Below are 72089 nucleotides of genomic sequence, written 5' to 3'. Positions count from 1 at the left end.
TGTAATACTGAAATGTAACGGCTATATGCTGAAATATAAGATATGATGGCTATATGCCGAGAGATAAGATATGATGGCTAAATGTCGAGTTTATGAAATGCCCGTTTTTGCCTAGCCAGTTTATGACAGATAGGATACGCCGGTTTTTATCGAGGCAATATGTTGAAATTGGTGTGATCCCAAGAGGGGGAGGGTGAATTGGGTTTTAAAATATTTTTCGCTAATTTAAATAATTACGTCGATTCACCACAATTCATATCCCATTTAATATTGAAAACGTGTACGTACAACGATTAAGTTATCAGTGTGTGTATACATACACGTGTGCTACATATCTCATTTAAATTAGTTATGTGTGTGTACAAGATGGTTATAACAAAACATGAACAAGCATACACATGCTGAAATTAAAGCGCGGAAATTAAATGAGATTGAGAGAGAGTGACACACGATATTTGTTATCAAGGTTTGGCTAAACCAGCCTATGTCCTCGCCTTCGGCATACCCCCCAAGGATTCCACTAACCCTGCTCACTTAAACGGGCAGAGCAGAAGCCTTTTATATCCTCTCCTTATGGGGCGAAAAAACCTAGTTCAATTTTCAGGCTAAACCGAATCAGCCTCACTTATGGGGCTGAGACTCCCTATTTCAATTAACGGGCTGAACCCAACCAGTTTCAATAAAAAACCTTTCTGTACATATAATAATCCTTCTAAAATACAAGTAGACATGTACACAATAAAGCTCAAAATACATACACTCGAATATGATGTGAAATATGCTCTATAGAGTAAGGGTGCTTAAATATATTTAAACCCTAATAAAAAGTTTTCTCCAAAAAGATATTTCAATAATAATATAGGAGAACCTAGGGTTTTGCTCTTTCAATGATTTTTGCACAAATAATATATATATATATATATATATATATATAGATATGAATATATATAAATGAGAAATATGTTCTCCAATAAAGATTTTTGCAAATATAAGTGTTTAGAGAATCTAGGATTTTAAGCCCAAGAAAATATTTGTGCAATAAATAATTTCTCCTAAAAAATATTTATCATGAAAATAATCGGGAGAAACCAAGCTATATTCTCAAAAAAATAATTTTCAAAAATATATAGTATGTGAGAGTATATCATGTGAATACAAAAATAATTGCCCAAAACAAATATACTCTCTTACAAAATGATTTTGAAATGAATGGATAGAAAGAGAGTTGGTGAGTTTAGTTTGAAAAATTTTGCCCCAAGGAAGAGATTTTTGTAATAGAAATGGTTTGGGGAAACTTTGATTAACAAAGGGTTAAGAGAGAATTTGGAGTTAATCAAAGTTCCAATCTTAGTTATGGAGGGGGTATTTATAGATTTTTTAGAAAATCTAACCGTTAGGGATATATTAGTCATTTTAGAAAAGACTTAAGTGAGGTTAATAAAATTTTACAGTGTTTTTAACCTCGGTAAAATTTGCCAAGCCAAGAGCATCGGTCAACCGAACTTAAGTTTCAATTGATCGAGTGGCTGGGTTCGGTCGACCGAGAGTATTTTGAGTTAGAAGGATGGTTGATCGTACTTGAGGGTTTCAAAGGTGATTTTTCAAATTCGCGCAATTCAGTTGACCAGGTCATTTTGAACTAGGAGGTTTGGTCGATCGGGCAGTTGGAAATTCCCACATGGGGGTTCGATCGACTAGGTCGTTGCCTATATGTTTCTAGTCAGCCAACCGAGAGGTCAACTTGTTGACCTGGTGGAGGTTCGGTCGACCAAGACGTTGCTATATGTTTTTGGTCGGTCGACCGAGAGATCGTAGTGTAACTGAGTTCGGTCGACTGAACATGCCATCCTTGGGCATTTCGGCCTTTTTCCCTTTATTAAATTGTCCCCAATTATGTGATGTTTATTTTCAAGACTATGAGGGACATTTTTATACAATATTCAAGGTCCTAAGGTCAGTCTAAGGCCTTTGAGAAATAATCCTAAAAGTCTGGCGTCGGTCGACAGAAGGGAGACCTAAAGTCATTCGGTTTCCTATGGTCAAACTACGGCCAACTAAGCATATAATCCATATCATGCAGATGCAAGCATTATTACAGACCAAAGATAAAAATTAAATGCAATACAGTTGCAAAACAAATGTCTTCTTCTTTGCTTTTCTACATTTCATGGAAAACACCAGTTGATGTGAGCTTTCTGGCTTCGATCTTCCTCTTCTATGTGTGCATTCTAAATTGTAAACTTGTTCAAAAAACTAGGCACACACATAAGATATATGTGCTTTGTCAGTATCAAAACAGGGATCAGACTCGAAAAGTTAATACAGTATCTAGCAGATATTTTCACAAAATTATGTATAACTTATGTCCTATACAATTTTATGAAATGAATTATTATTACAGTTTATACGATGTAAATTGTCATATATGATAGTAGAGCCCTGTTGTTATGCTCTCATGTTAAGAGCACGGTACCGTTACTAAATATATTGCGTTAGCTTTGGTGCAACCCCAAGAGGGGGGTGAATTGGGTATTTAAAATTTATTGCCTAGGTCTACTGGTTTTAACAATAGTATAACATAACCTGGGGTCAATCTATGCAATTTAGAAATAAACATACATGTGCAGAAAAGTAAAGTTCGGAAAAGTAAACAATACACGCGATATGTTATCGGGGTTCAGCCAATACTACCTACGTCCCCGCCTTGGCCACACTAGCATAAGGATTCCACTACTGCTCACTTAACGGGTGGAGTGAGACTGATTACAATTAGGTCAATTCAAGGGGCTGACCTTAACCAACACAACTTACCAGGATGACACACCTAACTTTTGTAACCGGGTCTAAGCAAATCTGGGACTATTCAATAGGGCTAGTCTCCCTCTTCATGCCCATGCTTGGAATACAACAGATGTAAAATTACGTACACGGAAATGTGCTTCTCAACTAAGAAGATATGTACTACAATACGCACAGTATAATCAATGCACCTTAAGAATGTAAGAACTCTAAGCTCGGTGCTCTACGTGTGCAATCAACACTCAAGGATGTATAATCTCAAATATGCGTAGAGTGTTCTAACAAGCTAATCTTTGAAAGAAAAATATATTAAATCTCAATATCAGATTAGTGTTTTAAAGATACTAGTAATGATATTCAAACGAACTCAAAAATTATTTTCTCAAATGTATCTAGCATAAGAGTTGTTTGAAATCCAATTTTGTAAGATATTTTGCACACAACAATAAAGTTATAGGAATCTTGCAATGACAATGCAAAGATCCTTAAGCTTATGAGTTTATCTCAACACAAAATTTTATCAATAAAAATCTGTGGGATAAACTATGCTAAACTCCCTAAAATAATATCAAACAATCAAGCCAAGCAAATGAGAGTATTAGCACTATCTAATAAACACAAGAACAATCGATAAACTCTCACAATATCAAGATGTATCAAGGGAATGAATATTTGAGAGTATTTTGGGCAAAATAAGATTTTGAGATAGAGATGACTTTTACTAATGATTTTTGGCTAATATCTCCTTAATCTTCACAAATGAACTCATATTTATAGACAAGGTCAAAAATATAATTGTTTGGGACCTATTGGGTAATCTTAGAAAAATTTAAAAACACTTAAGAGTAATTAACCCATTTTAACCCTTATTTACCCCGAGAAGGTTTGGAGTGGCTGAACCGAGGTTCGGTCGCTCGAACAGACTCATTTTAAAAAATATTTTAAAACATTTTGGTAGCCCGAACCAAAGTCAATAGCATTCATTTGGAGTTTCAGGTGCTCGGTCAATGGGTTGGTAGCCCGAACTTAAAGGTTCAGTCGCCCGGTCCTATTTTGAACTGTTTTCCTCAGCAACTCGAGTTGGTGAGGGATCCCTTTCAGAGGGTTCGAGCACCTGGGGAAGATTTAAAATAGGTTTAGTCATCCGAGAGCTTGGTCAATAGTTGACTTTTCAACAGTTCGGGCGCTCGAGGAATTTTGAACTCCTTTGGTTCGATCGCTCGAGCTCTCTCAAACTTCCCTATAATGTTCAATTCAATTCATATTTAACACTCGTGATTGTGAATGATATTTGTGCATGAGTGTTTGGCACCTAGGGTCTTACTAGGGTCTTTTCTAAGGCCGTTTTGAGATAGTCCCAAAAATCCAGCATCGGTCGACCGAAGGGTGCTCCCTAAGGTCTTTCTAAGGTATTGAGCTCATAGTTCCTACATGCATGATATGCATTAAATATTACAGACCTTTTTCCTATTTGCTATTACAGACCCAATAATAGTGAAATGAATTACAATAGGAAAATAGTCTTCAGGGTCTTTAGTCTTCAAGTCTTCACGTGCCATCAAATGATCTTTTTATAATGATAGACATTAAATACTAGAGTATTTGTCATTATCAAAACCGGGACATAACCAATAGGGTCAACATATAGTAAAGTGCAACCACACATCTTCGATAGAGTGTGGATATGGGAAAGGTGATTGGGGGCCTAGGTAAAGTACTCCTTGATGCAGAAATTCCATGGCTCCATCCATTGCAGTAATTCTGGATGACTCTACCTTCGGGCATAGGGTAGACATTGTTAGCTTTGGTGTATTCCCAAGAAGGGGGGTGAATTTGGTATTTAAAATTTTTTTCCTAGGTTCAACTAATCTAACAAAAGTATTACTCAACCAAGAGTCAATCTATGCAATTATAAACCTAATCATTCACAATAGTAAAATACAAACATTCATGTGCTAGAATTTAAAATGTGGAAATTAAAAGCACACACAAGAAATGTTATTGAGGTTCGGCCAACTGTGCCTACATCCCCGCCTCTAGCTCACAAGCTCGAGGATTTCACTAAAGCTCACTTAATGGGTGGAGCAACACCGGTTACAATCAAGTCAATTCAAAAGGCTGACCTCTACCAACATGCCTTACCAGGATTGCGCACCTAGCTTTCTTAACCGGGTCTAAGCTAGTTCGGGACTATTCAATAGGGCTAGTCTCACTCTTCAGGCTCGTTCCTGGAATACAATAAGTATGAAATTTTCTTACAAAGAAATGTACTTCTCAACTAAGCAGGTATGTACTACAATACGCACAATATACTCAATCAACCACACATCAATAATATAGGAAATGTAAGCTTAGTGATGTGATTTTGTGCAAGCAACACTCAACAAGGTATTATCACTAATATGCTCAAGAGTGTTCTAATCAAGCTATTTCTTTGAAACAGTAAATATCAAATCTTAATAATAAATTAGGGTTTCAAAGATGCTTAATCAAATATTCAAATTAACTCAAAATATTTTCCTTCAATGTAATGAGCTCAAGAGTAGATTGAAAAATATTATAGCTTGTAGAAAATATTTTTGCACAACAAAATCAAAGCTAAGTGAATCTTGTAATGACAATGCAAAGATCCCTAAGCTTGTTAGTTTATTCCAACACAAGATTTATAATATTGAAATCTATGGGATAAACTTAACTAAACTCCCCTAAAATCAATCAATCAAACAAGAATGATATGAGTATTAGTAATACCTAATATACACTAGCCTAACCAATATGCTCTCAAAATACTAAAATGTATCAAGGGAATAGAGATATGAGAGTATTTGGGCAAGAATAGGATTTTGAAATAAAGAGTATTTTTTGTTAATGATTTTCTGCTAATCTCATATTAATCTTCACAAATGAACCCATATTTAAAGAAAACGTAAAAAATATAATTATTTGAGACCTAATGGGTATTTTTAGAAAAGTCTAAAATGCTTAGGAAATATTAATCCCAAATTAACCCATGTTTACCTTAGGTAAATTAATCTTAACCCGAGAAGGTTTAGATGGCTGAATTAAGGTTCGGTAACTCGAACAGACTCATTTTTAAAAACTCTTTAAAATAGTTTGACAGCTCGAGGCCTGGTTCAGTAGCCTGAACAAAAGTCAGTAAAATCTGTTCGTAAATTCGGGTGCTCGGTCAGTGGGTCAGTAGCTCGAACATAGAAGTTCGGTTGCCCGGGCTTGTTTTGAACTATTTTCCTCGGCAGCCTGAGTTGGTGAAAAGGTCACATCTAGGGGTTTGGTCGCCTGTGGAAGATATGGTCAAAATGTGTTCGGTTGCCCGAAGCATGGTCAAACTGTTGACTTCTCAACAGTTCGGGCACCCGAGGTGAAATGAACCCCTGGGGTTCGGTCGCTCGAGCTCTCACAATTATGCCTATTAAGTCCAATTTTTAATTCAATTATTTTCCCTGAGAATATATACGATATGAGGACTATTTTGTGCATTTGTGTAGGGACCTAGGGTTTTTTCAAGTATGCCTGAAAACCCGGCATCGATCGACCGAAAGGTGCCTAAGGTCATTCGGTCCCTATGGTCAGTCTATGGCATTTCCGAGCTTATAGATCCTATATGCATGATATGCAGATAATTATTATAAACCTTATATCCTAATTACTATTACAGACCCATATTACATAAAATGAATTACAACATAAAACTAATGTTCGAGGTCTTTATGCTTTGCTTTCATGTGCCATTACTTGATCTGCTAAAATGAACCTGCACATACACTTGAAAGCCATCAAATACAATAAGTATTTGTCATTATCTAAACCGGGTGTGACCTATAAGGTCAAAATTCTCCCCCTTTTTTATGATGACAAATACACCTATGCAAAAAATGGTTATAGCCTTAAAAGGCTCCCCCTAATAATGTGCATTATGTAAAAGTATTTTTCTTAAAAGCAACCCAATTTTTGCCTCTCTTATTCATCTCCCCCTTTTGGCAACAGAAAAAAGGGCTATGAAAGTAATAGCCTTAGGCAATGGGTATGAATCATTAATATACAAGATAAGTTTGAGAATTTTTTTAAAATTTCGGCAACATGCTGTTTGAAAGTAGGACATTTCCCAAAAATACCTGTATAGAAATGACCTGTTTGGAGTTTTAACATTAACAATTTATCCACAACTACTTAACTCAAACAGTTCAGTATGATCAAGAATTATTACTTTCAATATCCAAGAAGATGATATAATCATAAAATGCACTATGAATGACAAGATATGAAATATAGCAATTAGGCACACAAACTATATAACTAGTCATTTAAAGATTTAAATGACATGAAAACTAAATTAAACCATAAATATGCACAAACCATGGCAATTGAAACATATTATAAGACCCGTGGAAGATATGAGTTAAAAACACACGACATATGATACCAAATAGAAGGTTTGAGCATAAAACAGTCTAACAAGTTTGCATGCATTTCATGTATTATCAATGAACCAGTTATGTAATGCAACACCTTTAGTAAAATTTTTCAACAAACAAAAATATAACTTCATGACTTAAAATTTTAATACAGAGAAAGCACAAGTCATGAAGGCATTTAAGCACACAAGCAAGGCATAAAATATGTTCTATATAGGTTCAATTCTTGCTTTCATAAATGTATGTGTATATATATATATATATATATATATATATATATATATATATATATATCTCTGTGTGTGTGTGTGTGTGTATAAAAAATATATCTCCTTAAAATTTTCAATAAATACTGCGGGCACATGCTTGCTGAAAAAGAAGCTTTAATTTAAAACAAGCAAGCATAAATTTTCTGGTTTGTTAATTAAGCACACGAACTGAAATATAACTAGAAAACCACAACCATAATGATCCTAAAAATTTATCAATCACATGCAAGATCATATGGCAAACACAAAGAACATGTGGCTAAGTATTATAATTTTCCATTAATATATTCAATAATGTCATCACAATTGAGCATGTGCCACAGTGAATAACAAACTGATCTAAGCTAAAATTGCTGGTGAGCATAACAGGGTAGATATTTGAATTTAGATGCTCCCCCTATCAATTTGAATTCTAGATTAGATGCAATAAGCTACTTATACTAGATAAAAAATTATTTCATTAAGCCTGGTAGTATAAGCCATCAATCCAAATCTTTAAAATCAACTATACTGAGTATTTTTCAATTACATCTGTCACCCGATTAGTATAGTTGTCCCTATAAACCATAGATGCATCAGATAGTATATATTAAGGTATGAAATAATGTTCATGACCCAAGAACATTCCATATCAAATCATAGAACCTCAAGTGCAGGATATAATGTTTAGGGATTTTCAGAAGAGCCTCAATATTTCAATAGATGAAAGTGATGCATATGGATCACTTATGCGCTTCCTATAGGGATGGATCTTACCCTTTCTAAATAGTTGATGATTATGTTAGGATGAAGTTTAATTATCTAGTTGGTTTCACTCATCCTTTCAAAAATGTTTTAATATTAATTTTATCATAATCATCTTTAGCACAAGGTTTTATTTTGGGAAAATTCTTGTCAAAATTTCGGTAACATGCCGTCTGTAAATTGTACATTTTACCATAAAACATGTACCTGATAGGTTCAATTTAGCAATTTATAATTAAGTTCAAGGCACACGAGAACCTATAATCCACTACCAGCATGCAATTCTCATCAACTACATCCGCCATGCAGGAGGCATTCTAGACTACGCATGCAATGAGGTAGCAATCATCATTTCATAAGCAATAATCTATCCATCAAAGAATGTAAACACTAAAGAGCAGTAGATGGATTTGAGTTTAGTGCAGTTCTTATGAAGGCATATAGACATAAATGTTATAAGACGATGCGAGCATTTTAATTTATATGACAATGAAGTGGAAATGTTCCCCTTGAGTTATGTACTTATTCAAAAAGTCACAATGCTTTAGGCCTATTGGACCAAAAAGTCACAATGAGTGTTCATTAAGGGGATAAGCCTATGTCTACCGCTTTTCTTAAGAATCTGAATACTTGTAAGAGACACAAGATCAAATTCATGGGATAAACTAAGTAGCAGTGACTTAGACTCAGACCGCAGTGACTCAGAGGTTGCTAATCTATGCTTGATGGCACATGATGATGAGGTATCGTCTTCTTGCTCTTTATCTTCATATTATTCTTCTGATGATTGTGAATCTAATAGCATGCCAACTTTTAGAGAATTGTAATTTGAATATATTCGTGTGTCTAAACTGCAGAATAAAATGACCAAGGAGAATGATGTTTTGAAAAAGAAATGCAAAAATTCGTCAAAATTATTTGAAATGGCAAAAAAATTCTCATGCTTTGATTCTTAAAGAAAAGGATTTGAAAATTGATGAGCTTGAAAGAATATTGGAGGATAGCTCCAAAATTGTTTTTAAATTCACCGAAGGCCAACATAATTTGAAAAACTACTTGGAGCCCAAAGAAATTCCCTTAATAAAGAGGGTCTTGGTTGTAATGGCATTGAGAATGTTAGACGACCTAATCTTTACTTGGGACATTTCACACGTGAATCAAAATCTTAAATCTCACCTAAAAATCCTAAGTGTAGAATGAAATGTTTCAAATGCAAGCAAATCAGTCATATTCAATTTGATTGCCCACTTAGAAATAGACATGTAAAAATTAGAAAGGTGTATATAGTTAAGGGTGATCCTGTTACTAACCCCGTGGACCCAACAAAATTTGAGGACCATTGTCAGTCACTTAGTCTATCTTGCAGGTATGTTTGAGATCATCCTTCTCCAAGGACAGGTGGTACCTAGATAGAGGGTGCTTATAGCACATGACCTACAACAAGGCAAAATTTGCCTCAATCACTCCCAAGAACGGAGGGTACATAACGTTTGAAGACAATGCAAAGGGAAGCATCATCGACGTAGGTAAGGTCGGTAAGGATCCTTCCCTGGTTATTGATAATGTTCTATTAGTTGATGGCTTGAAACATAATTGTTGAGCATTAGTCAATTTTGTGATAAAAGATATAAGGTTTCATTTGAAAATGATAAATGCATAGTTGAAAGTAAATCAAATCATAAAATTCTTTTCACTGCAAATCGCCATGAAAATGTATATATTACTATTTTTGATAATTTTGCTTCATAACAAGTGACTTGTTTTCTTGCAATAAATGAAGTTAGTTGGTTATGACATAGACGCTTAGGACACGCTAGCATGGACCTGTTGTCAAACTAATAAGAAAAGATTTAGTGAAAGGCTTGCCTAAAACACCATTTTTGAAAGATAAAATCTGTTATGCATGTCAAATGGGTACGTAAACAAAATCCAATTTTAAGAAAAATAAATTTATATCTACCACTAGACCACTTGAAATGCTTCACTTGGATTTGTTGGGTCCTAATTCTGTGTAAAGTCTTGCTGGAAAATCATATGCTTTTGTTATTGATGATGACTATTCTAGGTTCACATGAGTGCTATTTTTCTCACATAAAAATGAATCATGTGAACAGTTTACTAAGCTTTGTAGGAGAATTCAAAATGAAAAAAGCTATGAGAAAACTCACATAAGAAGTGATAGAGGCACTGAATTTAAAAATGAAAGCATAGAAAATTATTGTGACCTAAAGGTTATATCACACAATTTTTCTGCACCTAGGACCCCTCAACAAAATGGTGTAGTAGAAAGAAAGAATAGGTCATTGCAAGAAATGGGTAGGACCATGTTGAATGAACATAAGCTACCTAAATATTTTTGGGCTGAGGCCATAAATACTGCATGTTATGTCATGAATACGGTGTTGATTAGGCCTTCACTTAATAAAACTCCTTATGAATTGTGGAACAACCACGGACTTAACATTTCCTACTTTCATGTTTTTGGTTGTAAATGCTTTGTGCTTAGGGATAATGAACATCTAGAAAAATTTGATTCTAAATCTGATGAAGGCATTTTCCTAGGTTATTCTCTTAATAGTAAAGCATAGAGAGTTTTCAATAAAAGAACTTTAATTGTCATTGAATCTATTCATGTTGTATTTGATGAATCTAATTAATTCTGTAAGAAAAATGATGAAGATGACATTGACATTAGAAAATTCTTAGACAAGTTATCTGTTGAAAACAATGCAAGTGAAAATTCAGAAATAAATGATAAGTCATCTGAAGAAAATAACAATGAGAATGAAGTTCAGGAGTTGCCTAGGGATTGGAAATTCATTAGGAACCATCCTATAGATCAAATCATAGGTGAACCTTTTCGTGGTACAGCCACAAAATCTTCCTTAAAAAACCTATTGAGTCATTCTGCTTTCTTGTCCCAAGAAGAACCTAAAAATATTAAAGAAGCAATAGAGGATGAGTCTTGGGTGATGTCCATGCAAGAAGAACTTAATCAATTCGAAAGAAGCAAAGTGTGGACCTTAGTTCCTAGGCCTGATCATATAATTATAGGAACCAAATGGGTATATAGAAATAAGAGAGATGAGAATAGGATAGTAACTAGGAATAAGGCTAGAATAGTCGCCCAAGGTTATAATTAGGAAGAGGGAATTGATTTTGATGAAACCTATGCTCTTTTTGCTAGAATGGAAGTAATTCGTATGCAACTTGCTTATGTCGCCTTTAAAAACTTTAAATTGTTTCAAATGTATGTTAAAAGTGCTTTTCTTAATGGCTATATTAATGAAGAAGTGAATGTAGAACAACCACCCAATTTTGAAAATCATAAATATCCAGATCATGTATACCAGTTGTCTAAAGCCTTGTATGGATTGAAGCAAGCTCCTAGAGTTTGGTATGAGAGACTTAGTCGTTTTCTACTAGAAAATGGGTTTACCCGTGGCAAGATTGACACTACACTCTTCATCAAATCCAAAAATGATGATATGATCCTAGTTCAAATTTATGTTGATGATATCTTTTTTGGAGCAACCAATGATGAGTTGTGTAATGATTTTGCCAAATGCATGCAAAGTGAGTTTGAAATGATCATGATGGGTGAACTTAGTTTCTTTTTAGGGTTGCAAATTAAACAAGTTATATATGGAACTTTCATATGCCATTCTAAATATGTCAGGGATTTGCTAAAGAAATTTAATATGGAAGATAGTAAAATTCTTGATACTTTTATAAGTTCTTCTATTAAACTTGATAAGGATGAGCAAGGAATCCTTGTTGATGTGAAATTGTATCATGACATGATTAGGAGTCTTCTATATCTTATAGCTAGTGGGCCTGATATTATGTTTAGTGTGTGCATGTGTGCTAGGTTTCAGGCAGCTCCTAAGGAATCTCATCTATTAGCAATTAAACGAATCCTTAGGTATCTAGTTGGAACCATAGAGTTAGGATTATGGTATCCTAAGCATACGACCTTTGAGTTTGTTAGCTATACTGAGGTTGACTTTGCTAGTAGTAAGGTTGATAGGAAAAACACTAGCGGCACTTGTCACTATTTAGGATAATCTCTTGTTTCTTGGTTCTTCAAGAAACAAAAATTAGTTTCCTTATCTAGTAGTAATTTGTTTAGTCGGAGCAGAATATATTACAGCTGAAAGTTGTTGTGCTCAAAATCTTTATATGAAACAACAACTTATGGATTTTGGATTACACTATGATGTTGTACCAATTAAATGTGATAATACTAGTGCAATAAATATCTCTAAGAACCCTATCTCACATTCATGAACTAAACACATTGAGATTAGACATCATTTCCTTCATGATCATGTGCAGAAAGGTGATGTGGTACTTGAGTTTGTATGCACAAATGAACAATGGACTGACATTTTCACTAAACCACTTCCAAAGGATAGGTTCATACAAATTAGACGTGAACTAAGTCTCATGCATAGTAGAGATGCTTCCTAGATATTTGATAGAGTGCATCAACTTAGGGGGAGCTTTCTAATAGATCTTAAGTCTAACAAGTGATATAACTATTGGTATCTTGCATTGGTTTATACTTTATGAATTTATTTGTGTTTTGCAATACATAATTCTCATATCTATTGTATGATGATCATACTGGAACTATTTGGGTTAAGTAGTTGTGGATAAACTGTTAATCTTAAAACTCAAAACATGTCACTTTTATACATGTATTTTTGGGAAAATGTCCTATTTTCAAACTGCATGTTGCCGAAATTTTAAAAATTTCCAAACTTATTTTGTGTATTAATGAATCTTACCCAATGCTTGTGGCTATTTATTTCATAGCCCTTTTGTCTATTGCCAAAAGGGGGAGATAGAGAAGAGAGGCAAATTTTGGGTAGTAGTACTTAGTCCTTGAAAAATTATTTGCATTGAATTTTTTTTTTTTTTTTTTTTGCATTATGCATATTGTCAAGGGGAGCCTTTCAAGGCTATACTCACTTTTTGCATGGTGTATTTGTCATCATCAAAAAGGGGGAGAATGTTGACTTCATAGGTCACACTCGGTTTTGATAATGACAAATACTCAAGTATTTGATGGCTATCTAGTTTATGAGTAGGTATATAATTAGAAAATCAAATTGATAGCACATGAAGTTGAGCTTGAAGACCCTAAAGACTATATTATGTTGTATTTCAATTCATTTATTATTTGGGTCTGTAATAGTAAATAGGAAATGGTCTGTAATAATCAATGCATTACATGCATGATTAGATAGATAAGTTCAAAAAGACCTAACTGACCTTAGGTCCCCCATGCATGCATAGAAGAGTGGCCTAATAAAATTAAGTTAATCATCATATGAATAGAGACAACATTTTAAAGAGAAAAGGATCGAAAATGCCCAAATTGGCATGTTTGGTTGATCGAACTTAGTTACACTGTGATCTTTGGTCGACCGAACCCCCACCGGGTCAACCGACCAGAAATATATAGGCAACACCCTGGTCAACCGAACCCCTATATAGGAATTTCCAACTGCCCAGTCAATTGAACCTCCTAGTTCAAAATGATATGGTCGGCCGAATAGCGCGGATTTGGAAAATCGCCTTTGAAACCCTCAAGATGGTTGATCATACTTTCAGTTCAATTTTTCCACGGTCGACTGAAATGGGACACTCGGTCTACTGAATCTTAAGTACGGTCAACCAATGCTCTTGGGTTGGTGAATTTTACCAAAGTTAAAAACGTTGTTATTTTTATTAACCTCACTTATACTTTTTTCTAAAATGATCAATATGTCCTGAACAGTTATAATTCTGGGGAATTCTATATATACCCCCTCATTTGCAAAGATTAGGAACTGATTAGCAATCTTAATTAGCAAAAGTTCTCTGAAACTCAAAAATTCCTACTCTCATCTTCAAGCATCCTATACGCATTCTTACTCTTATTGCTAAAATCACTTTGTAAGTGTGTTTGAGTGTTCTTCTCATTGGGCTCACACTCTCACTTGTTTGGGGTTGATTAAAATTTCTTTATCTTGAGAGTAAGCCCTAAGTGTTTTTAGGAGACTTTGTTAATAAGTCTTCCTTAGGAATACTTCATTGAGCTTTTGGGTTTTGTATTGTCATTGCAATACTCAAGGAGTTCTCATTGTATTTTGATTGCTTAAAATATTTTACAAATCATTTTCAAAATATCTCTTGTGCTTATCTTTGAGAAATACATTTTGAGATATTTGCTTGAGTGCTGAAGATCTTTATTGCTATATCTTTTGATTAATATTATCATCTTGATACAAAGATCAAATAACTTTTTACAAACCATTTTTTAATATCTCTTGTGGTTTATTTTGAGAAAAATTATTTGTTGAGATATTTGAAGTGTGCCTGTAATCTTTGTTGTTGCATTGTGACTGAAACTATTATTTTGACACAAAGATCCGATCACTTACACTCTCACGTACTGATTGCAATATTTGCATAAATCTTTGAGAGTAGACACTAAGACTACATGGAACTTATCTTATCATATCATTCGATAGGGTATTGATTACATTGGTACATAATCTGCTTAGTTGAGAAACATATTGGTTGCCCAAATTTTATTGTGAAATCTGTTGTATTCCAGGCGTGGCCTGAGGGGGCGGTAATCTAGCCCCGTAAGGATTGTATGTAGAGGTTGAGGTCAGCCCTGTTCTAATTGACCAAGTTGTTTAGGTGTCGTTGCACCTATGTTGCTCCACCTGTTAAGTGAACTTATAGTGGTAATCCTTGTACTTGTTAGCCAAGGCGAGGACGTAGGCAGTTTGCCGAACCTCGATAACATTTTTGGTGTCATCTCCTTTACTGCTTTATTGTGCATGCTTGGTTAATTTATTTGTGCAATTTAATTTCCGCTGTATATTTATATTGATTTACTTTATCTGCACTAGATTGACCTTAGGGTTGTGTAATACTGCTATTAGGGGATTGACCTAGGAGATAAAATTTGAATATACCAATTCACCCCCCCTCTTGGGATTATGATAAAGCTAACACATTTAATGTTAATGCAATTTTTATTTTCAGTTTGTAATAATGCATGATATGCATGATATGATTGCTAAGCTCTGACTAACCATAGACTGACCTGAGGGGACCCAACACTTGCACCAAAAATCATCTTCATAAAAGCTAAAATCAAACAAAGATTTTTATAATATCTTTAGGGTAAAATTTAGGACAAAAACTGAGGAATTTACTTACCTCAGTCGGCCAACCAGTTCACGTTATATTAACCTTGGTCGATCGAACACATAGTAGGTCAAAAGTCAAGGTTTGACTTGGCTTAGTTGACCAACCACCTGTTGAACTCAGCTTCCACGGTTGACCGAACCCAGAACCTTGCCTTTTAAGCATTCATCAGCCAGCCGACCACTATAGTTCAAAATAACCTCAGCAGACCGACTTTCAAAGCTCGGCCGACCAGTCATTTGGCCAGCCAACCGAAACTACAAAGAAAAGGAAAATCACCCTAAGTCAGCCGATCAACACTTTGCTCAACCAATCAAACCGTTTTGAATTTCAAATTCCTTGTGAGGGGTCATCTGACCGACGCTTAGGTCAGTCGACCGAAGCTCTCGGGTTGGCTTATTTTTTAAGCGCTAATTGTAATTATTTTTTCACTTAATCTTTTCTAAAATGACAAGCATGTCCCCAACAGTCATATTTTTCCTAGACTCTATTATTACCTCCTTCATAAACATAATTAGCAATGAGATTAGCTTAGGAAATTCTCTCAAATTTTTTATTCTCATTCTTTCATTTCAAGCAAGAAAATCATACTCTCTTTATCATTTCTTTGAAAGATCTTCTTGAAAGAGAGCATTTTATTTTTGGGCATTCATATTTCATCCAAGGCATATACTCTCACATCATCTTTATTTTTTTTAATCATACTTGAGAGTTGCTTAAAGGTTCTCCCATATATTTTCTTGATAAATATTTTTGGGAGAAACCATATTCTAGGTTGTGAATCTTTGCACATTCATTGCAAGATTCATAAGCTCATATCCTTTATTTGAAAAAATCATTTTGAGCTTGAAACCCAAGCTTCCAATGAACAATACTTTCATATATCATTTATGACAAAGTGTCATGGGTTATTTTTTAGAAGACTTTAGCACATATTTTAACTAACATATCTTGTGCTTGAGAAGTCTTTTTGCAATTTGTGCTTTCCTACATAATATCTTTATTGCAAAATCGCTTGAAAGCCAACCCTAGGTTTTCCTTCACTTTTTATTAAAATATATTTTTTGGAGAAATATTTATTAAGGTTTAAATCTTTGAGCACTCATCATATATATATATATATACTTTATTCAAAGATTATATTGATAAAAATACACATACTCACTTAAGCTTAATTCATATATGTGTAAGCGCATTTTTAGAGCTTCATTGTGTACATCTCTACTTTTGTAGATACATTACTTTGTACGCATAAATTTTATTTTTGTTGTATTCTTGACGTGTGGTCGACAGAGGATTGTACTGGCTTGTAACATGCACCGGGTTGGCTCAAACCCGGTTAGGAGAGTCTTGGATTGGTTCAGACCTGGTTAGGAGAAGTAGGAGCACCGTCCTGTAAGGTGTGGTAGTTGGTTGAGCTCAGCCTAGGTTAATTGAGTTGAGGTTCACCTCGCCCCGTAAGGAGAGGTTGTAATCAGTGTCACTCCACATGTTAAAAGAGCATTTAGTGGAATCCTTGAGTTGCAGCTTAAGGCAGGGACGTAGGAAGGACTGACCAAACCCCGATAACAAATTAATGTTATGTCGGCTCTTTATTTTATGCTTTTCAATTTCCGCACATGTATGCTTAACTATTTATAGTCTTGATCATATTACATACATGTTATATATATATATATGTTGAATTGGTGAATGCTTAGATAGACCCTAGGTTGTGTAATACTGAATGCGATTTGAATTTGACCTAGGTAGAAATCTTTAAATACCCAATTCATCCCCTCTTGGAAATACACCATTCCTATCAATTGATATCAGATCCTCGTTGCAAAAAGCTTAACCTCTTGTGTTAAAGATCACAATGGCTCTTATTGGTGTTTCCCCATTCAGTGAGGAACAGTCACCTTCTAGGCCTCCAGTATTTTGTGGTGTTGATTACACTGCTTGGAGAATTATAATGAGTGTATTCATAAAATCAATGGATTGGAGGGCCTGGCAAATGATTGCTAAAGGAATTTGTGTCCCAGTAAATGATAATAATGTTAGTTTAATACATGAAAATTCATATTCCATGGAAATATTATATTGTGCTATAGAATCTAACATTTTTCATGAGTTTATGGCATGCAAATGTGCGAGGGATATTTGGGAGGAGTTGGAGAGGAGATACAGAGAATCTAATACTCCAATTGGTTCGACTATAACTGATTAGGAGAAAGCAACTTGTGGCTTAACTTCATTAGTTGATGAGGAGGTACATGTATCTTAGTTTCCTTCATTGTATGCTTCATGTGATGATTCCTCCGTTGATTCCTACAATACATTATGTGTTGAATCATCTATTGAATTTAGTGATAATAGTATTAATAACTCATGCAATGATTCGTGTGATAATTTTAATGATGAATCTTATGTTGAATCTTGTGATGAATTTATTGATGGACGCATGCTACCGCACAAAGAACTAGAAAGCGCTTTATTATTTAATATGTGTAATCTTCTAGTTTGGATGTCTAATAAGAAAACCCTCTTGAAAAATCAAAGTAAATGGTTGGCAAATCATTTAAGAGAATTAAAAGAATATTATGCCATCCTTGAAAGGAAAAAGATTGAGAAGGTGTTGAGAATCATTTTCTCGGAAAGAAAAATAAACGATTATTCTGAATTAATATCCAAGTCTAAAAGTGAGAAAAATGACTTAAAGAAACCCTTAGGAATTAAAAGACTCAAATCTTTCAAAAGGGGTTTATCCTTCAAATCTCATAAGTATTCTTATGCCTTATCAAGTAATGATGGAAGAAATAAGCATAATCCTCCATGCATATACAAAACATGCTTATCTTATAAAAGAAAATGGCACATTTAATATAGGTGCAAATTAAGAGATGCCAGAGGCTTAGACAAGGAAATGATGTGGGTAATCATTGAGGCTAATCCCATAGGACAAGAGGAATGAAGGGTTCAAATAGAAATTAAATAATTATTAAATTCTTCCTTAAGTACTGCATAGGATTAGCTATAGGGGGTAGTGATGGCTCTAGGCTTAGTGTAACGCCTTGAACCCCAAACTAGGGTCCAAAGTGTTATTTGGAATATACCCTTGGCAACGTCCCGAACTTGCTTAGTGGGGCCTGGGTGCCATGTGTTCTATTTACCTGAACCTGCCTCTATATCAATTACCCAGCGAAAATAATAACACCTCAATAATATACCAGAGTTTCTACATCTATACAACCTCAAAAGTATAAACCAACATCCAGTATTCACAACCATTCACAACTCTAGAAACATAAATATATTACAACCCCAAAAAATATACCCTCTCTTTCCTTCAAAAATGCTATAACAACCCTAAGCTCTCTAAGCTCGATCCCGTGAAGGTCCTGAAAAGATGAAATTCAACTATCGGATGAGACATATCTCAGTAATGATGGAATATATTAAAGCAGTGTGTGGCCAACATGAGATTTGTTTACAATATACATACATGTTCATTATTTTCATATGAAACCATTCTCTGTTCCTACTCAAAAACATGCAAGGTATTTTACCAATGAGAGTTCCCAAGGATTGAGGTGATTATCCGCCCATACACGTAGCACCCCTCTGCTCTGATACTTTAAGCAACCTACAGTCACAACTGAAGCATATCAGGGCACTTACCTTACTCAGTAAGCCCTCAGGTGATTAGTTTATGTCGTACTCACACATTCATACAAAACATTACCAACAAAAGTTCTTGAGAATAGGGAAGATTACTTGCCCATACAAGTAGCTTCCCTCTGCCCTAATTCATTATGCAGCCCACATCTACATCTGATACCTACCAGGGCACTCGCTTTTCTCAACAAGCCCTCGGGCGAAGAGTATACCCCACCCCAAATACATGTAATAATACCATATATAATACATTTCTTTCTTTATTCTATATCTATTATTTCCATATCATTCATATTCACATTCTATATTCTTATAATCTGTTTCCATTTCATTCTTGTCCATATCCTTTCCATTTGCCAATTTCCATGTCCATTGTTCTCATATCCACCATTTCCATATTAACCATGGTTAAAATGAAAATTATGCGTTTAGAACTCTCTATACCGATCAGAGATCATAGTCATGCTTTCGTCCCATGACGGGTTGTGCGGCCCGAAGGCTGGACTTAACTCTGGTTGGCCTACCAAAGCTAAATCAACCACATTCTACTATCTATAGATATGATTGGCTGCTCCCACACTGGTCTAGACTCCAAGGAGACACTACCCTCCCCAGCACAATCGACCATCCCATCTTCACACTCTATCTAAGACTTGTGGGTGCACTAGCTCTGCCAAATATAACCGCAACAGTACTCTGCCCATTTTCCAGTTTGCTAGTTTAAAGTTTACCAGAGTTCTCAAACCATACATTGCCATTTAACAATCCCAAACACATGCATAATAAACCATATCACATTTTTATTCTCAACACATTTTCAGTATTTCCTTCATCTCATACATATATCAAAGTTCAACACAAAAATTTCATTTTACTTATGTCACACAATTTATCAACATAATTCATACATTTACCATAGAATAAGCCAACCCATATTCTTTGTTAATATATTGAAAATATACTTTTAATTTCTTACACAATTATCCATAAAATTTGCCATTCAATCTTTCCTTTTCGCAAATATAACTAGTAACACAGCCCTAAGCTCAGAAATTTACCATTTAAATGGTTGGCTTTTCAGAACTCACACATTAAAATCATATACATATATACATAAATTTTCCTTTTTTACCAGTTAATTTCACAAAACCCTAATTTAATATATTCTCCTTACTTGCTTCCTTGAACTACGCCAACAAGAACCCCAAAATGATGCATGTGGCGCTCACCCCCCCTTTTTCCTTATTCTTTATTTATCTATTCCATTTATTATCTTTCTAATTATTTAATCATTATAATTTTCTGGGTCTTTACACTTAGGAAGTGGTGTGTGCTTAAAATGTTAAACCTTAGTATATGCATTGTCTATACACTATATTGTATACTAAGATCATTATGAAATCAAGTCAATACGAATTCTCCATCTATATATCTGATTTGAACTTAACGCATCTATATCATGGTAAATGGTGAAATTTTTGGCTACAACATGTCAACTTTGAACTAAAAAGGAATGAGCATATTTCTTCTTGAGTGGATGTCAAATTTTCGCTTAATTCATATCATTCATTCAATTTGTTCAAAGTAAAGGTTGTGGGCTTAACTGACTATATTCTTTGAACCCTTAGGATTCTGAGTTGAAAAGCATATATCATATCTTGAAAAGAATCTCAGACGCATGCTGAAATAAATCCACTTCCAAATGGATAAGGCATCTTTGCTAGGAAAATATTTCTTATTCCTTAACTCATGCTTTAATATGGATATCTTAAGTTAAGCATATTTTTGTCCATTGCACAAGTTTGGTCTTAGGTAATTCATCTTATATTGTATATCATTTAACCCTAAACCTATTCTTAAACATAAAAGCCTTGACCAAATGTTATTTATCACTTTAGGCCTAAGCACTAATGATCATAAATGCCTATTCTACTAGTGCTAATTAACAAGACATCCTTGATAATCAAAATTGGAGGCAACCACTAAGGGATTCTAATTTCGTTGATTATCAAAATATTCCCTTTTGGCTTAACATATAAAAATCCTCTAATATGGATTCACCATCTCCTCCATAGGAGCTCTTTTCCAAATCACAATCACATCTGATAAAGTGTTATCCATCCGTGGTCCGTATCCTTGCTCCAAATTGTGATCATATCTAAAGGATACATTCCAATCACCAAAGAGCAGTGTTTAAGAAATTAATATATCCTTAAATGCTCTTTGCCTAATTAGTTAGGACATTCTCTAGCACAAAAAAATTTTAAATAATGTCATGCATCTCCTAAATACTCGTCTGAACACAATAGTTATTTAATTTTTAAGAGTATTTATCCTTAGAGTTGTGTTTAATGGCTAAGATGATTGCCTAGGTTGCAATCTTGATGATGGAACAAAATTCATAGAAACCTAGGCATGAATAGTAAAACTCCAAAGCCATTTTGAACTTGAGCTTCTCACGCGTTAAGATTTATAAGATAATAGGCAAATATAAGCTTAGAACACTTAAAGAAATATTTATTGTGACTTTTTGGTCCTCTAAGCCTAAGCATGTAATGCCAAGTCTGTATCATTGAAAATCGTAGAAATCTTGGCTAAAGTATTTGAAAAATAAGAAAAGGCATAAGATAGATTAGTGCATAACTCAAAGGGAGCATTTCTCTTTCATGGTTCTAAATGCTCTCTTAATCTCCTTTTATGCTCATATGTCGTCATAAGAACAACACTATAGCATACTATCCATATATCGCTGATTGATTAAATTCATTTAATGGATAGTTAGCATTTGTTCACTGCACAGAGCTCTTGCTATCCATTTTTTTTTTTTTTTCGCTTAATGCCTATATTGTTTAATCAATAGTCATTTCTATGCAAATGCTTTTGTCTACTAAAATGCATGTCTATATTGAATGTCTCTTGCATGACGGATGCAGTGATGTGAATTGCATGCTGGTAGTGGATTCTAGGTTGTTGCATGCTTAAAATGAATTATTTTCTTAAAACAACCCAAATTTCAAGTACAAGTTTTATGGGAAAATGTCTAATTTACAGACGGCATACTGTCAAAATTTCAATAAAATAAGACCATATACAAAGATGATTATGATAAAATGAATGTTAAAATATTTTTGAAAGGATGAGTAAGAGTTAAATGAATATTAAATTTTCATCCTTATATAATCATCGCATATTCAGAGGAGCTAAGCTCCATCCCTATAGAAAGAACATAAAGGACTCATATGCATCACATATTTTTAACTTCTTGAATATTGAGGCTCTTCTTGAAACCCGAACATCATATCCCACTCTTAAAGCTACATGATTAGATATGGAATTGTTCTCAGGGTTATGAACATTAGTCATGCCTTAATATATCATTTCTGATGCATTTGTAGTCTATAGCGAGACTATAATGGTTGCAATGTTTGAAATGAATTAATCAATATCCAGTATTGTTATGATAAAAGATTTAAAATATTGCTTATACTCCTGACATACTTAGTAAAATTAATCTTGATGAGTATAAGTGGATTATCTCATCTAAGCCCGAATTCAAATCGAAAGGGGGAGCATCTAAAAATAAATTTCTATTTCTTATGCTCATCCTACCTTTAGCTTAGATTCATAACTTACTAGGGTCTGCACGTTTAATATAATGAATTTCTTTCTACCCACAGTAAATCTTAAATCCATAGCATCTAAGCTCGTACTCAAATTTATAGGGACTCCCTTGAAATTAAATTTCCATCCTGTTAGGCTCTCCAACATCTCTGGCTTAGATCTATTTTGAATTTATTGTGGCATGTGCTAGAATGTAATGTTTCTATTGCAAATCAAAATATGTTAATTTGCCACAATCATTTGTGTAGCCATATGATCTTAATTTAAATCGCTATATCCTTAGGATCTATATGGTAGTATTTTTTGGGTCATATTTTGTGTTGTGCTTAAATGATAAACCAAAAAAATAATGCTTCCATGATCTTTAAAGATTCTTTTTCAGCAAGCAAACCCCCAATGTCTTTTGAAAACATCAAAGGGGAATTTATTTTTTTTGTTCAAATACTTTACGGCGAGCAACACTTTCAAATCTAAAATTCTTTATCACTTGCCTCAGTAATATATATATACATATATATATATATATATATATATATATATACTTGCCTCAGTAATATATATATACATATATATATATATATATATGTTTTTAAATTGCATAATTAGTTCGGCGACTACATATGAAAAGGCATGCGAACTAGTTAGACTGAAATCATGCTCAAACCTACTATTTGCGATCATATGTCGTGTGCTTTGAACTCAAATCTTTCACGGGTCTTATGTATGTTTTAATTGTATTCGTTTGTGTATATTTTTGGTCTAACCAAGTTTATTATGTCATTTTAATCTTTCAAACGACCACCGTAAAACTATACAACAATAAATTTTTATACGCCCAAATGCTTTTATATTTTTATGCCTAAATGCTATACCAAAAAGGTAGAGAATTTTTCTGAGTGTAAATGCCAAAAGGGGCGGGGGGGGGGGGGGAGATTTTTCAAAAAGGGGGAGTTCTCTTAAGCTAAGTTTGTTTTTAAAATGACCAAATAGTTTTACACTTAGTTTAGCTCTTTTGCTGATGACAAAAGAGCAAGAATTTTTATGAGCAAAATGATAAATGATTTTATGACCAAACAGGGGATTTTTTTTTTTAATGGGGGCAAACATTTGAGTTGCATGCATGTTTGTATTTGTGCTTTATTGCTAAAACAAAATACATGATAGTTCTTAATGTCTTCTTTCTTGAATATGCCTGAGCTATTTTGATCATTTTTAAGTTATGCATGAATGGGGAAGCCTTTTTCAGGCTGAACCCATTTTTCTCTGGTGTGTTTGTCATCATCAAAAAGGGAGAGATTGTTGACTTTTTGAGTCTGATCCCTATTTTGATGCTAATAAAGCACAAAGATCTTATGTGTGCATTTAGCATGTCAACAGGTTTATATCTAGCACGCACATAAGACAAAGGGAAATGGAAGCCATAACAGAACTTAAAGCTCACATCATCTAGCGTATTCCAAGAAGTAATGTTAATGCAATTTTTGTTTTCGGTCTGTAATAATGCATGACATGCATGATATGATTGCTAAGCTCAGACTGACCATAGACTGACCTCAAGGGACCCAAGACTTGCACCAAAAGTCCTCTTCAGAAAAGCTAAAATCAAATAAGGATTTTTATAATAGCTTTAGGGTCAAATTTAGGGCAAAAACTAAGGAATTTATTGACCTCGGTCGACCGACCAGTTCATGTTATATTAACCTCAGTCGACCGAACACATAGTAGGTCAAAATTCAAGGTTTGACTTAGCTTAGTTGACTGACCATCTGTTGAACTCAGCTTCCACGGTCGACCGAACCCAGAACCTTGCCTTTTGAGCATTCCTCAACCAACCGACCACTATAGTTCAAAATAACCTCAGCCGACTAGCCTTCAAAGCTCAACCGATCAGTCATTTGGCCAGCTAATTGAACCTACGAAGAAAGGAAAAATCGCCTTAAGTCAGCCGACCGACCCTTTGCTCGGCCAACCGAACCGTTTTGAATTTCAAATTCCTTGTGAGGGGTCATCTGACCAACACTTAGGTCAGTCGACTGAGGATCTCAGGTTGGCTTATTTTTTAAGCACTAATTGTAATTATTTTTTCACTTAATCTTTTTTAAACCGACGAGCGTGTCCCCAACGGTCTTATTTTTCCTAAACTCTATAAATACCTCCTTCATAAACATAATTAGCAATGAGATAGCTTAGGAAATTCTCTCAATTTTTTTATTCTCATTCTTTCATTTTCAAGCAAGAAAATCATACTCTCTTTATCATTTCTTTGAAAGATCTTTTTGAAAGAGAGCATTTTATTTTTGGGCCTTCATCTTTCATCCAGGGCATATACTCTCACATTATCTTTATTTTTTTTAATCATGCTTGAGAGTTTGCTTATAGGTTCTCCCGTATATTTTCTTGATAAATATTTTTGGGAGAAACCATATTCTAGGTTGTGAATCTTTGCACATTCATTGCAAGATTCATAAGCTCATATCCTTTATTTGCAAAAATCATTTTGAGCTTGAAACCCAAGCTTCCAATGAACCATACTTTCATATATCATTTATGAGAAAGTTTCTTAGGTTATTTTTGAGAAGACTTAAGCACATATTTTAACTAATATATCTTGTGCTTGAGAAGCCTTTTTGCAATTTGTGCTTTCCTAAATAATATCTTTATTGCAAAATCGCTTGAAAGCAAACCCTAGGTTCTCCTTCACTTTTTATTGAAATATATTTTTTTGGAGAAATATTTATTAAGGTTTATATCTGAGTACTCATCATATATATATATATGTACTTTATTGAACAAAGATTATATTGAGAAAAATACACATACTCACTTGAGCTTAATTCACATATGTGTGAGTGCATTTTTAGTGCTTCATTGTGTATATCTCTGTTTTTGTAGATACATTAATTTGTACACATAAATTTAATTTTTGTTGTTTTCCTGACGTGTGGCCGAAAGAGGATTGCATGGGCCTATAATGTGCACCGGATTGGCTCAAACCCGGTTAGGAGAGTCCCAGATTAGTTCAGGCCCAGTTAGAAGAACTAGGAGCACCATCTTATAAGATGTGGTAGTTGGTTGAGCTCAGCGCAGGTTAATTGAGATGGGGTTTACCTCGCCCCGTAAGGAGAGGTTGTAATCGGTGTCACTCCACCCGTTAAGAGAGCATTTAGTGGAATCCTTGAGCTGCGGCTTAAGGCGGGGACGTAGACAGTATTGGCCAAACCCTGATAACAAATGTTGTGTCGGCTCTTTATTTTACGCTTTTTAATTTCCACACATATATGCTTAACTATTTATTGTTTTGATTATATTACATACATGTTATATATATATATATATATATATATATATATATATATATATATATTTGTTGAATTGGTGAATGCTTAGATAGACCCTAAGTAGCGTAATACTTAATGCGATTCGAATTTGACCTAGGTAGAAATCTATAAATACCCAATTCACCCCCCTCTTGGGAATACACCATTCTTATCAATGTCAATAGCCATCTTTCATTTACTCGTGTGCTTCATGACGTTCCATTTTACATCTTTCATTGTGCTATTAAACTGTAATACCTGTATACACACTAAATAGCACAATTAAATGTCATTGATCTGTCATTGTCAAAACGAGATTAAGAGTCAACAAAAAATTGATTAAAGGACTTCGAAATGGACAATCTGAAATGTTACATAAATTATATTGGAAAGGGGTTGAAGGGAGATTTCTTAATGTAATTTCTTCTGTCTTCTTTTGTTTTTTCAATGATGCCATGTTCTTAACATGCATTTTCTTTTTCCCATCTTCATAAATTTCTTTGAGGGATAATGTCAAAATGAGCTATGGATATTTATGCTATGTTTAGTTTGCAAAACATCAATTCCCAATAATAGAATGATCATCATGTACGGATTTGATAGTATTTAAGAGAAAATGTATAGGTACTGTAAATATGAAAGTAAAATTTTATTGATCCATAACATGAAATAGAAAAAGGAATGGATATTCTCAAATCACTACAGGAATGCCTATGGTGAATGACTTTTTATAACTTTTATTACACTCACATCTCATTTAATTATATTCTTATAAATAGATATTTTTGAAACAACATGTAATTTTCAGTGTCCATGCATTTTTTGTCATGTAAATATATAAGTAGTTTTTACTTTGAATATTCATCCCAACCTTAACCTGCTCTTTTCATTTATATTACTTTGTTCTTTTCATTTAGTGTTTGACTGCCAAATTATTATTAAAAACTCTTACGAAATTTGAATCTCTTTCACGCATATATTAATTGTAGTTAATCAGACAAAAGACAAATTTGTTAAAATCTACTAGGAATCAAAAAGCAACAAAGGATGGAATCAATCTCCCAATATATGAAATGGAAATTCTTTTGATGAGAAATCATATGATTATACACATCAGTTTATTTAGACAAGAAGCAACTGCTTTTTGCAGATTTATGAGAAATGACACTACTGTTAAAGTATCCAAGCATCAATATGGGATAACTAACGGTGGAACAACGAAGGAATAGTCTTTGATACCATTGTATCTTGGCATACGTCGAGAGGAACACAAAGACTTCCTCTCGACATAATCCTTTAATCCTTCATCAGTGGGACTTCGAAGCCTTGTCCAAAGCATCAAAAACGCATTGCAAGGTTACTTGCTCCAGAGTCACAACCTTGTCCCTAGATTTAGAACCAGAAGTTAAAGATACCTGCCTTCTTTTTACCCCTATAACCTGCTCATGGGTAAAACAAAAGTGAAGTCAAGAAATTTTCCTCCAAAATTTACACCTTAATAAACAAATAAATACAAAGTAAGAAAATAATCAATTAGAAACATAAATGGAAACAAGAGGAACCCTAAAAAGGTTAAAAACTGAAAAAAAAAAAAAAAAAGAAAAAAAAAGTTTAGTTTTGGAGAGAGTAGAATAGCTGTCCATTGCTAAGAAAACATGTTATGACTTATAATTAAATGGTACGGTGTGGTGTTTTGGGGAAAAGGGTGCACGAACTCTCAAGGTCAAACTCCATTTGTGCCACATTGTTAGTTATCTAGTTGATCCACAGTTGTCAAATGCAAGAGAAATATTTTGATTTGATATACAGCATGGAGCATTAATCTTGAAATTTCTGGTAAAATTCCTTCATTACTTGAACGAACTTCATTATTAGAGCACTTGCCTCTGGAATATTGATGTTGGTTGCAGAACTATTTCCATGCCTTTCACTTCCCTACGTGAAAGGATCTTCCGTCTGCTCTTTTGATTCTGGTCGATACCTGTGATTTCCCCTCTCAGGCCTTTCTTCAATTATCCACTCCAATTAGCAGAGTGGGCTTGGCTGAACCCAGCTGCTATGATTCCATCTTTGCCCCCTTGACTTTACCTGTCCTTTGCTTTCCACCCACCTAAAAAAGTCCTGCCTCATATTTGGCCCATTATCCAAAGGCACAACTGGGTTAAACCCATTTAGTTTAGAATTCAACTTCGAATTTCAATATCCTGAGCAGATCTATTCTTTCTCCTCCCAAATAATTGAAAAAAATAGAACCCTTCCCTGTTTGTTAACCCTCGTATCCTTACAGTCCTGAACAAGATTTTACCGACAACACTCCACTCCTTTGCCACAGGTTTTCTTACCACATTGGCAAACAATACTCAAAAGCGATAGCCTCTGAAAGCCGCTCAACCTTTCTCCTTTGTCACTATCTCTCCTAGTGATAACTAATCCACAGCCTTGCATTGCAAATCAGAATCTGGGTCCATACTCATTCCATTTTCTAGCCTGATAAAGAATACCCTTCAAATCTTAGAGAAGATCCACCACCCTAAGGAATCCACTCCCTTAGGGAATCAGATAGACTAGGGACGACCTTTTGCTATGAACTCTAAACCATATGGTCCACACCATAATAAGGTTACCTCGCTCAACCCGCTGGAACTCATCGTGACACAACAAAATTAATGATATATTCCTTCCCACAAATTCATAAATGCATAGAGACATTATCCAAGCAATCAATGTTTAACACCTTCCTATCGACTTTAAAAGTATGATGATAACCCATATTAACTCACTCATGAATGCTCCTTCACCAAGCTTACATCTTGGCAAAGGAGCCCACCATCTAGAATAAATAAGGAGAAGATGAGCAATATCCACAAACAATAGAGGATTCCAATTCAATTATTGTGCATTGAACTCTATCGCTGTTTGTAAACCCCTTTGCTGCCATTGCTTTGGATTGTGTCTATCAATCAAATTATGGCACCAACAAATTCTAATGTCAGTGTTTGGTTCAACATGGAACCCAGATAAGCATTTAAAAAAGGTGACAATTATACCCTCTACGTATGTATAAACAATATATGAAAAATAACCATATTTTTAGCACAAAATCCTACTAAGATTATGTACCAAATTAAATCCATGTCCTAAAATTCCAACTATCATAATTTTTTTTTTTTTTTTATAAAAAAGTGAACACTTCAGAATCCAAGGAATTATGGTCTAATTTCCTGTTTTGTTGGGGTTTTATGTAAATATGTGTTTTAGTTAGTTGTAGGTATAAATACTAGCTTGTAAGTTGCTTGGAACAGGCATTAAATACCCTTCTATCTTCAGGCAAGATTGTGACAAAGATGTCCTTATTAGCCGGCACTTGGAGCTCACTAATCAGAGAATTTTCTGGAATATTCCCTTGATTTGTAATGCTTTTGACTGGGAGATAGATCCAATGCGAGGCCACAACATAATCTGACTGATTTCTACAGCAGTCCTTACAAAGCCCAATGCCAGGCCACAACCAATGAGCACAAGTGGATCTTGGACAGTGAACCTTTATGATCAGATCATGCTCTAAACATCTTATCACACCGGCGGGGGAGCAGCAGCAATTTTCCTCAGAAACTCATTTGAAAAACTGCAGCTCCCAACAAAGGTTGCTTTTTTCACATGGGAGGCAACTCCATTTACAACCTCCAGAGCAGGATGAAACTGAAGAGCACATCCTTCTGCACTGCTCTCTGGACAAGAAATTTCTAAAACTTGGCCATTTCCATGGTCAAGCAAATGTGGGTCGGTGCAGAAACTGTAGAAGGCAAGCTATGGATTAGGAACGGTATCCACTCCAACAAGGGTAGAAGAAAGGCTCTTTCCCTCATCCCCCTTGCTACTTTTTGGGCAGCATGGAGGGAAGAAACATGAGAGCTTTTCAGGAAATGGTTTCACCCCTGCGTGTTCTCAAGGACTGTTGGATAACTATGACTTCCAATAGGCAAAGCGTGGGCTGGACAGGAGGGACATTTCTGTAATCCTTGATTTCCTTGACACAATTCAGTGAGGGTTGTGTTGTTTTACCTTGTTTCCATTGTACTTGGGTGGCATCCCCTTGATGCCTTTATAATTAATAATATCTCTCTTCGCTGATCAAAAGAAGTTGTTTGGGACAGTAATCAATTTGAATCCAGATTTCCAGAGCTGTTTTGCCTCTCTTTCATGCAACCCTCTCCCTCTTCCCTTCTTCCTTCTTCCTCCTTCCTTATGGCCTCTTTATTCTCACTGCTGTTCTGCAGGCCTCTTTGCTTCTCCCTTATTGTTTCTTCTTCTTCTCTCTCTGTTTTTCTCCCTTAATTCTATCTCTCTAATTCTAATTTCTGTTTCTGCCCTACAACAATTTGGTGATTGGAGCAAACCACAATCACCACACAGAATTTTCATCTGCAGCTTCCATCCAAAATTACAGGTTGTGCCACTCATTTTCCAAATGCTACTTTCCACTAAAACATTTCAAGAAACCTACCTCACCATTAAACATAAACACTTGAAACATTAATACCTAAAATTTCAACTTCATTCAATGAGGGTGTGGCCCCATGCCCTGGAGTTATTTTGACACACCTCCATCACCAGTACACTCACCACCCTCAATCCATCAGCAGCCGAAAGGCCATTGTGGAAGGACCCTTGTCAACAGCACACACGCCCCATGTGCTGGCGATGTGCGTGTGAAACTAATCCAAAACTATCTGCTGCTTTCAGATTGGCAAGAAATTGCTTCCAGCCACAATATCTTGATTTTTCCCTTGGATTTTGAAGCTGAGTCGAGGAAATTCAAGTGCGGCCTGTTACATGTTTTTGGAGGATAATTTCAATATGAACACTGGATTAGACCTATAAATGCCTTTTGAAAACTGTTTTCCAAGGATTTGAGAAATTGGGAGTTCGAGAATTGCATATGCTAAGAACTTGATAATCATTGCCATCTTATATGATGAGGAAGAAATTAGTAAATTGCATAATTCCAAGTTTCTTGTCACTATTAAAAAAACAAAATTCTGCACTTGATCATATGAATTCCTTGAGTCGCTCATTGCATGAATCCTTGTTCGTACCCATACTCCCTTGTTGTCATATTATGTAGGACCATGTCAACTCATGTGCATTATGTTCAATAGCTTAAAGTGTGTGCACTGTAGTAATTTTAGGATTCTTATAACTTTTAGTCAAGTTTACTCTTCCTCAGCATCATTGTACCATATTGCGTTACCCATGGCCACAAACAAAAACACTGAAACCATCCCCCTTGCACCAATTGACACTGAATCTTTTTTTATCCAAATAGACACAAAACTCTGGACACCAAACAAATTGAACATCTCACAGAACAATTTGCACATGTCATGAAGTTATTGGGCAAACACCCTATCGTAGACGGCTTAAAACAATCAATTAGGCACCCTAATGAGTCCCCAGATTCAGTAGGGGGCCATTTTCCCCACTCCAGCAGTTCCTACTGCACCAAACAGAGATGAGTCAGGCCCCAAGACAACCTAGCATACCAATTCAGCCACTCTAGCCTCAAGTTAACTTAAGAGTCTAGGTTTGAGGAGGGTACTTCAATGAGTTTGACAATGTAGGATACCAATATAACACGAGACATATTCCACATTACCCTAGGAATGATCAGGAGGACTATGGAGATGTTACTAAGAGGGGCAAGGTAGACGTGTGTAACAATGATGGAAAATTAGATCCAAATTCCTTCTTAGATCAGGTATAAGAGATTGAGGATTACTTTGTGTGGTATCGTATATGAGGCAAGGAAAAAGTTCGGTTGGCCATGATGAAACTTGTAGGACCAGCCATGAAGTATTGGAAAACTGTTCAAAAAATCTTCAACGGTTACCTGATCCTTCAATTATCTAATAAGAAGTGCTTAGAGAATGGTTGAAAGAAAAGTACCTCCCTCCTTCCTATAAGAACCAACTATTTTGTGACCTTTTGAATCATCGAAAAACCACTGCTGTAGAAAGTTATATTGTATGATTTGAGGAGCTATTACTTAGGAGTGGTATATAGGTCACACATCACATGGTCATTAGGTTTATAAATGGTCATAAGGAGGACGTCAGGAGAGAGAGTTTGAATTGTTTTCACTTGACTCTTTAGAGGCAGCTTCTCAGTTATCAGAAAGCTATAGCCATTGAAAGTACTGTAAGATCCCTCTTAGGTCGTCACCTCAGGCGAGTTGTCATTCCAAATCCTTTCCTCAATCTAGGTCTATCATTCCTCGATCTACCCCTAGAAAGGGAGTATTGACAAGCAAATAAAGTCCCATCATGTCATTCACTCTAGTGTGTCTAGTATTCCTTAAGCTAGTCTCAAGCTAGTAGCTCCTATGTCTGTAGTGTCATTGCTACCACTCAAGAAGTCACAAAACTGCTCATCCCCAATGGAGTCTTAGGTTTAAAGCGTAAGATTGATGACGTGCCATGTCCGATCATGAGGATCAAGTTATAGATGTTGTTGAATACTGAGGAGATGAAAGAGAGCTTGTTCATCATTTTCAAGAGGTTAATAACCATGTTAGTGTGGTCAAGTGTGTCTTGTCCACTACTACGAATGTGAGAAGTGGAAAACTATTTTCCACACTTCCATCTAATGCGAGGATAGACATGGAAGTGAGTTATTGATGGGGGTAGTAGCATGAAAGGGATCTCCAAAGCTGCTCTAGGTAGATTAAGCCTTAAGGGAGAGCCACATTCTCGTCATTTTAAAATGAATTGGATAAAAAGGACAAATCTACTTCTCACTGAGAGGCGCCTTGTACCCATCCAAATGGGAGATTATAAATACAGGGTTTACTATAGTGTACTCCCAATGAATGTGGCTCATGTTAGGGCATTCGTGGTTATATGATTATGATGTGGCCAATTATAGCAGGGTAATAGGAAGATCATTTTAACCCCCCACCAAACCTATTCCCAAGGATCTCCAGTTTAGGAACAAGATAGCCCTTCAAGTCCCAATTCGATTAAGCATCCATTTGCTAGATCATAGGACTTTTGAGCAAGAGAGCTTAGAAAACATGTATATCTTAGCAATCATTGCCTGAAAAGTTCCTTATAAGGATCAAGAGTTTCCATGTAAGCGTCCACTTAAGGTAAGGGAGTTGTTAGGTGACATCTATAATGTAGTAGTGAGCTTCCTAGTGAGCCACCACTTATACAGACATGTCATAGATCTCATTCCATGTTCACAATTACCTAATTTTCCTCGTTATAGGATGAGCCTTAAATAGCATTCTAAATTGAATAGGCAGGTAGATGTACTCTTGAAAAGGGCTTTATGAGACATAGCCTCAGTCCTTGTAAAATACCAACTTTGAAAAAGGAGAGATCTTGGAGGATGTGTGTGGATGACAGAGCCATCAACAAAATTACTAACAAGTATAGGTTCCCTATCCCTATACTTGAGGATATGCTTGACATGCTAGCTAGCTCTAATTGGTACTCCAACATTGATTGGATATCACCATAATAGAATTAGATTAGGAGATGAATGGAAAACTACCTTTAAGATTCATGATGATTTATTTGAGTGGGGGTCATGCCCTTTGGACTTTCAAATGCTCTTGGACACATGTTTTAGTAGCCATTCAGTAAATTCCTAGCGGCTTATATTGATGATATACTATTCTATAGTAAGAAAGGGACAAGCACTTGATACATATTCATAAGGTCTTTGTCACTTTGAGGGAAGCGAAGTTGTATGCTAACATCAAGAAGTGCACTTACAGGAAGCACCAATACTAACACAAGACAAAAATACAGGATGATCCCCAGGAGTTTGTACTCTTTCCTAACCATCTTGCTTTGCGAAATCTAAGTTCACAAAACAAGTAAAGTGCTAACACATGATGGTTGGATAGAGTTTCTTAATGAGTATACCTTTGTTCTTAAACATCATTTTAGTGTTAATAAGAAGGAAGTTGATGACCTCAATAGTGTAGCAATTCTTCTCCATGTCATGAGAGCCGAGATCATGGGGTTTGATCTTCTGAAGGATAAGTATTCTACTCGTCCTCATTTTGGGCTTATCTTTTAGAAGGTGAGTGAGGGCCATTATAGAGATTTTATAGATTTTATCACCAATGAGGATTACTTGTTTAGGGACACTAGGTTGTACATTCCCTATACTTCTTTTAGAGATCTCTCTACTTGGGAGTTAAATTTTGAAGGATTAGTACTTAGTAGGCCATTTGGAAAGGGATAAAACCTTTGACTTAGTTGAGGACTGATTTTACCGGCCTTCCATAAAAAGGGATGTTGCTAGTATAGTGCCTCTATGTCGTAACCCTCAATCCTAGAGGCACAACAGCCTTTGTACCCCTCTTCAATTGCCACACTTACCTTGGAGAGACCTAAGAACAGATTTTGTTCTTGGACTTCGTAAAACTACTTGGGAACATGATTCCATATTTGTTGTTGTTGATAGGCTTTCTAATATGGCATATTTTATCCCATGTAATAAGATTTTCGCTGCATCTCATGCAGCTAAATTGTTCTTTTAAAAAGGTAGTCGAACTACATGGTTTACCTATGTCTATAATGTTTAATAGAGATTTCAAGTTTTTTAGTTACTTTTGGAAGACATTTTGGAAAATGTGTGGGATTCACTCGATGTTTTGCTTATACTTGCCACCCTCAAATTGTGAAGCATATTCTTGGTGCCTGACTCAAGTGTGTTATGGGAGAAAAACAGGGCAATTGGGACTTGGTGCTACCAACCATTTAGTTTGCTTATAACAATTCTATGTATAGGTCCACGATTAAGCAGTTTGAGTGTGTATTCAATTACAAACCCGGTGCACCCATTGAATTTGTTCCTTTGCACTAGATGCCTATATCTCATAACCTAATCCTTTGTTCGTAAGTTGCTTAAGCAAAAACTTGCCATGAAAAATATGGAATACAAACTTGCTACAAACGTGCCTCGTAGAGCTAGAGACTTTAATGTGGTTGAGAGTGTCATGGTTTGCATTAGAGGCTACCATAGATATTCATTTAAAAAGCTCCATGCTTGAGAAGGTATCTGGACTTAAGATTAATATGGTGAAATGCAGTATCATGGCTATCAATATGCATGTTGAGAGTGTTAGGGAGTTATTTGCAAAGATGGGGCATAGTGTTTGGGATTGGCTGCTCTTGGGGTTCCTTTGGGGGGTAACCCTAGATCTGCTAGCTATTGGGATCCTGCTGCGGAAAGGGTTCCCAAGAGATTGGACGGGTGGAAAGGTGCTCTTTGTTCTCTTGGTGGTAGAATAATGCTTATCCAAGCTTGACTTTCTAGTATCCCTTTATATTTTCTTTCAATTTTCAAGATTTTGGTGGGGGTTGCTAATAAGATTGAGAAGATTCTAAGAGATTTCTTGTGGTCAGAGGTACGAATTTTTGGGATCATTTGGTAAGTTGGGGAGAGGTAGGTAGGTCAAAATAGGAGGGTGATTTGATTACTGGAAACTTGGTGTCTAAAAACACAGCTCTTTTGGCTAAATGGCTTTGGTAGTTTCCGTTAGAGAATTCTTTTGTGGCATTTAGTTGTTAAAAGTAAGCAAGGATTAGACGAGAATGCATGAGATACTAATTTGAGATTTAGATGTTCTTTGGAGAGTCCATGGAAAGCTTCTCTCAAAGTATCCCCTCTTCATTCCCCATTTTAAATTCCTGGTGGGAAGAGGTAATATTTATTTTTGAATAAATCCTTGGTTGAAGAATGTAGTTTTGTCCACCTCTTTTCTGTGCCTTTTTTGGCTTGAGCTCATGGCAAGATAGTACCATCTCTTCTTTTGTTGTTGATCTAGATGGTCCTTTGCCTTCTTGAGATTTCCACTTTCGTAGATCATTAGACGATAAGGAGATGATAGAGCTATCCTCTTTGCTAGTCTTGTTGAATAATTGTAATTTGTTTTTAAAGGAGGATAGGTGGTCTTGGTCTTTGAATCTTTCAGGGGTATAAAAACTATTTTTTGTGATTTTTTAAATAGGTCTAATTTACCTTTTCCTCTCTATAGTTCCATTTGGAAGGCCAAAGTCCCCTTTAAAATCAAGGCTTTATCTGGTCGGTTGCGCTTCATAGAATTAATACCAGTAACTTGCTACAGGTTAGGAGATCATTGAAGGCTAAATTTCCAGACATCTATGCTCTTTGTTTTAATTGCTTATTATATTCATCGCATTTGTTCATTCATGGTGACTATGCTTTAGAGGGTTTGGAATAAGTTATTTGGTATTTTTTAGGCGAATGTTGGGTGAGTTCTAAGCATGGTCTTAAATTTCCACGAAATTGTCGAAATTTCCATTGAAATTTCCGATTTCTATCACTCTCGAAATCAAAATGGCTGTCGATTTCCATCTTGCATAATTTCCATTGAAATCTCAACAAATCATTCGGAATTTATTGAAATCTTGAAATTTTAGCAAAACTAGTCAAAATTTGAACAATGTAATGATATTTCCTCCGAGTTCAAATGAGGGATTTAGGAGTGAAATGAAATTTCTCTTTTATTTTATTTTTTTTATTATTGAAACAAATGATTATTACAAGTGCTTTTGAAATTATATGAAAAATAAACTTACAACAACATTTTATTTAACCATTCATTTCTAAATTATCATTATTTGTATAATAAATAATATTTAAATGATTTATGAATTTCATTTGTATTAACTAATTCACTAAATATGTTTAATGTACATTATCTTACAAATATGCTTGAGGCACATATTATATTACAACTTCTCCACCTTATACACAACATAGATGTATTTACTTGTAATATATGTGTCCTAAACCTTACATTATTATGTCTATTAATCATTTCTAAAGCTTCATAAACATGGTTTTAAATCGCGGTAGCGGGTAGCGTAACGTAACGGTAACAGGTGTAACGGGAAGCAGGAGTAGCGGGTGTTACATAACGGGAAGCGGGTGTAACGGCTGTGAATTTTTTTGAAGCACGCACAACCTTGTGCATATTAGCGTACTTGCATGTTTTAAGCTTTTGGCCATTCTTAGAAAGGGTTTTAGTGTATTTTGGACCCTTTAGTTCGACTAACTAAGTTATTTGGTAAGGGCAACAAGTTTACATTTGTTTTAAACCATCATTGATAGAAAATTACGTGTGTGTGCGTATTTATACTTCTCATTGTTCTTATCTGTGATAAATTCTTATGTGTGCTAAATGAATTAATAAAATAAAATACATTATACACTCCATTAATCTATTAGACACATAAGACATACGAATAATATAAATATAAAATAGTTAGAAAAGAAAAAAGGTTGAAGTTGAAAAATAAAGAACATAAATATCACATTACTAATATTAGTAAAAAAAAAATTCCTAACAAGTTAGTATTTTGAAATTGTTAATTAATGCATCTATTGTGAGTATTTAAAGAAAAAGTAAATTTTGTATCATTGTCATCCTCATTATAATTTTTTCCCCCTCTTGCCACTTGGTATATTGAGAATGATATATGAAAGAGAGAGAAAAAGTGAGAAGAAAAAGTAAAAAATAAAATATTTTTTTGGTGTAACAGTCCTGTAGCGGTTACGTAACGGTCGTAGCGGCCTTTATGTGACGGTCGCGGTCCGTAACGGCCGCTACGGCCGTGATTTTTCTTCCCACCGATTTCGCGGTGTGTAACGGTATCGGTAACCCAAAAAACCTTTACGTAACGGCGTTACGTAACGGTCGCGGCCTTTATTTAAAACCATGTTCATAAAGGAATTCCATGTTCTACTACTAGTTTACATTTTTTTTTTTTTTAAATCGAAAACGAAATTGAAACTTTTGTTGAAATTTACGTACTTTTGGAGCTTCGAAATTTGAGTCGAAATCGAAATTTAAGACCTTGGTTCTAAGACAGTGGAGGAATTTTAGGCAGTGTCTTTTGCTGGTTTTGGCAGGAAAATGGAATGGGCAGAGCTCTGGAAATGTGCTTTTCTTGCAATCTTTTGGGGGCTGTGGATGGAGAGTAATACACGTATTTTTCTAGGGAAGAAGTCCTCTCTTTGGCTGGTTTGGGAAAAGATACATTATTTGGCTTCTCTTTGGCATGTGGGGTAAGGAAAATTTAAAGGGATGAGCTTTTTTGATATTCAATGTGATTGGCATTGTGTGTTGGAGTGATAGTGTTGGTTTTTCTCTCTTATTTTGTAATTTTCAGGTTGTTTCTTTATGTTTTTAATCTGGATTTTCAGATTATGTTAAGAAGATATCTTATTCTCCTAGCTGTATATTCTTGTTCTATAAATGAAATTCTTCTTTTACTATATATACAAAAATAAAAAGCTCCATGGCTGTGCTGTTGGCCCTTTCTCTTGACTTAAGAAATTTGGACCTAATGCATATTTACTTGATTTTCCAACTCATATGACCATTAGTCCAATTTTTAATGTAGAGGTTTTGACTACTTATCAGTGCACCTTTGAGCTGCTTACTTATACAGAGTGAGCAGCTCCTCAGCCACATTCCACTTTCCAGCCACAAAAGAAAATGGAGTCTATTTCAGATGATGAGTTTGTGTCATGAACCAAGCTTGTTCAGAGCATTATGCTTGCCTATAACCGCTTGTCTCGTGCGCATGAGATGGGTTACATCATGTAAATAGTAGTGTAGAATGGGAGTATGACTCCTAAGATATTTTGATATTTCCTAGTGCCAGAACTTAAACAGCATATAAAGCTCTTTAAGTGAGAGAGAGTGCTTATCAGCCTTATAAAACTCACTAGCTTTTGCAAACTTGTTTACCTTACTTGCCTTCGTCGCTAAACACACATTGCTTACAAAAGTGTTATTAATGAATTACATTTCTTCAATGTTTACGGTGTGCTTGTTATTTGCTTTCACGATTTGCTTACTGCTTTCGCTTACTTTTCATTCAGCTGCTGTAATATGTGTTTTGGTGGTAAACAGTGGTATACTTTTATTGACTAGTTAAGCAAGAGTGCTTTAGCTAGTGCTACACGGCCCTTCACAAGGTGTAAGGTATTCAGCCCATGATAGTTGGTATTAGAGCTTGATTAATTGCTACATGAATTTAGTTCCATTCATAGTGGGATTGTGTGAAGCACCGGTAAGAGACCAAGTTAACCAATACCCTGAGAGAATTGAGGCGCTAGAGGTGCAAGCTGAGACAGCCAACAACGTGGTCGTAAAAATGGCCAAACTTGCTGAATGTGTTGATGCATCAGAGGGATCATAAAAACATCAACAAGGTTCTTTGGTGGAGATGTCAAAGGACCCCCATGTGATGGTAGAAACTTTATAGGCTCAAATGGCGGATATGAATGCCAAGATGAATGAAATGGTGCTTACTATGGGAAATTCCAACACTAAGGAGTATAGAAAAAAAAGGGGCCGGAACCCAAAACGTGTAAGGGTGCCTACGATGCTAAGGAGTTAAAGGAATTCTTATTTGACATAGAACAATACTTTCATGCGGTGAGGGCCAATTGAAAGCAGATGAAAGTATCCGTGGCAACAATGTACTTGAGTGGTCACACTAAGCTGTGGTAGCATACCAAGTTTGATGAAATTGAGAATGGACATTTTGTAATTTATTGTAGGGCAGACCTGAAGAGAAAGCTTAAGGCCCAATTCTTTATTGAGAATGTTGAGTATAGTGCTTGAAGGAAACTACGAGACCTTAAGCACACTAATACCATCAGAGGGAATGTGAAATTGTTTTTATTTGATGTTGGATGTTCAGGACATGTCGGAGAAAGATAAGTTCTTCTATTTTCTTGAGGGGCTGAAACCATGGGCAAGGGCAAAACTTCATCGACAAAGAGTTCAAGACTTGCCTACCATACAGCTGTCACGGAATGTTTGATTGACTACGCTAAAGGGAGTTCCACAATGTCAAAAGAGAGTGTCATAGGTGGAAACAACGGAAAATCTTTCAAGGGCAAAACCCAAAAGTGGGGGAGCCAACACCAAGGCATCAACGTCAAAGGAAGCTTCGTCGTCTCAGTTGTTCAACACATCTAGTGGTAAGGGTAAGAAGTGTGCTTCTTATGTCGAGGCCCTAACAGAGTTGATGATTTTCCTAACAAGTCATTTGTTAATGTCTAGCAAGCTTTATTTGCAAAGAGAGCACTACAAGATGATGAGGATGAGGAGGAAACCCCGAGGATGGGTTCAATGCGGTTACTTAACATGTTGGAGAGGTAGACGAAAGAACCAAAAGTTACCCAATCCAAAAGGTTAATCTTTGTGGATCTACAAGTCAATGGGAAGAGTGCTCGTGCTATGGTTGATAGTGGGGCTAGCCACGACTTTGCTTCACAAGTAGAAGCGTAGAGACTCAACTTGAACTTAGAGAAGGACTCAGGATGCATAAAAGTGGTTAATTCCGCAGCTCAGCTTACTCTGGGAGTAACCAAGCAAGTGATTGTAAAGTTTGGACGATGGATGGGACATGAGAATTTTACAGTTGTGCCTATGGATGATTTCCAAGTGATTCTTGGAATGGAATTCTTGAGGGAGACTAGGGAAAATACCAATATTGTTTGCTAGTTCCCTTTGTTTGATGGGAGACATCCCTTGCAAGGTGCAAGTTGTTGCGAAGAATGGGACAATGAGAATTCCTCTCAAACATGCAAGTCTAAAAGGGTTTGAGAAGGGGTGAGTAGAAATATCTTGCCATGCAGGTAGTAAATGAAGACGTAGGCCAAGAGAAGGATGCCTACTATCATCCAAGTTGTGTTAGATGAATATAAAGTTTTGATGTCAAACAAACTACCTCACAATTTTCCTTCACGATGAGGTGTGGAACATGAATCAAGTTGTTATCAGTGGTGAAGCCACTTGCTAAAGGGTTATGTCAGATGGCATCAGAGTAAGTAGAGTTGAGGAAACAACTTCATGAGTTACTGAAAGTGGTTATATACATCCTTCCAAAGCACCATTTAGAGCACCAATGTTGATTCAAAGGGAACATGATGGAAGCATACTGGATTATCGCATGCTCAACAAGGAGACTAAGCATGAGAAGTATCCCATTTCATTGATTGTTGATTAATCAGCTAAGTCATGTCAAGTACTTCACCAAACTTGACTTGTGGTCAGGTTACTATCAGGTGAGGATAGAAAATGATGATGAGTCAAAGACTACTTGTGTGACGCGGTATAAGGCATATGAATTATAGATGATGCCCTCTGAATTAACAAATGCACCAATGACATTTTACACATTGATGAACTAGGTGTTTCATGAGTACCAACACAAGTTTGTCGCAATGTACCTAGTTGAATATTGTCAATAATTCCACTCTAGGGGAACATGAATCTATGGAAGGTGTTCAACATGCCAAAGGAGAACAGCCTTTGTATGACGAAAAAGAAGTGCTCTTTCCCTCAAAGGAGCACCAAATTCCTTGGTCATGTGATTGAGAAAAAAGCTCATATCCAAATGAATATGAAGAACGTGAGAGCTATTCAAGATTAGAAGATCCCAATGACAATGAAGAAGTTGTGCTCTTTTCTTAGATTCACTAACCACTATTATAAGTTCATAGAGGGTACTCGAGGAGAACTGCCCCATTGGCAGAACTACTAAAGAAGCATACTAGGTGGGACTAGACAGAGAAGTGCCAAGGAGCCTTTTACAACTTGAAGGCAGCCATTATGCGAGATCTAGTACTTGCCCTTTTGGATATCATGAATTTCTTCGAGGGACACAGACACATAAAACTATACCCTTGGTGGAGTTTCGTTACAAGACGGGCATCCCATTGTGTACAAGAGCCATAAGCTTAGTAAAGTCGACGGAAAGAGTATAGTTCAAGACAAGGAGATGCCAACAGTAATACATTGTCTTCACGTGTGGCGACATTGCCTACTTGGGTTGAAGTTTGTGGCGAAAACAAATAACTTGTCTATCAATCACTTATTTACATAGCCTCAGTTATCACCTAAGTAGGCCCATTGGCAAGAATCCTAGTGGAGTTTGATTTCTCACTTGAGAACAAGCCAGGGCAAATGAACCAAGTCACAAATACACAAAGCAAAAAGGTTGAGATTGTGACCTCGTAGATGGTAACACACTTGACAGCTAATAAAGTTACCACAACAATGTTGGAGCACATTAAGGAGAACCTTGTCAAAAATCCAATTGCCCAAACCTTATGACATTGCTAGAAGTGTCCGTTTTGGTTAGAAGATAGATTGTTGATGACACATGGTGACCGCCAAAATAGCTCTTTATGCCTCGAGTCAGTGATCCGAGTAAGACACTGCTGAAAGAGTGTCATGACACCATATAGGCAGGCCATCTAGGATGGCATTGTTGAAGCAGAGGTACTAGTTTACCCGAACTTGTCTCACCTCTGCCAACAAGACATGTTGGAGCCTCTTCAGGTACCAACAAGACCATGGCGAAGAGCTTCAGTGGACTTCATCTGGAGAAGACGTAGGGTCTATATTTATGTTATAGACAAGTTTTTGAAATACGATACTGTCAGACCTACACCAAAGTACTATTCGGCAGAAGAGACAACACAACTATTTTTCAAGCATATCTTGAAGTATTGGGGTGTTCCCAAAGACATTGTCAGTGATCGAGACTCAAGATTTACAAGCAACTTCTAAATAGAACTTTGCAAAATTTTTAATTCACAATTTGGAACCTATTTGAGCTACCACCCGTAGACAAATGGATGGACGAAGAGATTCAAAAAGCTACTAGAGAAGTACTTGCACCATTTCGTCACTACCAACCAAAAAAGTTTGGGTGTAGCTACTCAACATGGCTCAATTCTATTTCGGTGCCCAAAAGAGTTCAATAACCAATAAGAGTCCTTTTGAGTTTGTAGCAGGCCAAAATTCATTGTTACCTCACATAGCGAATCAGTCATACAAATAGGAAAGAGTCCAAGAGCATGCATCTTCACTAAAGAATGGAGATAGAATGCAGAGATCTTGAGCTTAACTGAAGAAAGCTTCCAAGTGGATAAAGAAGTGGACAAATCGAGGGAAAAGACTGTTGCACTTCAATAGGAATGACATGGTTCTTGTTAAGCTCCATTCAAGATAGATCAAGTCACTACAAGGTCGAGATAAGAGACTACTTTGCAAATATGAGTCCCACCTTGGCTAAAGCCTCTTATAAGGTTGATCCTTCGACTTGGATGGAGGTGCATCCTGTTGCTCACATCAGTTGCCTCAAGCCATTCAACGTTGACCCTAAAGATCCAAGCAAACATTAGTCAATCAAAGCACCACTAAATACATCACAACTTGATAGAAGAGAAGTTGAAGCCATCCTTGTAGACAGAGTTCACATTGTCAAGGAAGAAACAACATGAGTTCTTAGTGAAGTGGAAAGGCCTTCGAGATGAAGAAATCAGCCAGATATTAGCAGAAGACTTGAAACCGTTTGTGGATAAGAGTACTTAATGTCAAAGTCTACGAGGACGTGGACAACATAAGTGGGGGAGAATAGCATAATCCAAACTTGTTCAGGGCATTATGCTTGCCTGTGACCACTTGCCTTGTGGACATGGGATGGGTAACCATCATGTAAATAGTAGTATAGATTTTATTCATTAAGTTTATTTATGCCTTAATTTAAAATGTGAGTATGACTCTTTAGTTAGTTTGATGTTTCCTAATGCAAGAACTTGAATAAAAAATAAAGCTCTTTAAGGGAGGGTGAATGTTCATTAGTCATCGTAAAACTCACTAGCATTTTGTAAACGTGTTTAGCCTACTTGCTTCCCTCACTAAACACATGTTGACTATGGAGGTGTGGTTAATGAATTGCATTGCTTTAATATTTACCATGTGATTCTCATTTTCTTAAATGATTGCTTACTGCTTCCACTTACTTTGTATTAGATAGTTGTGTGTTATTGTGGCAACTGTATTATACTTTCGGCTAACTAGTTAAGCATGAGTGCTTTAGTACCACAAGTCTTTGACAAAGTGTGAAGTGTTCAGCCCATGACAGTGGTGTATGTAAGCATACATGATGTGAGCATAAGATATGCATGCAAATGTGTATGAAAACATGAATGTGCAGGCAAGCATGGGTAGGATGTTAGTTTTTGTGTGTTTTTGCATGCATGGTAGTATAAGTAGATGCAAGTGGGCGCATGCATATGTGTATTTATAAGTGTGTAAATGTGGTCATGAATTATATGAATGCATGCATAAGTCTACGTATGTGTATGTATGGGTGTGTATGTATGTGCATGGTAGTATGAGTAGATGCAAGTGGGCGCTTGCATATGTGCATTTATAAGTCTGTAATTGTGGGCATGAATTATATGAATGCATGCATATGAGTCTACGTATGTGTATGCATGGGTGTGTATGCATGTGTATGGGTGTAGTAATGTTATAATACACGCATATGCATGCACATGTGTGTGTGTATACATAAGAGTGCATGCGTGAATGTTTAAGTAAATAGATGTGCATTTGCACGAAAATGCATGAATAAGAGTGCACATCGTGTGTTTGTATGAGTATGAAAATGCATGAATGTCTAGATGAATGGTAAATGTATGCACATGTGTAGTAATGTTATAATACATGTAGAAGTGCATGCAAACATGTTTTCATGAGCCAAGCTTGTTCAGGACATTATGCTTGCTTGTGACCACTTGTCTTCTATGCATGGGATGGATTACTATCACCATAAATAATAGTATAGGTTTTATGCTTTGAGTGTGTTTATGTTTTAGTGTAAAGTGGAGCATGACTCCTCGAACAAGTTGATATTTCCTAGTGCCAAAGCTAAAATAGCATATAAATCTCTTTAGGGGAGGGTGAGTGTTCCTCAATCTTGTAAAACTCACTAGCATTGTTAATCGTGTTTAAGATAATTGCCTGCCTCACTAAAAATATATTGCTCACAAAGGCATTTGTTAATGAATTATGTTCTTCAATGTTTGCCACTTACTTGCCATTTACTTTCATAAATTGCTTACTACTTCCACTTCTCATTCAATTGTTGTTAATGTGTTTCTATGGTAAACTACGATAATCTTTGGCTGACTAGTTAAGCAAGAGCACTTAACTTGTGCCACACAACCCTTCACAAGGTGTGAAATACTCGGTTCATGGCAGTTGGTATCAGAGTTTGGTTAATTGCTATGTGAATTTAGATGCCTTCATTGAGGGATTGTGTTATGCGTTAGCAAGAGACCATGCCAACCAATACCGAGAGAATTGAGGTGCTAGAGGCACAAGCTGATACAACCAACAATGTGGCCATGGAGATGGTCAAATTTCCTGAACGTGTTGGCGCTTTGGAGGGATCACAAAAACATCAATAGACTTCTATGGTGGAAATGTCAAAGGACCTCCGCCATATGGTATAAACTTTATAGGCCTAGATGGCAAATATAATTGCAAAGATGAACCTGATGGTTCTTGCTATGGGAAACTCTAATGCTACAAAGTATAAAGGAACCAAGGTGCCAAAACCCAAAATGTTAGGGGGTGCCCATGATGCCAAGGAGTTATAGAATTTATTATTTGATGTGGAGCAGTACTTTCGTGCAATGAGGATAAACTCTGAATAGGTGAAAGTAACCACTACAATAATATACTGGGTTGGTGATGCTAAGCTATGGTAGCGTACCAACCTGAATTTGAGAATGGACACTATGTAGTTGATTGTAAGGCAGAGTTGAAAAGAGAGCTCGAGACCCAATTATTTCCTAAGAATGTTGAGTACAATGCTTTACACAAATTGAGAGACCTTAAGCACAATGGGTCAATTTCGAAGTATGTGAAACAATTTTCTACATTGATGTTGGAAATGCAGGACATGTTAGAGAAAGGCAAGTTGTTCTATTTTCACGAGGAGTTGAAACTTTTAGCAAAGATAGAACTTTATCGACAAAGAGTTCAAGACTTGCCTACCACACAAGCTGCCACAAAACACTTGACTGATTACGTTGAAGAGAGTTCCACAATGTCTAAAGAGAGTGGCAAGAGTGGAAACAACGGAAAGTTTTTCGAGAATGGCAAACCCAAAAGTGGGGGTGGGGGGGGGGGGTCAACACCAAGACATCAATTTCAAAAGAAGCTTCGTCGTCTTGATCATTCAACACACCCAAGGGTAAGAGTAAGACAACAAGCTTGTTATACCGAGGCCCTTGTAGAGTTGTTGAGTACCCTCACAAGTCATCACTAAATGCCTTGCAAGCTTCCATTATGAAGGGGGCACTACAATATGATGTGGATAAGGAGGAAACCCTGAGGATGAGTGCAAGCGGTTAGTGAACACATTGGAGAGGCAAACAAAAGAGACAAAAGTTACCCTGGCTAAAGGGTTGATGTTCGTAGACTTATGGGTTAACAGGAAAAGCACCATGCTATGGTTGATATCAAGGCTACTCATAATTTTGTTTCATACAAAGAAGCGTAGAGACTCAACTTATCTTTAGAGAAGGATTCAAGACGTATGAAAGCGGTTAAATCCGCAACTTAGCCTACTCTAGGGGTAGCCAAGCAAGTGATTGTGAAGTTTGGACAATGGACGAGACTCAAAGATGTGCAGTTGGATGATTTCCAAGTGATTCTTGGAATGGAACCCTTGAGGGGGACTAAGGTCGTATCAATGTCATTTGCTAGTTCCCTTTGTCTTATAAGAAACCAACCTAGCATGGTGCAACTCGTTGCAAAGAAAGGAGACAGTGAGAAGTTTCTTTTAGTCATGCAACTCAAGAAGGGATTGAGGAGGGATGACCAGACATATCTTGCCATGCTAGTGCTAGATAAAGATGTAGGCCAAGAGTAGGTGCATGCTACCATCCAAGATGTGTTGAATGAGTATAAACTTGTGATACTAGACAAGCTACCTTACAACTTGCCTCCACAGCAAGAGTATGAGATTGAGTTGTTATCAGGAGTGAAGCTCCCTGCTGAAGGGCTATATTGGATGGCACCTCTAGAGTTAGCAAAGTTAAGGAAACAACTTGATGAATTATTGGAAGCGGGCTTTATAAGTCCTTCTAAAGCACCATTTAGAGCACCGATGTTGTTTCAACGCGCACTCAACAAGGTAACTACGCACAACAAACACCCTATTCTACTAATTATTGATTTGTTTGATCAGTTAAGTCATACAAAGTACTTCACCAAACTTGAGCTAAGGTCAGGCTATTATCAAATGAGGATAGAAGATGGGGATGTACCAATGACAACCTATGTGACACAGTATATGGCATATGAATTTTTCATGATGCCATTCGGGTCAACAAATGGGCCAGCGACATTCTACACCTTGATGAACCAAGTATTTCATGAGTACCTAGATAAGTTTATCATGGTATACTTAGATGACATTTTTGTCTACAATTCCACTTTAGAGGAACATAAAGAGCATCTACGAAACGTACTTGATGGGCTGAATAAGAACAACCTTTATGTGAAGAAAGAGAAGTGCTCTTTCAGTCAACAGAGCGTTAAATTCCTTGGTTATGTGATCGAGCACGGTCAAATCCAAATGGATATGGAAAAGGTGAGAGCTATTCAAGATTGGAAGATCACAATGATAGTGAAGGAGCTGTGGTCCTTTTTGGGTTCGCTATTTATTTTAAAAATTTCATGGAGTGGTATTCAAGAAGAACAGCTCCTTTGATAGAACTGCTAATGACTATGGGCGGAACTGGACAGAGAAGTTCTAGGGAGCCTTTGACAACTTGAAGGATGCCATGATGCAAGACCCACTACTTACTCTTTCAGACATCATGAAACCCTTCGAGGTACAAACAGATGCATTATACTATGCCTTTGGGAAGACTTGTTATAGGTTGGGCATCCTATTATGTATGAGAGATGTAAGCTTAGTAAAGGTGAATGAAGATACGCAGCTCAGGAGAAAGAGATGCTACTAGTGATACATTGTCTTCATCTGTGACGGCATTACCTATTTGGGTTGAAGTTTGTGGTGAAAATAGATAACTCGACTATTAGTCACTTCTTTACACAGTCTAAGTTATCACCCACGCAGGCCTGCTGGCAAGAATTCTTGGCAAAATTTGATTTCTTGTTTAAGCACAAAGTAGGGCGACTGAACCAAGTCGCAGATGCACTAAGCAGGAAGGCTGAGCTTGTGGCCTTATAGATGGTAACACATTGAAGCAGGGGCAGCATCAAATTTTTGTAGCCATTGGAGTATTTAGGAGAAATAGAAAAAAGAAGGAAAGGGAAGGGAGGAGAGAGGAGATACCAGAATGGAACTCATGTCCAACTCCAATTCACATTTATCAATAACTACCTACATCATGGCTTTCCACACTATTTATAAGAAAACCTCTAAACATATGAAATTACTCACATACCCCTAAAACTATATTGCATTACAAACATACCCCTAGATACACAATCACTACAAACAAGCCCTCAACATAAATAATCCTAATACAAGAAAACTACACACACTTGAACAACTAACTTTGGGTTTCGGACCCAATAAACCATTCACCTTATTCTTTGACATAGGCCTCTTAATTCAGTCAAAATGATACATCCAAATAGCTGCTTCTCGTCCTATATCAATTCCCTCCTCCTGAAAAGAACTCGACTCTATCGAGTTGGGGAAAGTACCAAGGAGTCCATCACCATGAATAGAGTCATCTCGTTTCATAAGAAAGGAACCAACAGTACGCTACAACTTGGTGAGTGGAAGAATTCGTGATGGCATCAATTGATACTTCTTTTTGTTAATGGAAAGGGAATAAGAATTCTCACATTCATCATGCTTCACTTTCCTACCAAAAAACCATGGTCGGCCCGAAAAGATATGAAAAATTTTGAGAGGAATATCACATTGCACTGCCTCCATAATGGAACCAATCTTGAAGGTAAGTAAGTAGCGAGCATGGACCTTCAAGTTGGTATAATTCACCCAAGCAATTTTCCATGGTTCGGGAAGAGGTTCAACTTCCAAATTTAATTTCTTCACAGCTTCTTTAGAAACTACATTTGTGCAACTATCGGGATCAATAACCAAAGTACAAAGTTGCTTTTGGCATACCATTTGAATTCGAAAGATGTTGGTTCGCATGCAATCCTCTGTCTCTTTAACTTTGTGGGATGAGAGCACATGTCAGAGCACTTAAACAAGTTTTCAAATTTCCATCATCATCTAAGTCACTTGGAATTTCTGTTTCAGCTTTAACTACTTGAGTATCATCATCCACATCTTCTTCTTTTTCCTGCAACAATCATGAATTGGTTAGGACACTGTGCAGCTCGATGTCCAAAACCTTGACATTTAAAGAATTTGAGTGATGGTTGGTTCTTAGAAGTTGTTCCCGAATGCTCAGGAGTCTTCCAAGAGGTATTAGTCTTACAATTTACCTAATTGCTCAATTGTCTTCTCTCGTACAACTCCACTAGTACTCTTCTCAAACCAAAGGTCTGATGTAACTCTAGGAGGATTGTGTTCCATGCCCTCCCCAATCTGAGCGGCAACCTGTGTTGCATCCCCAACTGCAAAAAGACGACATGCAACAAGTTTGGAGGCAGTCGCTGGCTTCAACCCTTTTTTGTACAAAGCTATTATAATGTCCTCTTTCCATTCTATATCAGCACAAGAAGCCAAATGATAGAATCTACTAGTGTACTCTATAACTATATTATTTTTCTTTCTTCAAATCAAAGAGCTGGAGATGAACACGCTGCTGATAATTGGGAGGCAGAAATTGCTCCTGCATGGCTCACTTCATCTCATCCCACGTTGTAATCTCACCAAATCTCCTTCTTCTAAAGGTCTCTCTTTGTTTAATCCACCAAATTCGAGCAACTCCCTTCAATATTGATTCAGCAAAGTACAACTTTCTAGCCTCATTCATGTCATACCATCGGAAATAGTACTCCAAAGAATACACTTAATCATCAAATTCATCACCATTAAAATTTGAGATTTCTAGTTTAATTCCCTTACTCAAATGATCATTTCAGCTTTCACACAACTCAAAAGCATGAGGGACAGCAGCTATTCCACCATCTTGTTTAGTAGGAAATTCCATGGGCCTTTTACCTAAGGCTGCAACTTTGGTTGTTAGCCTATTCAAAGCACCAATAATAGTCTCCAAAGCATTTTCCATGCTTTGTACCCTGCCGGATAACATCTCCACTTTTTTTTTTCTTTAAACTGAGATGTCAGAACAGAATAATGAGATGAGAGAGTAACAGAAAGATTAATGGAGATAATGGAAGAAGAAGAAGAAGAAGAAGAAGAAGTGGTTATTAGCCTATTCAAAGCACCAATAATAGTCTCCAAAACATTTTCCATATTTTGAACCCTACCGGATAACATCTCCACCTTTTTTTTTATTTAAACTGAAATTTCAGAACAGAATAAAGAGATGAGAGAATTAAAGAGAAGGAAAGATTAATGGAGATAATGGAATAAGAAGGGAGGATTAAAACACAACAGAGAAGAAGGGAGGATTAATACAGAACAAAGGGTGAGAGAACTAAACAGAGAAAAGAAAGAAGAAGAAAAGGAAGAAGAAGAGAAGAGGAGAAAAGTGAGGGAGAATGGGTGGACTGAAAGCTAGAGAACAACAAGAGAAGAAAGAAGAAGAGGCGGCAGATAGAGAGAGAAGTTACAGAACAGAGGAGAGAACGAAGAAGAAGAAGGAGAAAGGGAGAAGAATAAGGCAAAAGAGGAGAGAAGGGGGCAATGGGGGGGATTGAAATGGAAGAATGAAGATCAAATTTGGGCTCTGATACCAAATGATGCAGAGGCAGCATCAAGGTTCTGCAGCCATGGGAGAATTTAGAAGAAATAGAAGAGAGGAAGGAAAGGCAAGAAAGAAAAGAGGAGATACCAGGGGGAAACTCACATTCAATTCCAATTCACATTCATCAATAATTGCCTACATCATGGCTTTCACACACTATTCATAAGAAAGACTCTAAACACATGAAATTACAAACATAACCCTAAAACTACATTGCATTACAAACAGTAGAATACACAATTACTACAAACAAGCCCCCAACATAAATAGTCCTAATACAAGCAAACTACTCACACATACTTAAACAAGTAACTAACTAAGCACATTTGGATTTCAGACCCAATAAACCATTCATCCTATTCTTTGACATAGGCCTCCTAATTGAGTCGAAATGATCCATCCAAATAGCTGCTTCACATCCTACATCACATGCTTGACAATAAGGTTACCACAACGATGCGAGAGTGCATCAAGGAGAACCTTGCCAAAGATTCAGTTGCCCAAAACCTTATAAATCTAACGAAGGAGGACAAAGCGTGGCAGTTATGCTTTGAAGATAGATTGTTGATGACACATGATAACCGGCTCTATGTGCCTTGAGCGAGAGATCTAAGAAAAACACTAAAGAGAAAGTGTCATGACACCATGAGGATAGTTCATCCCAGATGGCACCGCACTTTGGTATTGTTGAAACAAAGGTACTACTGGCCACAGATGCATGATGATGTGGTCAAGTATACTCGAACTTTTCTTACGTGCCAACAAGACAAGATGAAGCGAAAAAAGACTATAGGGCTGCTAAAGCCCCTTCAAGACCAACAAGACCATGGAAGAGTGTCTCACTTGACTTCATCACTAGTTTGCCTAAAGTGGGGGATGCAAGGTCTATACTTGTTATAGACAAGTTTTCAAAGTACCATACTTCATACCCACACCAAAGTGTTGTTCAAAAGAGGAGACAGCACAATTCTTTTTTCAAACACATTGTGAAGTATTGGGGTGTTCCCTAAGATATTTTCAGCGACTTCAAGATACATTGGCAACTTTGAGATAGAACTTTAAAGAATCCTTAAGTCACAACTTGCACCTCTTCGAGTTACGACCCACAAATAGATGGACAAACGAAGAGATTCAACAAGCTACTAAAATTGCACTTTCGTCATTTTGTCTCCATCAATCAAAAGAATTGGGTGCAACTACTTGATGTGGCTTAGTTTTATTTCAATGCCCAAAATAACTCAACAACCAACAAGAGTCTTTTTTAGCTTGTTCCAGGCCAACAACTATTGTTACCTCACATAACGGACGAGTTGTGCAAAGGAAAATGTCCAAGAGCATACATCTTCACTAAAAAATGGAGACAGAATGCAAAGATTGCTCAAGAAGCTTCCAAGCAAATGAAGGAATATTGGGGGAAAAGAATGTAACACTTCAACATGGGTGACTTGGTGCTTGTTAAGCTGCATCTTGAACAGATTAGGCCACTATGAGGTTAAGATAGGAGACTAATTCGCAAATATGAAGGACCAGTCTCTATCTTGGCTAAAGTTGAGAAGACCTCTTACAAGGTTGATCCTCCTGCTTGGATGAAAGTGCATCCTATGTTTCACATTAGCTGCCTTAAGCCATTCAACACCAACATTGAATATCCAAGAAAAAGTTAGTCAATTAAAGCAACTGAAGATGGCGCAACCTGACAGAAGAGAAGTTGAAGTCATCCTTGCAAACAAAGAGTTCACATAATTAAGAAGTGACACAAGTTCTTAGTGAAGTGGAAAGGCCATTGATATGAAGAAATCAGTTGAATTTCAATAGAAGACATGCAACCATTCATGAACCAAGTTGAAGTGTACCTAACATCAAAGTCTATGAGGATGTCGCCACATAGGTGGGTGAGAATGTCACAAGCCAAGCTTGTTTAGGGCATTATGCTTGCCTGTGACAGCTTGTCTTCTATGCATAGGACAGGTTACCATCATGCAAATACTAGTATAGGTTCTATGCTTTGAGTGTCTCTACGTTTTAGTGTAAAGCAAAGTATGACTCGTTGAACAATTGATGTTTCTTAGTGCTAGAGCTAAAATAGCATATAAAGCTCTCTAGGGGAGAGAGAGTGTTCATCAATCTCGTAAAACTCATTGCCATTAATAATCGTGTTTAGCCTACTTGCCTCCCTCACTAAACACGTGTTGCTTATGGAGGTGTTTATTAATGAATCATGTTGCTTCAATGTTAACCGCTTACTTGCTATTTGCTTTCATGAATTGCTCACTGCTTCCGCTTACTTTTCATTCAACTACTATGAATGTGTTTCTAGGGTAAACTACGGTAATCTTTGGCTGACTAGTTAAGCAAGAGTGTTTTATCTAGTGCCGCACTGCCCTTCACAAGGTGAGAAATACTCGGCTCATGACATATGAGCATACATGCCTGTGAATGTTTGGGCACACATGCATGCAAATGTTTCCATGTAGGAGAGGATTTGCATGCATGCATATGTATACATGCATGCATGGGTGCGTTAGCATGCATGTGAGTTTGCATGTGTGAGTTAATATGTGCATATGTATGTCGAATACGATAGTTTTTAACATTTTTAACATTACTGTTCTTATAATTTTAAGTAATGTTATTGGTATTATAAATAAAATCCCCAAAAAATGTGTTCTCAGGTCTTTAAGTGTTTGTTCTTGTTATTTTCATTGCCATGTTCAAAAATTCAAAGAAAGTTCAAAAAGGAATAGACTAATATTTGAATGCATTTTTCTTGTCATTTCACTCTCTATACCTCCATTGTGGCATATTTTGCATGCGTGAGAAAAACCCCAATGATTGGAAAATTAGGGGCGGGGCATTTAGTCCTCACCTATCTAATTCTGAGCTGGCATTTTGTCTACTTCAAATACTTTGAGTTATCTCAATGATTTACATTAGACCAATCACTTTGAGTTATCTCAGCGATTGCATTAGACAAGTCTTTTGCTTGGTTTACGCATTTGCCCTTCTATTTGCATGTTCTGTTAATGGTTATTTGGTCATTTAGCATCATTAGTATGTGTTACAAGTATGTTTGTAAATGTGAGTTAGTAAGGGCATTATGGTCATTAGCATTGTACTTGACATAGATTATAAATAGAGGGAGATACTTATCATTGTGGTTAGGTCTTCCATTTTACCCAATTATTCAACATGGTATCAGAGCATGATTCTGAGACATAAACCCTAAATGTTACAACCACCATCCAACTGAAGCCTAAAACCTTAAATTCACTGCATGTCTACCACCATTGAAGAATTTCCAACAACACTATAGCGCTAGAAAACAGAAAGCAGCTGCTGGAAGTCGGACCCGTCACTAGAAATTTCCTGGGTGACGCTGCCAATTCATGAACACAAAATCTACAATAGATTTTGTCAAAACAAAAACACCACAGTGACCCACAGACACTACCGATTTGCCCCCCACTGAAATCCCATCTCCAGACAGTGCCATATGCACCGGTCAAAGGCTGCCAGGGCCAACCCCATGCACCGGCGCGTGAAGCAACTTTCAGGCATATTTTTGGCCTGAATTTGTCTAGCAATACTCACATCCCTCTATAAACATACTAATGAAGTTTTTCATGATGTTTTTGTCCAAAGATATCACCTTTTTTCATTGCTCATGTGCAGCACCCAAGGAATGGTTGTCTATTGCTCCCCAAAGCTGTTTGTTAATGGTTATTGAGTTTATTGGGTCTGAAACAGTGGTATTTGCTGTGTTTTTTATACAATGTTCTAATTCCTTCCATAGACCATAATATCAAGTTGTTGGGCATGTGTTCTACTCAAAGATCCAATCTTTTTCGCCCATGCACTTGTGGTAATCCATTAGTTGTTGTTTGGTGTTAGTAAAGGCCATTGGTGAGTCTATTGGAGTAGTGTCTGTGTTCATAAGCTGTTTTTGTGAGACTTTGGCAGCATTATATAAGATTGTTGGTGACTTATCTGTGGTAGTTTTGGTGGTTCACCTTGTTTGTGGTTGCTCCAATTGTTCCAGTGCTGTGTGTTGGTTTCTTGGGGTTGTGTCTAAGTTTGTTGGTGCTGTGGCAGCCTTGTACTGCTTTATTTGTGACTTGTTCATGGTGGGTCACCTTGTTCCTGGTTGTTCTAATTGATCCAGCAATTAATTTGTTATCATTGGTCAAAGAGAGCGAGTGTTGGGATGAATTTCGCAAATTCCAAAAGTATGGTTCCCTCGTCAATCACTTGTTTGAGTGAACCGTGTATTATGACTATATCAGAAGAGGAGTATTCAAGGTTTTCTATAGTATCAATCGTCTCAACAAACATCTTATCACATTGCATCTTTTTGCCTAGAAAGGTAATCCTACAGTTTGCATGTCATTTGGTATCTTTCCCAATAGTCCTTGGGTCATTGATTCTGTTGCCACTGACCATATCATAGGTGCAACCAACTTCTTTTCTACCCTTTAGTATACTAAAAATCTACCTCAAGTTACCCTTGCAAATGTGTCCACAATTGCAGTTAAGGGGATAAGAATAGTAAATCCTACTCCCTCCATCTCTTTTCCTTCTGTTTTATACATTCCTAAATCCCATTTCAATCTCATGTTAATTAGTAAGCTTACAAAGTCACTAAATCATTCTATCATTTTCTTTCCTGATTATGTGGTTATTCAAGATTTAAAGATGAGGAAGACAACTGGCATAAGATGTGAGGCTTGTGAACTTTACTACTTTGAGTCGCTTTCTCCTCCCATTGCTTGCACAACCATTGTTGCACCACTTCAAATCCATTGTCGCCTTGGTCATCCGTCCTTAGACAAGTTGAAACAGCATATTCCTACATTGATTTTTGCATCTAATCTTGAGTGTCTCTTGTCAATTGGAAAAACATCATCATGTTCCCTTTGCTTCCTGGGTCAACAAATGGGCAGCTAGTCCTTTTATGCAATTCCATTTCGATGTCTAGGGTCCTAGTTGTGTCACATCAATGTTGGGGTTTCGATAATTTGTTACATTTGTTGATGACAACTCCAGGATCACTTGGTTGTATTTAATGAAAGATCGTTCTAAGTTGTTCACTATCTTTTGTGCCTTCTATTCTCAAATAAAGACTCAATTTAATATGCCAATCAAAATACTTCGTAGAGATAATGCTAAGGAGCACTTCAGTAATCAATTCAATACCTATACGAATAATTTTGGTATGATCCATCAGTCCTCTTGTGCCTACCCTGCACAACGAAATGGAGTTGCAGAGCAAAAAAACAAACATATTCTTGAAGTCACTCATACCCTACTGTATCAAATGAATGTTCCCAACGTTTTTTGGAGTAATGTTGTGCTCACAACTTGCTCCCTCATCAATAAAATGCCATCCTCTATCTTTGGTGGTAAAATCCAATATTCAATTGTCTTCCCTAAGGCTCTTTTGCTCTCCCTTCCTTCTTGTATATTCGGTTGTGTACCCTTTGTCCATCAATTAACTCTGGGAAAGGATAAGTTAGAACCTCATGCTATCAAACATATTTTTGAGGGCTATTCCTATACTCAAAAGGGTTATTGATGCTATAGCCCTACTTTACATTGATTCTTTGTCTCTACTGACGTCACCTTTTTTTTAGTCTACACCATACTACTCTAATTCCTTGAGTTCTATTGATCTTGATGAGTCCCTTCCTCTGCCTTGCCTTCTAGATCCTATCCTATTATCTATGCCCAATCCTCCTACATTTTCATCTAGTTTAAGTCCTTCTTGTCGCTTGGATCATCCCAATTTGCAAGGTAACCACACAACGACTCAAAGGAGGAGAGCCTCCTCCATGTTCTATTATTGCATCTCTAGTTCCCTCGTCAAATGATCTTGTTTCCAATGATGTTGATCCTCCTATAGCTATTCAGAAAGGTAAACACACTTGTACCCGACATCCAATTGTTATGATTTCTTGTCACCCTCGTATTATTGTTTTGTTAGTACTCTGTCTTCTGTTGCTCTTCCAAAATCTTTTCTTGAACCCTTATCTCATATGGGTGGAGGACTGCAATGGTTGAAGAGATGCGTGCGCTACATGATAATGATACTTGGGATACGGTACCTTTTCCTCCTAATTAGTTTGTGGTTAGTTATGGTTGGGTGTACAATGTGAAAGTCAATCCTGATGGTTCTGTAGCTCGTTTGAAGGTCCACCTTGTTGCTAAGGGATATACTCAAGTGCACAATTTGGATTATTCAAACACATTCTCTCCGATCATTAAACTTGCCTCAATACGTTTATTCATCTCTTTATCTAGTACTTGTCATCGGCTTCTACGTGAGTAAGATGTGAAGAATTTTTTCTTACATGGTGATCTTCAGGAGGTGGTCTATATGGAGCAACCACCTAGGTTTGTTGCTTAGGAAGAGTCAAGCTCAATGTGTCAGCTTAACAAATCATTATATGGATTAAAACAATCTCCTAAGGCATGGTTTGGCCAATTTACTGCTATGGTACTTGAGTTTGGCGTCTAATGGTGTGCTGTAGATCACTCTGTATTCTATAATCGTACTCCATTTGACAGGATTTTGCTTATTGTGCATGTGGATGACATTGTGATCACTGGGGATGATGATCAAGGCATCTAGGACCTAAAGATTTTCCTACAAAGTAAGTTTCAGAGCAAGGACTTGGGACCATTGAAGTACTTCTTAGGTATAGAAGTATCGAGATCTCGTATGGAAACCGTCTTGTCATAATAAAGGAAGTATGTTCTTGATCTTTTAGATGAGAGTGAGCTGTTGGGATCCAAACATGTTGATACACCCATGGAGCCCAATAATAATTTAGTTCCAAATATGGGTGATTTGTTGTCTAACCTAAGACAATATTGGAAACTTTGAATTATCTTACAGTCATTTGACTAGATATATCCTTCGCAACAAGTGATATGAATTAGTTTCTTGATTCCTTGAGAATAAGTCACTAGAATGCTACATTTGCATTTTGAGATATCTCAAAGTTGCACTAAGAAAAGGTCTCTTATATCAAGATCGGGTCACACTCATATTCAGGGATATACAAATGCAAACTAGGTGGGGGCACCTTTCGACTGAAGATCCACAACGAGATACTACATATTTGTTGGTGGTAATTTGGTGTCTTAAAAGAGTAAGAAACAAACTTTGGTGGCCAAGTCAAGTGCTAAGTTAGAGTACAAGGCAATGGCACACACTACACTTGTTTGGTTGAAGAACATGTTGGAAGAACTAGGTTTTACACATTCTTAGCCTATGGAGTTAATGTGGGATAATCGAGCTACTATTCCAACCCAATCTTCCATAAGCAAACAAAGCACATTGACGTTAATTGTCACTTTATTCAAAAGCTTGTATAGAAGCTCATTACAACAACTTATATGAAGTTTGAGTTTCAATCTGCTGATTTGTTCATTAAAGCCCTGCAAGGTGCTCGTGTGAAATTCACTTGTAACAAGTTAGGAGCGTATGATATATATGCTCCAGCTTGAGGGGGAGTGTTCATGGTTATTTGATCATTAAGCATTATTATTATGCGTTAAGAGTTTTGTTAGTAATAAGTGTTATTAAGGGTATTATGGTCACTAGTATTTTACTTGACATATATTATAAATAAAAGGAGAGACCTATCATTATGGTTTGGCCTTCCATTTTACCCAATAATTCAATATGTTCTATACATGGTTATATGTGTTTCTTCTTTTGAATTGATATTATACAACCAATCTGATGAAAAAACTCGAAAGTGAGGCAATGACGTCCTTTCGAGACTCTAAAAGTGATAATAGCCTCCGCAATACTGCAGCTATTAAAAGGTTGATAAGTTAATTAAATATAGAAGAGTAATAATTCCTCATTGAATAATCTCTAAAGGTAATCATAGGCTTATCAATACCATTTCTAGTACGAGCGTGTAGGGGGCGTTGATACTTTCTCCTCACATAAGCATACTCTCAAACCCTACTTTGGTTGCACGAACTAAGACTGCTGGTTCTTGGACCTAAGTTTAACTTAGAGATCAAAATAGGTGGAAACCTAACCATACCTAAGGCTCCATTTGAAAACCCATCATCTCATTCATTACTCACTGTCACCATCCAAGTCAAGATAATTGAGGCTCGCCCCCGATCCAGGACACATTGACACTAGGGATTAAATTTAACCATTAAAAATCCAAATAGCCTTTCAACACTTAGAAATTCCACCAAAATCACAATCTCACTACCACGGCTCTTGTCTAGAAACACGTTGGAGCATACTTCAATAGACCTATACATAAATGCTTTCGTATGGGGTGCTTATTAGCTACCCTAGCACTTAATTTCTCAATTCCTTTCAAAATATTGGAGCATAATTTTGTAGATTCATGCATAAATGCTTTCAACACGCCGCCTCAATGCACTTGAAATATTTTTTTTGAAGGACCCAAGTCTTAACTATTTTGTGGAAGCATGGGAGTCAAACCTATTAGCACAACAAGATGCTCCCATAAGTAAGGTTCCAATTCCAAAAGGGGTAGAGATAGTCCTCCAAATTCTTGTCACTGAAAATAATAGTGCGCCCTTCAGTTAGGCTTCTCAACAAATTGCCCTAACATCACTTTTCTTCTAAGCTTATGTATTTGCAACCCTCCCCCCATTCCCCCTTCCCCCCCAAAAAAAAAAAGGAAAAGGAAAAAAATTTAAACCCAAGGATATATTTTCGCAATCATCTGACATAAAAACACAGCAAACAGCAAACATATAATTAATAATTTTTTTCTACAACCATCTGACGACTGACACGAATATACACAAAAAGCCTGATTAATTATTAATAATTTGCAATACGCATATCTGATCATACACTCACCGAGCACATGTAATCAAGAAGTGCCTCGTTAGCTTCTCCATCCTTGGGAGGTGCATCAATCTGGACGCCTACTGCCTCCTCGCTGAAATCTGGATTCATGACAAAAGTTTTAATATATACAGCTCGAGAGATCGAGAGAGAGTGAGAAATTGAGGTGAACCTGTGATGGCGGCAACTTTGGAGCCGGGCTTGGCGTGAATAGTAATGGCGACTGACGAGGGAGGTACAAAACGGATGCACGACGGGAAGTTGGCGTTTTCTGAGTTGGGAGACTGAGTTGACTCGGTGGCCGATTTGACCTTCCCTTTGGTCTTTTTGTTCGGAGCCATTTGACTTACGTTCGATTTCCGACCAAGCAATGCAAGCTAGACGGCGGTTAACCGTTCAGCTAGCGAACTAGCGATAGGCACGCCAAGCCAAGCCGAGGCAAAAAGCTTATCCGTCATCTCCAGACTCCAGCCAATTCAAAATGATTCTCTTCCATTAATTAAAAGGAGTTTTGGATGAGGAATTTTACTTGAGAAAATATAAGAAAAAAAAAGAATAAAAAAATGTTTTATTATATTTTTATATAATATGATTATAATTTTTTTAAAAGTTAAATATTAATCATGTGTTTTAAAATATCATTCATTAATTTACCATATATATTTTATTTTTTTTATTTCTTCATAACCAAATATATGAGTAGATATTTTATATTTTGTTTTTTTTTTTTTTTTCATATTTTTTCAAGTTTCATACTGTAAAACTTAAATTTTTGTTGATCGATTTGATTTTATACAATATTTTGATTAAATTTATGTAAATAAAAATACAAAATATGAAATTCACGTTTCCAAACACAAAATTAGGGTTAGTTTAGATTAAGGAATTTATTTGAAAAATTGAAAAGAATAGAGAAAAAAAGAAAATTTAGTTTTCATTATATTTTTTATCTTTATTATATATTATATACTATAAAAAATAAATTTATGTTCTAATTTAATTAAAAAATAAAAAATAAAATAATAATGTTGAGTAAATTAATTTTTTTTTTCACTAATTCTACTATACATTTCATTTTCTTTTTTCACTTTTATTGATAATTGAACATGAGAAAGTAAATTCCTTCATATTTTTCTTTTCTTTCCATTAAAATTTTCAATTTTCAAATGGGTCTTCAAGAGTCCTCCATCAATTTTTTTTTTTTTCTAATTCAACCATACTTCTTTAATTGTGCTTAATAATAAATTATTTTTAATTAAAATGTTTAGAAATAATGGGTATATAAGTAATTTAATAAATTAGTTTTTTTTTAAAATCTTATTATTATTCAAATTAAAAACTTGTCATAATCATAGAAATCTAGCCTTAAAACCATACAACCCTCTGCACCCTTGCAAAACAATTTTTATTCCAAATATTCACAATTTTAACTTTTTTAAAAATTATTCATAATTCCTTTATTATCTTCTAAAACATAACAAATTTCACATTATTTATTAAAAAATAATTGTCCTGGGGGTTGTGGCACATATGTTTTGGTGTGCCTATGGCTATTAAGTGTCAAGCCACTTTACAAAACACTTTAAATTTTTTATAAGTAGATTTTTACCCACACATTTTCTATTTCTTAACAAACAATCACCCAAAAAAATAATGATAAAAAAATTAAATAAACAATTGTCAATTAGCTAGCAAACTAGATTGCATAACTATTAATTTATCCGAAAAAAACTTACAAAACTTTTTTAGGCTCTGTATGAATCCTTAGATTTGGATTTGGGGGCTCTAGTTCAAAATCCATGGTCTAAAACTAGAAAGTAAGTTTGGATTTGAATCCTAAATGAAATTTTTTAGGGCCCAAATCAATAAACATAATTCTAAGCCTAATGCTAGGTTTTACAAATCCAAATCTATTCGGATTTGAATTTTGTAATTCAAAGACCCTCACTTGATACCCCTAATATCTCGACAATTGATGAAGCCTTACCTCCTACTCTAACTCCTTGATAACTGTTGAATTTACAGGTGTGAAGTCGCCGACAGCCGCACCAGCCCAACCAAAACTAGAAAGTAAGTTTGGATTTGAATCCTAAATGAAATTTTTTAGGGCCTAAATCAATAAACATAATTCCAAGCCTAATGCTAGGTTTTACAAATCCAAATCTATTCGGATTTGAATTTTGTAACTCAAAGACACTCACTTGATACCCCTAATATCTCGACAATTGATGAAGCCTTACCTCCTACTCTAGCTCCTTGATAACTGTTGAATTTGCAAGTGTGGAGTCGCCGACAGCCGCACCAGCCCAACCGTCACCTTTGACATTAAAGAACGGCGGCCACCAACCTCTGCAGATTTTGTTGAAATCTGCAACCACCTTTTATTATTTTACTCCCCCCTTTCTGTATATATGTGTGTGTGTGTACGTGAGAGTAAGCTATGAGCTGTGTGGAGTTGTGCAGTGTGCAGAGAGAGGTGTGTGTGGGTTGCAGAAAATTGTATGTGCAGCAGTGTAGCTGTGAGTGTAGAGAGGTGGTGCGTATGTGAGCAATGTATGCAGTGCAATAGTGTAGCTGTGAGAGAGTTGTGTGTGTGCAGAGAGTAAAGTGTAGAGAGTTGTAGTAAGAGAGAGAGAAGAGAGAGACAGAGAGAGTTGAGCAGTGGCTCCTCCTTGTAATTCATTCTCAAGTATAGTGCAATGGTGTGTGCTCCCATGGATGTAGGTCAGATTCGACCGAACCACGTAAATCCAGTGTTCCAGTGTGAATGTGTTTTATTTTTTCTTCGTGCGTGATTGTTGCTCCGATTTAATTACCCAACAATTGGTATTAGAGCTTGGTTGGAGTAAAATCGCCAGATCAAGAAAAATTCTGGATTTTGTCCCTTAGCCCAGTAGCTTAAAATTTAATTTTGAGGCCACCATAGAACTTCTCTCCCCAAGACGAAGCCAACGGAGGTAACCGGAGCTCAAACGGAGCTCGGACACCATTGCACGCGCTAGCACGCGCCACCCACATAAAGGACGCGTTGCCACGCGCCCTCACGCACCGGCAAAGGAACAGCACGTTCCCACACACGCGCCCATGCATCTTCCTCGCTCGAAAAGACTCAACCTAAACTGATTCGGATACAAACTCACAACGGGCTGACACATGGCCCGATCCGCCAGAACCGGATCCGACCCGCTATAGAGACCCGCCACGTCAGTCGCGCTGTGTCAGCGCCACGTGGCCGAGTCAGTGCCATGTCAGCAGGGGCCAAACGACACGTCAGCATTCGTTAAGACTGCCATGTCAGTTAGGTCCCACGCCATGTCATCAGTGGGCCCCCACAGTCACTCGCCAGTAAGTGGCCCCACAGTGCCACGTCAGCAGTGGGCCCCACGTGCCATGTCAGCAGACAGCACAGTGGACAGAGTCACTAACGCCGTCAAGGAATATTCCATCTGTTAAAGGAATATTCCGTTAAAGTTGACTGAAGTTGATCAGTTTTGACCGAAAAGTTTGACCGGGCTTTTCGAAGCCATTTCGGTTCCGTTTTTCGAGCAACTTAAGCCATTTCTAGGGTTTTCGGCCGTTACAGATCCAGTCGTGCTGTCCCATTGAGCCAATTCCATCTCTAAATCAGTGAATCGAGATGTCAAATGAAAAAAGCTCTCAGATTGAGATGTTTGACGGCACAAACTTCGGTTTCTGGAAAATGCAAATCGAGGACTTCTTGTTTGGTAAGGAGTTGCACTTACCACTGATGGAGAAGCCAGAATCCACGAAGGAGAGCAAATGGGAGTTGCTTGATCGAAAATCCCTCGGAGTTGTGAGGATGACGTTGGCAAAGTCTGTTGCCTTCAACATCAAACACTTGACAACCACCAAGTCCCTTATGAATGCGCTATCTAACATGTATGAGCAGCCATCAGCAGCAAATAAGGTACATCTAATGAAAAGATTGTTTACCATGAGCATGTCTGCAGGTGAAAGCTTCAGCAGACACTTAAATAATTTCAATGAACTGTCGGATCAACTCGCATCGGTCGGGATTACATTTGATAGTGAGATTCGTGCCCTACTAATTCTCAGTCAGCTGCCTAAGAGTTGGAAAGGTATTGTCACTGCGATCAGTAGCTCCGCAGGAAAATCAAAGCTTGTATACGATGAGGTCATTAGCATGATTTTGACGGAGGAGGTCAGAATGCAGTCGAACAATGCCTCCACTTCAAGTTCAGCCTTGAATGTGGAAAGTCGAGGAAAGGAAGGTAGGCATGAACTATCTAACAATCGTGGCGGATCTAGGACCAGGAGGTCCAAATCTAGAAATCCCAGAGGTACTCAAGACACAGGTTCCCAGAGCACCAAAGTTATTGAGTGCTGGAACTGTGGAAATGACTCGTTCTGAGTTATGCTTCCAAGTGCAGAAGTGTCAAGTTATTTCAAGGATGAGTCCAGGATCGTATTCCATAGGGACCACTAAGTATCAAAGTGTTCACGCAAGTTTAGTGAAATCTTGTTGCTGAAAAATGGAGTTTGAAAATCTTTTTGGTCTTTTAAGATTTTGAAAACAGTAAACAAGTGAGAGAAGGTTGAGTAAACTATCAAAATGAAACTAAAATTTTATCAATTTTCTAAAAATGTAAATCTAATAATGCCACCAAAACTAAACAGATTAACTGAAACTATTTTACCAAACACTCGGGTTACGGGTCAATGTCTGCTTGCTTCCATAGTCTACTAATTCCCTAGGCCTTACTCCTCTTCTTGTTAATCCAATCAAGGCATTAATAAGATGAAATTTTATTACTAAACTCGAGTAAATTTGCCACATCCAAACGGAAGAAAATATAAACTCTCATTAAGCATCAACCGAATGTCGTGTAAATTAGTTGATGAAAATCCTAAATTAACTCAAGGTTTTGATGTGCCTAACGTCAACAACAAAACAAGAAACAAGAGCTAGCGCTTTATCAACGATGCCTTCAATTTTCGGTTTTAACCAAATAAAAGTTTAACAATCATAGGATAACTAATAAACCATGAAACGCAAACGACATCGACCCACAACCCGAGTTACCGAACTTAGTCACTCATGCTTGCAATAGAAAAAAAATGGAAATCCTACGTCTAATCGAGCAAGTATCAAAACACATGTTAACTTAAGACAATAACTTTGAACACAAAATTAAAACACGCACCAATACAAACTCAATGAAAAACATACGTAGACAATAAAAACCGAACCTTTAACAAAAATTACGAATAAAATAATTAATTTAAAACGAATAAAATTCACTACTAATATTACTTGAGAATTCAAATAAATAATTGAAATACAATAACATTCAAAATCAATTTTTTTCCAATTAACTTCAATAAATAAAAACATTTATCATAACCAACTTAATAATAAAAGAAGAAATAAAAGAAAAACAAAGGGAGAGAGAGATAGAGAAGGAAAAGAGAAAAAAAAACAGAGGGAGGCCTCGGTGGAACTCTCGGGTTGCTGTGGTGGAGACTTGCCGGAGTTCTGGCTGTGGCAGTGATGCTCTCGGCCTGGAGATTGGCTTTGGGGAGGCTGGAATCACGGCTAGCAGTAGGGGCTGCTGTTGCTAGGCTGGAAAATAGAGGGAGGAGCGCTCGGGTTTGCTGCTACTGTGTAGAGTGGCCGAGATGGTGTTGCCGCTGGTGGTGGTCCATGGAGTTGCAGAGCTGCTGTGCTCTGCTATGTATCTACTGGAGAGGAGGCCGAAGGGACGGGGAAGGATAAAACAGAGAGAGAGAGAAGGATAAAGGGAAGTAAACAGGGGAAAGAGAAGAATGGTGCCGGGGGGTCGTGGCCGCTGGCTCACAGCTGGTTGGCTAGAAAAAAGAAAACAGAATGAAGAAAGGTTGGGGAGAAAAGGGGAAGAGAATAGCGTGCCCAGAAGCCCCCAATAGAGGAGAATTTAAAGGGGAAAAAAAGAAAAACCTAGACCCGGCTAACCCAACCCGACCTGGCCCTACATGGCCGGGCCACATCAACACAAATATTTACATATATATATTTATATATTTTCAGTTTTTGTTCTTCACGAACACGGTCTGTTTTGACCTTCCTAGAGCCTGTTTCTCACACAACTAAAAAGATTAAAGTTGTAGATAATCCTTTCCTCTTTCTCCAAAAATTTGAATCGTCTCGATCGGAGCTCGGATAGAAAAGTTATGCACAAAATACGAACAGGTGTCGGTATTGGCTCTCAGGACTTTTCGTGCGACAAAAAAATACCAAAAATTCATAAATTATGCAATGAAACTCAAGAATACTAAATTCGACATTTTTTTAAAATATTAGACATAATTGGACATTTAATTAAAAATATAAGCTGTAAAGCCCGGGTTAAAGTCGTCCAATTACGCAGTTTCGGCGCGTAATCACTGGTTATTACAAAAACCAGTGTAGGAGTCAGAAGAAAGAATTCGAGATGAGGGCAAAGACAGAAGCAAATATTGCTTTTGAGAATGATGAGATGTTGATCTGCTCTTTGGAGAGCAAGCAGGAGTCTTGGGTCTTAGACTCCGGAGCCTCATATCATACCACATGCTGCAAAAATTGCCTAGAGAAGTACACACCAGGTGATTTCGGTAAGGTGTACCTTGGCAACGATCCACCTTGCGATGTAATCGGCAAGGGAGTTGTGAAGATCAAAATGAATGGGTCAGTATGGAAGCTGAAGGATGTCAGATATATTCAAGACCTGAGAAAGAATTTGATCTCAGTTGGTCAGCTGGCAGATGAGGGATACACGACGAAATTCATTGGCGATGAATGGAAAGTCTCAAAGGGTGTACTAATGACTACACAAGGTAAGAAAAGCGGGACACTTTTTCTAACCTCCAATGCCTCTATGTCTATTTCAGTTGCTATAGGAAATGATGAAAGTAACATCTGGCACCAACGACTTGGTCACATGAGCGAGAAGGAACTCAAGGTGATACACTCAAAGGGAAAATTGAGTGGTCTACAGTCAGTGCAGATTGACATGTGTGAGGATTGTATAGTCAGGAAACAGAAGATGGTCAATTTCCAGATAAACACTCGTGCCCCAAAGAAGTGTGTCAGGACACAACAGCAGAATGTCGAGAATCCTTAAGCGGAGGAACTAATGGAGCAGATCGTCACATCACCATCTCTTACTCCAGCACCAGAGCTTAAGAGATCTACTCGGCCTCATATACCAGACGGAAGGTATATTGATTACTTACTTCTTACAGATGGAGGAGAGCCCGAATGCTATGATGAAGCATGTCAGGCAGGAGATGCGAGCAAGTGGGAGCTTGCAATAAAGGACGAGATGAAGTCCCTCACCTCCAACAGAACGTGGAAGTTGCCCAAAGGCCTTCACAACAAGTGGGTGTACAGAATTGAAGAGGAGCATGACGACTCTAGAAGGTACAAGCCTCAGTTGGTAGTCAAAGGCTTTGAGCAGAAGAAAGGGATTGACTACACCGGCATTTTTATGCCAGTTGTGAAGATGACAGCCATCAGATTAGTCCGTAGAAATCTAGCAGACAGGAAGGTGGTGACTAGAGAGAAACTGAAGTTGTGCTCAACTTTAGTTGGTCTTCATGCTTGAAGACAGACATGAGCACATCATTTGCCTATACACTGGTAGAGATGTTGTCTCCGTCTCCAAGTGGGAGATTGTTGAATTTGCAGGTGTGGAGTCGCCGATAGTTGCACCAGCCCAACCGTCACCTTTGACATTGAAGAACGGCGGCCATCAACCTCTGCAGATTTTGTTGAAATTTGCAGCCACTTCTTTGGTTTTACTCCCCCCTTTCTATATATATATGTGTGTGTGTGTGTGTGTGTGTGTGTGTGTGTGTTTGTGTGTGTGTGTGTGTGTGTGTGTGTGTGTGTACGTGAGAGTAAGCTGTGAGCTGTGTGGAGTTGTGCAGTGTGCAGAGAGAGGAATGTGTGGGTTGCAGAAAATTGTATGTGCAGCAGTGTAGCTGTAAGTGCAGAGAGGTGGTGCATATGTGAGCTGTGTATGCAGTTCAGCAGTGTAGCTGTGAGAGAGTTGTGTGTGTGCAGAGAGTAGAGTGTAGAGAGTTGCAGTAAGAGAGAAAGAAGAGAGAGACAGAGAGAGTTGAGCAGTGGCTCCTCCTTGTAATTTATTCTCCAGTATAGTGCAGTGGTGTGTGCTCCCGTGGACATAGGTCAGATTCGACCGAACCACGTAAATCCGATGTTCCAATGTGGATGTGTTTTATTTTTTCTTCGTGTGTGATTGTTGCTCCGGTTTAATTACCTAATAATAACCTCCATCATTTTAGATATTGATTACACCCAAAGAATAACGCGGTAGTTGTAGCACAGCTTGGAGGTGTTGATTACACAGAAAGACAAATTAAAAGAATAGCAAAAGGAACAAAGAAACTAAAAAAAAATATTAAATGATTAATGGTGAACAAAGATTAATTTTAAATACAAATTAAAGTGAAGCAAAGTGACTAATGGAAAAAGTACCTAAATTTGGCGAACAGTAAAGCGTTGGGAATCCCTTACACAAATCTGGTATTTTAATTATTCTTAATATATTGAATAACTCAATTGGGAACTCAATTCCAAAAATTCCCAATCGGAAGGTATAGATTTATAAACCAAAATTAATCCAAATGTAACCTTTTGAAAAATCATTCATGACTTTTAGAATACATAGATTATTATCCCTATTGAGAAAATCCAACAACGACAAAATACTCAGGGAGCAATATTGCAGCAAAGAAGTAAATCAATATAGATAAATAATTAATCCAAACATAATCAAAGAACTAATCCATTCAATAGAAAAAAAAAAAAAAAGCATGACTAAATCCATAAACAGAATACATTTTATGATTATTCGAAGAAGAAAACATCAACAATAAATTGAGAATGATAAAGAAAAGTGAGTGAATAAAAAAGCTCTTAAAAGAAAAATCAAAAGAAAATAAACATGTGTGCAAAGTTACCTTGGTGGAAAACCAATTTGGAAACAATCTCCTAGAGAATATTGCAAAAGATCAGACAAAATTTGAAATGTTCCCTCCTCAAACTCGCAGCCACGATCTCTATTGATTGGAGAATCAGCCCAATCGCAAGAATTGGGGAACGAATTGTTGTTGGAAGGAATGGCAACAATTGATTACTGCTGGGAAGGAAAGAAGGAAAAAAAAGACTGACTTAACCTTGCCTAAGATGACATAGGACCAACCCTATAAATAAGGGAGTCTTGCATTAGGCAAGACACACAATTAAGTGAAGGAGAGGAGTGCATACTGAGAGCAAGGAAGACAGAAAGAGGCCAAAAGAAAGAAGTTCCTGAAAGAGTTTTAAAGTAGTAGCAACCCTACAAGGCTCTCAAAAGTTAGAGCCATCCCTTCAAAAGGCACCCTCATTGGTGCCTAAATACCCCATCTGAAGAAGGTGCTCCATAGAGCCTACATTCAGAACTCAAAGGCCATCCCCAAAATGACACCACAAGACACCCTAGCTAAACACCCTACAGACTCACAATGAGAACAAGAAGACTGGAGGAGAGGAAGAAACAAGGTAACTTAAGGCTTTTCCTTCTTGGCATATAATATGAGCCTATGACTGCAAGAACTCAAACCCAAATTTGGGTTCAATCCTGAACCTAAACCTGAATTGAACCCTGGCCAAGCCCCTGATCCTGAACCTAAACTAAGCCTGTTGTAGTCCTACTCAACCCAGAATTGAACTGAACCCTAACCCTCTACTAAGCCCAACTCACTTCAAAACCCTGAAGCCCACACTTTAAAAAAGAAAGCCCACCTATAGATGTTTTAAACCTCGAGCCAAATTACTTCAAAACCCTCCAAAGTCCACATGTTAAAAGGAAACCTAAGCCCACAAACCTTTTGAAACCAAGCCTACAAACCCTTTTAAAATCAAGCCCATGAACCCCTTTTAAACCAGAGCCCACAAACCCTTTTAAAACCAAGCCCACAAACCCTTTTAAAATAAAGCCCACAAACCCTTTTAAAACCAAGCCCACAAACCCTTTTAAAACAAAGCCCACAACCCTTTTAAAACCAGAGCTCACAAACCCTTTTAAAACCAAGTACACAAACCCTTTTAAAACCAAGCCCACAAACCCTTTTAAAACCAAGCCCACAAACCTTTTTAAAACCGAGCCCACAAACCTTTAAACCCAAAGCCCATTTGTTTTTGCAAGAACCCGTGCCCATAAAAAAAAAATTTTTTTTTTTACTCAAAGCCCATTTATTTTAAAATAACCCAAGATCCCACAAACATTTTAAAACCCAAACCCAACACGTGTCTAGCCCACTAGGCTCGGGATGTAATTGAGTCCATATAAGCACATGGGTTGACTCGTGCTAGTCAACCTTGTAATAACTCAACAAGTTAGGGTTCGAACGAGTCGACTCGTCCCTGAACCCTAACCTTTGGATCTAAAAAAACCTAGAATCACCCAAAAAACGCACTCAACCCATATGCAATGATGAAGCATACAAACAATCACACACAGAAAGAACAAAAGAGATTGAGGGGGATAATACTTATCTGTTGCACCTTCAAGAACTGAATAGACCCCCTTCTGGGTCTTGCATCGAGCTTCACCATTTGAACACCTTTGAGTGTTCCACATTTCTCCATTGTAAAGGCAAACAAAGTTAGGGTACCAGTTTAAGGGAAGCTGTAAAATGGGAATCAGGGTTCCTAATTGTCGAAAGAACAGAGAGGGGATATGAAGGATAGAAATTTGGGTTTTAGAATTTTCGAAAGGACACAGGGGTTCAGGGATCTGATCTTAGGGTTTCATGTTGATTCGAGAGAAATAGAGAAATATTAGAGAAGTGAGGAAAGAGAACGAGCCTAGGATCTCAGGTCCTCAAAAGATTTAGATCTAGGGTTTTTGGATAGGAAATCTGGGGTGTTCTCAAAGAGCAAGAGAACAAAGAGGGAGAGAGAGTAGCTAACATTAGGGTTTCAAGAGGAATAGAAGAAATTTGAACTAGTGTTTCACATCGCTCGAGTGTTAGAATAGAGAGGGAGAAAGAGCAGCCGACATTAGGATTTCAAGAGGAGTAGAAGAAATCTGAACCAGGGTTTCAGATTGCTTGAGTGCTGGTAGAGAGAAAGACAGAAAGAGAGAAGAGAGAACCTCTGAGGTTAGAGAGAGAGTGGAAATGGAGAAATGAACGAAAAGGTAAAATTTTACCTTTTATATGTTTTGCCTCGAAAGCACTGGTTTGTGTTTCTTTAGGATGGACATGATTGTGCCACATTGACGATCCAGGTCACTTTGGATTGCCCCATTTGATGGCCAACACATGGCCAGCAGACGTCATACTGACGTCAGATCCTGTGCACATAAATGAACCATATATATATATATATATATCACGTGTTCTCACCCGGAGACAACACGCGGCTTTGCCCATTGACCCTGTCCAATTCTCTACGAACCGATTGACTCCACTGAACCGGCTTTGAACCGGTCCCTTTTATTTTATTTATTTATTTTCATATTATATTGTTTATTTCATTAAAAAAATTAGGAAAAATATGGAAAAATCACAAAAAAAAAAAATCAAGAAAAATGTTGAAAAATATTTTTGAGGTTAGGAAATTATTTTTATACACTTTTCATTTGGAAAAATAGAAAATGGGTTCCAAAAATCTCCCCAAAATTTGTTAAAAATATTGTAAAATATTTAGAAAAATTCTATAAATTTTGAAATAAATCTAGGACTATTTTCATAAAATATTTTCTTGATTTTATCCCTACGATTTCAAAAAGGGGCATGAGTTTTTCAAGCCTCACAAGTCTTAGGTCTGAGGGATACTCTATTATAAATATACTATGTAAAATATAAATATTTTGTGGTCTATTTATGTGCATGTGCATAAGTATCTTTTAAATTTACAATGGGAGTAAAAAAAAATGGCTAAAAAAATGGCTATTAAGTTTAATTTAGGATAATTATTAATTAATTAGGTATCGTTCATAGAATCATTCATAGAATGAATGTGTTGGGGGTGCTAGTACCTTCCCCTCACATAACCGAACTTCCGATCTCGATCATGGTAACACAAACCGATTCACTCTTATTCGGGTAGTAATCGTGTGTTCTAACCACACCGAAAAAGGTTAGTGGCGACTCCAACATCAATTGTGTTGTCCTAATAAGGCTTACGACTCTTATTTTGATGAAAACAAATCAAGGGAATTTAATATGTTTTAAAGTGGTGATATTTCAGGAATTAAGTATTATAAAAGTCAAGATCAAGTAATCACAAGAGTACATTGTACACCTACAAACAAGTGATTCAAAGAAAGCTCAGATCAAAGTTTGACAAATCTTATGAAAGCTCAAAGTTTGACAAATACTATTGAAGTTCAAAGAA

At 36.8% G+C, this 72089-nt stretch overlaps 1 protein-coding gene across 1 annotated transcript; it reads right to left on the bottom strand.

Moving 5' to 3' along the window:
• Positions 1–27122: 27122 nt before the first annotated feature.
• LOC131154361 (uncharacterized) lies at positions 27123–60194 on the bottom strand. Its single transcript, XM_058107078.1, has 3 exons — positions 59853–60194; positions 59693–59781; positions 27123–27494 (listed from the first exon to the last, which is right to left on the bottom strand). The coding sequence occupies exons 1-3, from the start codon at positions 60019–60021 to the stop codon at positions 27363–27365; spliced, it is 390 nt and encodes a 129-aa protein (XP_057963061.1). The 5' UTR covers positions 60022–60194; the 3' UTR covers positions 27123–27362.
• Between the last annotated feature and the right edge of the window lie 11895 nt (positions 60195–72089).

Source organism: Malania oleifera, chromosome 1 (genome assembly GCF_029873635.1).
Source record: "Malania oleifera isolate guangnan ecotype guangnan chromosome 1, ASM2987363v1, whole genome shotgun sequence".
Taxonomy (NCBI): Eukaryota; Viridiplantae; Streptophyta; class Magnoliopsida; order Santalales; family Ximeniaceae; genus Malania; species Malania oleifera.
This window is presented reverse-complemented; position numbering and strand designations above follow the sequence as displayed.

Excerpts from the sequence above, each read along its gene's own strand:
- LOC131154361 (XM_058107078.1), bottom strand. The coding sequence starts at position 60,021 with ATGGCTCCGAACAAAAAGACCAAAGGGAAGGTCAAATCGGCCACCGAG. Across the intron at positions 59,782-59,852 it reads CAAAGTTGCCGCCATCACAG|ATTTCAGCGAGGAGGCAGTA; the intron begins GTTCACCTCAAT and ends TCATGAATCCAG. Across the intron at positions 27,495-59,692 it reads TTCTTGATTACATGTGCTCG|GTTATAGGGGTAAAAAGAAG; the intron begins GTGAGTGTATGA and ends ACCCATGAGCAG.